The 72,089-nt window shown below is 36.0% G+C and overlaps 1 long non-coding RNA gene and 1 pseudogene across 1 annotated transcript; one reads left to right on the forward strand and one right to left on the reverse strand.

The window, feature by feature from the left end:
- Positions 1–19,242: 19,242 nt before the first annotated feature.
- Positions 19,243–46,568, reverse strand: LOC115837053. The gene is made up of 3 exons (XR_004032113.1): positions 46,536–46,568; positions 35,294–35,564; positions 19,243–19,439 (listed from the first exon to the last, which is right to left on the reverse strand). It is a non-coding gene; the product is annotated as an uncharacterized LOC115837053 (long non-coding RNA).
- Positions 30,534–31,987, forward strand: LOC100585887 (annotated as a pseudogene).
- Positions 46,569–72,089: the final 25,521 nt, after the last annotated feature.

Below are 72,089 nucleotides of genomic sequence, written 5' to 3' on the forward strand. Positions count from 1 at the left end.
CTGATAGGTGTTGATTAGATGAGGGGGCATTAAATACTCTATGTTTTATATAAAATGATGGCTTATGAAAAGAAAAAGTAACAGGTATGTGGAGTAAAGTATCTGACTTCATGTCCTTGAGAGTAACTCAGTAAAAAGTGGTATTTACACAAATGTTGAAATACTTTCAAACCCTTTAAAGGTGTCAATTAAGAACTTAACTTTCTGCTAACTTGAGGGATTTTAACTGCTTATTGTTGGCATTTTTTTTTTTTTTTTTTTGAGACATGGTCTCCTTGTGTTTCCTAAGCTGAAGTGCAGTGGCTATTTGCAGGCATGGTCATAGTGCACTACATCGTTGAAACCTTGGATTTAGTAATCCTTCTCTTGCCTCAGCTTTCTGAGTAGCTGGGACCACAGGCATGCGCCGCCATGCCCAGCTGTGTTGATGACATTGAAATTCACATTGATTATCATGGAAAAGAAGTTTAATGAGCTACTGTTGTTGAAATACACAGATTTGAAAATGCCTAGATAAGTGAAATCTGTCCTGTTCTCGTACCATATAGGACTTGAACTTTTACCATTTTTTTGTTGTTGTTTGTTTTGAGACGGAGTCTCACTCTGTCACCAGGCTGGAGTGCAGCGGCACAGTCTTGGCTCACTGCAACCTCCGCCTCCCAGGTTCAAGCTATTCTCCTGCCTCAGCCTCCCGAGTAGCTGGGACTACAGGCATGTGCCACCACACCCAGCTAATATTTGTATATTTAGTAGAGACAGGGTTTTGCCATGTTGGACAGGATGGTCTTGATCTCTTGACCTCGTGATCCACCTGACTTGGCCTTCCAAAGTGCTGGGATTACAGGCATGAGCCACCGCGCCTGGCCAAACTTTTATCATTTTTGATATAAATTGTTTTCATTATTCTAAATGAAATAATAACCTGCTTAATGGTAATAGTCTCCTTATCCTAAGGCCACTTAACAGATGTCTTGTTAATCTCTCTGAATTCCTGGCTCACACTGCTCTAGCTTGAACACTGTCCACATTACATTTTCTTTGACTCACCTATATATCTTGAATCGTCGGGCCCACAGGGAGCTCCTAGTTTCCACTTAGTGTTCCAGACAACCACCCAAGGCTCCCATATTCTCTGCTGAACTCTGATCCCATCTCTATTTTCCCTTCACCTTAAAGTACTGCCAACTCAAAGGTAACCCCCATTTGTAGCACTCTGGATTCTCTGTCTTTGGATCTCAATTGTTCCTCTGTAAAGTCCAACCTGACTCATTCAGTTAGGACCTAGAATATCTAGTTATTGTGTGGGGCAAATGCCAGAAGTAAACTCAGCCACAAGAAAAATAATCATTGCCTCTCAACTGCCCACAGGCCAGCCTAGCACCCATTCCTATGAGAAAAAATAACCTAGAAATTTAAATCTAAATTTTTATCTTATCCCCATGGCTTCCTAAAACTATTTCACCCTGGTGCCTACTAGCCTTTTGCAATTTTTAACTTTTTGCCAGCGTAAATGTTTCCCAATTGACACAGTGCAGCGTCTGTCTTCTTCCTGCACCCTTTGGCTCTGACTTTGTTGTATCTGTTCCTAGGTCTATGTTTGCTTTGACCTTGGTATTTATGAAATATTTGACTCTTGGCTGTGATCTGATTATCTTATTTCTCTTCTGTGGTTCTTCCTTTGACTTTCCTAGGAGTTTTTCAGATCTGATGACCTGTTTGTCTCTGTTCTCTGCTGATTTTTACAGTGCTGGCACTAAAAGATAATTACCATTGTTAAATAAGGGTTTGTCTTGGGACTTGTAGTACCCAGAAATTATGATCGGATATATTAAATTCTTACCATACTTTCCAAGAAACCCTGTGTGTTCTTTAAACCATTTGAGTTTAAAGATATAAAACTCCTCCTGGTTTATGGCCAAGCTCTATTCGTGATGGTTAATCATAATGAGAGGCTGAATAAAAACTAGAACATTGCTTAGACTTTAAGTTAAAAAGGGAAAACAAATCTCTCCAGGTTACCAAGGGGGATTTACTTTCCTAAATGTTCTGCAGGTAGTTTAAACTCAACATGTACAGTGGGGGTAATGTTTTTAAAAAATTATTGATGTGCTTTTTATTTTGCCTTTCACAGTACAAGACCATTGTCTTAGTTTGCCTGAGGCAACAATATGCCTGAGGAAGATTAGGATTTGTTACAGTAGAAATGCAAACAGAAAGCACCCAAACAATAAAAATGAGAAAGGATAAATAAGCAAGACGAAAGAAAGGCTTTGTGGGGTTGAGGTTGGTTCTGGCGGTTTGCCTCCATAATGATAAATCAGATTGTTAGCTGTTCTGTAGAGAGGAGTTCCATTATTTTTATATTCCTCATATTTGTAAATAAATAATCCATCTTGGAGCAGTCAATTCAGAGCTCCTCTATAATTTAAAGAGCATAACCCTGCTCTCTGTGAAGTCTTGTCCCATGGATTCTGGAAAGAAGAAAGAGACAGAGAGAGTAGAATGAAACAACGAATTATAGGTGCACATTTTCTTTTCTCTGGGCTCTGGACAAGAGATATGTGGGAAAAAAGAGAGAGAGTACTAGCAAAGTCAGAGAGAGACCCCTATTTTCCATTTGGGACTTCAGGAGAAGGAAGATACTTGCAGGGGTTCTGCAAAACACTGATGCAGAATCACTTCAAGATGTGTCAGTGTAGCCCATTAAGGTAAAAAAGTGGTCCCAAGTGTGGCTTTTCTAAGGCACCCTTGGTTCCCTAAGGATCTTGCCAGAAGAAGGTCACTATTGATGAAATAAAGTGATTCCCAAATAAGGACTGAAGGGAGGACCACCCCAACCAGGGCCAAATAAGAGCTACAGGTAGACCTCTGAGGTTTCTACAGCAAGATTTGTGGTGAAGGTAGTGAGATATGAATTTCACAAGCAGCAGTGTTTGTGCCAGGCCATGGCCTTTGAGATGTGTTAGTCATAGGCTTTCAGCATCAAAGGAGAGCAAAGCAATCAGAATCCGGGAGGACAAAGGGCACTGTTGAACCACCGAGATGTAAGAGCAAGACACCATAAGCATCAGAGAAGTCCGTGTTTCCTCTTTCTTGCCATAAAGGCAGTAAGCCATACTCCTCTCCCAGAAGCAGGGATTAATCATGTGAACATATTTTATCCAAGAGATACTGGATTCAAACTAATTTTTAAACTGTTTTGCACATGTAATTATTCCCAAGAATGGATGGGGCTCTGGAGAAAGGCCAGTTTACAGAAAAAATACAAAAGTCACTTTTTCTCCACAATCTCAAATTCCAGCATGAGTGCCCATGATTTCATCATATATTGCCTTTTCCCCCCATCCTCCTTCATCACTCTCTCTAGCACTGACGTACTCTCTGTTATTAAGGATCGACATCCAGCATCTTTGATTCCATTTCTCCTTTTCTTTCAACATCGAAGTTGTCAACTTTTGAAGGTCTTACATTTTTTATGTTCCTTTGGTTTTTTCCTTTTAAAAATTTCAACAGCTTCTAATTGGTCTGCTTTCTTCTTGAACCTTTCTCTTCCAATCATTTCTGTACCTGACATCTAGATTAATCTTCTCAAATGAGGATCCTGATTCTATTACCCACTTTTCAAAACATTCATGGTTTATCATCATGTACCAAATTATAAGAAAATGTCTCAATCCTGTATAATGATTCTTCCAAAATATGACTACATCTTGCTTTTCCTTTTTTATCCTCCCTTTATCACTATAAATATTCAGTGGGAAAGTCTAAGTGGAGTACTTCTTAAGCAGGGTGCTGCAGGCTTTTAAGTCCTGGTCTGTTAGCTGGTGCTGTTCCTTTGTCTGGGATGTGATTTCTGCCTTACCTTCTCTTGCCTTAAAATTTCCTTGTGGATAAATCTACTCTAAACCTCATAGCGCTCGATCCTCATTAATGTTTATGAGGATAGGGGTTTGGAAATCTTCGTTAAGAGCAATTCACAATGTGATTATGGTATAGAGTTCACTTTGATGACGAGTAAGCAAAAAGATCCAAGAGAAACTGGTGGTTATCCTTTGCAGACAAATGAGAAAGTTTCACAGGAAACAGGAAAAAGATGTTAACAGAATGAGAATAAAATAAAAATAAGTTCTGAAGATCTCTCCTGTGATTCTAGAGAAGGCCCCTGGGTGCGGGGCTAGAAATTTAGACTCTACATGACAGTTAGGAGGCAGCCAAAATTTGCCATAAGCCTGTAATGTCTGGAGTGGGGATGGAAGAACGAGATGTGCTGGCACCAGGAAGTGGGCCATAGAGAAGATTGCAGTTCAGATGAAAAGAAGGAGGTTGACTTAATTGGTACAACTTTTCTCATCTTCAGATATTTCAAGCAAATGACTTGTTCACAAGACCAGCCATCTGCTATTGTAGAAATGAAGAAAAGGAGGTTTTTTACTTTTCCTGTAAGCCACTGATCACAAGATAAATAATGTTTATTTTTTTTTGGTGTTATTGTTTTGTTTTTTGGTGCAGCTTATCACTGTATTTCTGTGCTATCAAAATAATGTAATTTAAGTGACTCAAAGATAGGATACAGTTGATGCATATTCAGAGCGTCTAAAAATCAGGTAGCTTCTTGAGTTGAAACCAGATTGGAGTTTTATAGGGAAAGGAGAAGAGACGGGCATGTGTCCTTATGGTTTGGCTCAGGTTAACAGTTTTTGTCTTTAATTCCTGCAAAACTTTCAGCTGAAGTTTAATCTCATTTTTATGCCTCTTGCTTGGAATTGTTAGTGCAATCCCATCTTAGTAACTGTAAGGAGAGTACTGTCTGAGAACTGTTTTTATAAGGCTAATGGTTGTTCACTTGGTCAGGGTTCACAATGTGGGGTAGTAGACAAGGATCAAAGACCAGAAGGAAACAGAGGACCCTTTATTACGTTTGTTTTAATCCATTTATAGTACTAGCAGGACTTTTAACTTGTGTATGTGAAAGAATGTCTACTACTTTTTGATTATAATACATAGGCCCTGTTAAACAATAATAAACAACATGAGATGATTCATAATGCAGTAAGATGAAAAATTTCATCTTGGTCAATGGAATTCTCTTAAGAGAAATTATCAGCATTTCTTGAGAAAATGTACTTTGTTTAGTCTATGAAGGTGGAATTTAAGACCCCAAATACACGCTCGAGAAAAAAATACTATTGCTAAACTGTTGTGCAGTAGACATAGAAGCAAATTTTCAGGCTCTTGAGAAGGGGCAAGAGGAAATAAGGATAACATAATGAAAAGAAGATCAGAGAGAGGGAAACATCTACTCTGGGCTCTGAGTGAGAGAAAGGCCAATATAATTCATGATGGCAGAATATTCAGGAAGAGAATTTTATATACATAAAGACTGATATTAATTTTTAGGTTGATTACTGTAGAAGAGAGGATGTAAATGCCCTCCTCTGAGTCTTTTCTGGAATCATCAGTAAACTAATCATTAATTTTACTTATGCATGAGTATATCCTTTCAGGAACACTCAAAGAAGTATTGAATTGTAAGCCAAAGTCAACACAAATGTAGCGTAAGCTGCTATAGGAATTAGAGAATAAGAAGTTATCTGGCGTCTGGGGCACAATAAATTTTTAATCTGGGTATTTTTGGTTAGTAAGATAGCACATAGGGCTGACAAAAACAAATTCATTCTGAAAGTTTAAATGTAGATGCCCTGTTCTAGTTATTGGCTCCTTTTTTGTTGTATGCTTTATCACTTTAAATACACATCTTGAATTTCTCTCTCTCTCTCTCTCTCTCACACACACACACATTGGTGCCAACCAGAGAATAATGAAGGACTATAAATATGAATTATTCATTCATTCATTCATTCAGTCAAAAATAAGTACAATACTCAGTAAACAATTTGTTCACCCACCCCTGATTCTCTTAAAGCAGAAGCCATCTGACCCCTCTGCTCCCATGATACTGCATGTCTTTGATTAAAGTACTTATCTTAGTATTTTATAATAGTTTGTTTCCAATTCTACCTCTTCCGTTAGATTATGAGCTTCTCAAATATTATTTATAGTTTTATTTACAATATATTATTCCTAATGCTTGACACTGAGTTCTATTGTATTTCTATATTTCCCCTAATTTGTCAGAATATTGCTATGCTACTTTCCTTCCTCAACTTTGTCCTTTTCTTTGACTTTTCTCATTATTTTGTCTCTTCTCGATGGGCAGATGGGCAATGCTCTCTCTCTTACCCCTACCTCTTCTTCTCTTAACTGTAAGCTCCTTGAGAGGAGGGTTGTGCATTCCCACTGACCTGGGCATCCCCAGCTCCTGGCCAGAATAGCTGCATTGCAGAACTAAGCTGTTGTTCAGTGGACACTCTTGTGGCCATCGGCAGGAGCTTAGTACCTAGAACATAATACATGATACATAATAAATGCCTTTTAAAAACATAAGTTGAATGGATGGGTAAGTAAATGTTCTCTATTCCTAACCATTTCACAATGGTTAGGAATCTTGGTGCCTATAATTTACCAGACTATCTGTGGAATTGATACGTTTTATTTGTTCTTTTTTTTGACATCTGCCTTATATTATTTGTGTGTGTAATTGCGTGTATCTGTATGTGTCTGTGTAAGAGACAATATTTGTATCTTTTCTTTCTCTTTCCCACCCCCATCTCACATTGTAAGTTCTTTTATGAGAGGAGCCATGCCTTAGTTATTTAGTTTTTAACACACTGGTATATTACATGTAAACACTAAAAATTTTCAGTTAAATTATAGCTAGAAGCATTAATTTTAAATAGCAACTTAAAAAATAGTTTAAAGTGGATTATTGTACTTTCAGTAAGGTTAGAACATCTTTGATTGTGGGTACAATGTCCTGAAGACTTTGTCCCTACTTGTCCATGTCCTGAAGACTTTGTACCATATTGGGCATATAACAGCACATTCAGAAGTGCCTTCTGAATTATTGATTTTCATTTCCCAAGTGTATAAATTATTTTTGAGTAGTGGTTTTAACACTGAAGGTTTTGACTTATTTGGCATCTGGATGTGTCTGACAGATGATTTAAAGAGTCTTATAATTATAAAATATGATCGTTTATAGAGACAGATGTACATATGGTGCACCTTTTGAAATTAAATAAAGTGCCTGAGTCTAACATCTGTGTGGAAAACATCCATCACAGCAGGTCTTCCAGAAACTATCTGATACTTTCCTTGCTTCCACCAAAAATAGTCTTTCATCATGCCTGTTATATAAAAGTTTACTATTTTCTTTCAGATACATGCCTTTATAAATTTGGTTTTATTTCTCAATCCTAACTGTTCTTTGTAGTCATGAGTTTATTAGGTTAAATTTGTATATTGTGTGAGGATGTAGACGAAGATCCTACTATAAAGGAGTCCAAGATAAAACTTGAAGCCCAAGTTTATTCCTCTCGAATGTAGCAATCCAGAAGTGAACAATCTAGGCTGGCTGGGGTGGCTGTGCCTTCCTAGGTCATTCAGGGACCTAGTTTCACTCATTCTATTGCTCCATTATCCTCTAGGATGTTCTCGTCTACTTTGTCAAAGCTAGATCACCATGTCCACCATCTAACTGCAATAACTAGGAAGAGGAAATCCAAGGCAAACATCTTTGTTTTTAAGCGGAAAATCCAGAAGGTACTCACATAACTTCTCACATCCTATTGGCCAAACTTAGACACAATGTCCTGCTTAGCTGCAAGAAAAACTGGGAAACATAGTCTGTAAGGTGGGTGAAGAGATGGCCAGTGAAAATCCCAAAGAGTCTGTCTTTTAAAAGAAAAATTAGGCAACAAATACTCGTGAACTGTCTGACTCAGTCAGCTCCTCTGACCACTCCGTGAGTACCTTCTCCCCACATGTCAGCATACTCTTTCTTTTTCAGAATCAGCTAGTCAATGTTCCTTTATCTTATTCACATAAAAATTGAGGCTGTTTGAGTGTTGCACTTTCCTCTCTGAAAGTTTGAACTTTGACCTTTGCAATCTGATAACTCATACACTAATATACAAATTCTGCATGTCCCTGACACCTAATATGCAATGGGAAGCTGGAACATAAGAACCACCATGATAAACTCCTGTTACTAAAAATAGGAAGAATAGGAGCAGACAACCGCTTTATAGAAATGACAAAAATCTGGTATGCAGTGGTTTTAAGGCCCTTGTTCTTGCACTGGACTAAATTCTCCAGCTGGGCTCTTGCCTTGATCTCTGAGAGAAACTCTCTGATCCATTGTCCTTTAAGTCACATGGCTCTTCCCTCTTGGGTTGGGGTAAGCGTTTATTCTTTCTGTTACCTTTCTCTGCCACAACTAAAGTATGCATTGAGAATATGCCCTCCATAAGCACTGCTTCAGGGACAATCGTAGGTTCTTGTTGGTCAGATTTGGGGCTTCTTTGCAATGAGGTCTCCTTTTTCAAATCTCATTAAGATTCCAGCCTACTTGTGTCTAATAAAATTTACGTAAAAGTCACCACACTAAAAGATTCCTTTATTCATAGTTTTTAAGCCTGTGAGATTTTCTATTACATGCTGTTTCTGTGCTTGAGCCCTCCCTCTCATCTTCAATATAATACTGGCTAGCCTAAGGTTGTGATGGTTAATATTGAGTGTCAACTTGATTGGATTGACGATACAGAGCAGTGATCCTGGGTGTGTTTGTGAAGGTGTTGCCAAAATAGATTAACATTTGAGTCAGTGGGCGGGGCAAGGCAGATCCACCCTTAATCTGCTGGGCACGATCTAATCAGCCAACAACGAATATAAAGCAGGCAGAAAAACGTGAAAAGGAGTGACTGGCCTAGCCTCCCAAGCTACATCTTTCTACTGCGCTGTGCTGGATGCTTCCTGTCCTCGAACATCAGACTCTAAGTTCTTCAGTTCTGGGACTCGGACTGGCTCTCCTCACTCCTCAGCTTGCAGACAGTCTATTGTGGGACCTTGTGATCTTGTAAGTTAATACTTAATAAGCTCCCATATAAATATATATCTATTTCTGTCCTTCTAGCGAACCCTGACTAATACAGAGGTTATCTAAAAATACAGACTTTAACTAGGAAGTTAATCTGAACTTCGAACCTAGTTTGCTCTCATTATTTGACTAAAAATTCTTACTGGGAGGATTTTAAGAAAGGCTCTGAAGGATAGACTTAGCTTCTGCTATTTCAAGCACAAAAGCAGTTGATTTTTCTAGTCCTGCAAAGCCACACATCTCTCAGTCAAAGTAGATGAAATGCTGCAGACAGAAAAGGTGTCCATAAAGAAAGCCCTGTTTCCTTCAATCTCTTCTTGCAAGCTGGCCTGTTATACATGAGCTCTTTTTTATCCTGAAGGCCTTTTCTAAAAAAAGCAGGGAGCCATAAACACTCACCAATATCCTGAGTTTTCCAATCAGTTTTCTAGAACAGTAAGATCGGCATAGATGTTGCTGGAGTTCCAATTTCTCACAGGTCGCATTTCTTTTCCTATTGATTTTGTGGAATAAATAGGTTATTACCATCTCACAATTTAATATCTGTTTCTTCCTCTTCATCCACCTAATTGTTAAGCCAATGACAAATATTTTGAGTATTTATTATTGTGGTATCTCACATCTCTGATCAAATTTTTATATTAGGTAGGCTATAAGATAAATCTTTATAACAAATGAACCAAAAATAATTATTTTACATGAAATTGAAGGCTGTTTCCTCATATTTTCACAAAAGGAGAAAGATCAAGACCAGTAGAATAGGTCTACTTCAGAGAGTCATTCATGGATCCATGTTTAGAATAGGATAATATTCTGCTTGATGTTCCATCATTATGTAGGGTATGATCCTCTTCCACATGGATTGGAGACAGAAGAAAGGAAGTTCAGAATAACTTCATCTTCAAGGCAGTGACACTATACTTGCACATGTCTTTTGCGATCACATCCTCTTTGACCTAAACTTAATCCCTTGGCCACACATGTCTGCTAGGAAGGATTAAAAGTCAAATCTGTAGTTTAGTTGTGTATCCTAATTCCATGTAAGCTAAAATAAAGTGTTTTTGTTGTTGTTGTTGTTGTTTTGTTGTTTGTTTTTTTTTTTTGAGAAAACCACAACAAAACAAAGAAGAAAGAAGAGAAGGAAAGATTGAATTTGTGAGGACAGCTAGTGACATAAAAGATTAATTTACAAAGAACGTTTAATTGTATTCAGTTTCAAAACAGTTTGTTGCCTACAACTAAGGATAGATTTTATCCTGTGTTTCAAAATTGAAGCATTAATAACAATTATGTCTTGGTGTTTACTAAGTGTAGGCCATAGAAAATTTTCCCATTCTCTTGGAATGTCATCAACAACATAATCAAGTAGAGGAGTCTTAAAAGTTGGAGGACATAGCTCCATCATGGCAATAAGCAAACACTTGTATTTTCCTGGTAATTTTTAAAATTATTCAAGTTGAAAGTAATGCAATATCCGTTAACTGATTTTGATTTTTTTCCTTAAGCAATTTATTTGGGTCACTGTATTTTTTATACTACTCTTTAATATATTCTCTGCAGAATTCTTAATTGACTGCAAAAATGATTAACAGTAGGCTCCCCTGCTGTTCAACTCAGTCATTCATGACTTCACCAGATGGTTTGTTTTTTTGGGCCAATGGTTTTTCTTTTTCTTTTTTTTTTTCATATTGTTTCCCCTCCCCTGGATACAGTCAAGATCTGAAATAAGATGCTCAGTTTTAATTTTATGACTAAAATATAAAATACTATGCAGATAAATATTTTATTTTCTTTATACTTAAAGCTAATGGCTAGAGTGTTTGTTATTGTGGACAAGGCAATTTGAAAGTACACTTGTTTTCTTCGATTACTTTCTTCACATAGTCCCTTGTCATTGTTCTCTAGTAATTCAAGTGCCATTAGTTTTTGCCACCTTTTGCAATCTTCCCTTTGGTTACCCTATTACTTTTATTGATTCGTTTTATTTAACACTTTTCTTTAATATGTTATTCAAAGTCCTGCTGAGGAAAACTCATTAGCTGTTACTCACCTAATTATTTTTAGCCTGTATAAATAGTACATAGATTGAGATGCAATTAAACAAAGAAAAACAGAGATATATAAATGCCTGAAAGATTTTCTGGTTTAATCGAGTTATGTCAATCTATCTGACAAAGTATTTATGAAATTTTAACTCTTTCATTGGTCATGTAACATTTTTAGAGGCAATGTTTCTTAGTAAAAATAATATTTTTAATAATTTGATGTATAAATGATTGGCTTCTAAAACTGGTAAAACTTTCGAAGATCTTCCACAATGTTAGCTTATAAAAGTAATTAACCTCAAGTCATTTGCTCTACATTTCTTGATATTACTGACTTCTAAAAGGTGAGGTTTGGCTATGTATTTAAATTTTTTTTGATATTAAAAACAAGTTTGAAACATGGTAAAATAATATTTTTAATGATGTGTTTTTTCTTAAAAGTGTAGCAATTTAGCTTCAGAAGTAATGAAATCACTGAGTTAACTGTCATTTTACAGATAGAGGATCTGAGATTTACATAACTTAGATAACTTGTCCAGGCTTACACTTTCAGCTGGGGGAAGTCCAGAAAATTTCATAGTACCTGCTCATCCAGTACCCATCCAGTGTTATTTATTTGTAAGGCTACCATAATGCAGTACCACAGACTGGGTAGCTTAATCAATAGTAATTTATTTTCTCACAGTTCTGGAAGCTAAAACTCTGAGATCAAGGGCACAGCAATATTATTTCTTTATAGCCCTCTTTCTTTTGCTTGTAAATGGCCACCTTCTCATTGTGTCCTCACATGGTCTTCCCTCTGTGCCTGCTTCTGTGCTTTAATCTCCTCTTCTTATAAGGACAGCAGTAATATTAGATTGGAATCTATGCCCAATGAGCTCATTTAAGCTTAATTACCTCTTTAAAGACCTCATCTTCAAATGCAGTCACATTTTGAGGTACACATTCTGGCATTAGGACTTTCACATATAAATTTGGGAATAGGGTAGATACAATTCAGCCTGTAATAGGGACATTGGCCTGTCTTTGGGCCAGGAGCTCTCCAGAGGAAGAAAATATCTGGTGGTCAGCATAAATGCTTTCCAGCCTTTCTGGTGTGTTGGAAACCAGAAAAGTGAAAAGTAAGCCTTCTCTAAATCAGTTTTTAATTTTTACACGATGACCCTGAATTTGCCCCAAATATGTGCAGAAAATAGTTACAGGAATGCAAAAGAAACAAAAACAATAACTTTGAATGAAAGAACTAACATTTTCCTAAAGCAAACCAGTATTAGAAAAGGGAATTCTATGCACAGATCATGTTAACCATGTTGGCCAAAGCACGAACAGTATCCAGAAGAGACTAAGCCCTCAATAAATATTTGCTCACTGACTGTGTCGTTGGATCAATGAAGATATGAAGATCTTCATAACTGTTTATTCCCCTAAAACTCTGCTACATAGTGAGTTTGTGGTAGAATGCTTCTAACCTGCCTCTTACCCAATAAATTAATAGCCCCAGTGGGCGTTTACATGAGATCTAAGTGTACTGAATCTCAGTACCGTCTCAGAATGCTCAGTTATAAGTAGTATAGCACCCTTCATTTTTTTCCCATTTAATCTACAATGGTTACAAAATGCATCTCACAATATAATGTCAATAGATAGCCATCTCAGCATAGAGCTCCAATTACTCTGGACTACTTCAAAGCTTACTCATTAATTTCAAAATCAAAAGGTTTTATAACTTTTGAGTTCCTCAAAATCGGCACTATGGACATTGCAACTGGATAATTCTTTGTTGTGAGGCACTGCCTGGGTATTGTAGATGTTTGGCAGCTTTCCTGGACTTTACCCTCTAAAAGTTAGTGGCACTCCTCCAGTCATAACAAGCAAAAATGTTTCCAGAAATGGCCAAATCTCTTATGGGCAAAATCACTCTTGGTTGAGAACCATTGCTTTATTTTGAATATCTAGACCATGCTCTTTATGTATATTTATAATTATTAAATTATCAATAAGTTAGATTATTGGAAGGTCACCTAAGTGTGCATCTGTATAAAAGACTCACTTTTCCTGTCCTTATGTAAACCAGTTTTGCTGACACAAAGATTTCACTTTCTTTTTTTCTGACACTTTATTATTCACTGAAAAATAGTCTAATTACAATTTTCTTCTCTCAGTCATAGTTCTAATTATTAGTCACATTGACCTTTCTGTTAAATAAAAAGAAACAAACTACATCATAAGCCATAAAAGCAATGACATTAAATGCTAGCTGCAAAGAAGTACATTAATTATGTTCTCCTAAATTAGAATGAAATATCTTCCCAATTCCTGTATTTGAATATGTTTGAGAGAGTCTCTTTAGAAGATTTATTTTTAATGGAGCAGACAGCAGGCGTTCATGACCACAAAGTTCTCTTTGTGAAAAAATTAAATAAAACTTTATTTATTGATTAATGAAAAGAGTTCTGTGGAGTTGGTAGGCAATCTCAAATGCTTTCCGAATTTTTAAGTCTGTAAAAGTCAAATTAGCCATCATTTTGTGGAGTGTGGTTGACAATGAAGACAATTTTCTGCAAACACTCATCAAGACTGAGTTCTGTTAGAGAGCATGTGAACTGAAGAGGCTGCAACTTAGCCAGAGTCTCTGTAGTTTCATATTTAAATATTTTTGAAGTGTCGTATCCAATTTCAGTATTTCCTTCATATAAAAGCTCTGATGTAGGCTCTGTTCCTTTTCTTTGCTGGCTTTACAGCCAAATAATGTCTGTAATAAAATAAACTATTAACCTTATTTTAAAATCAATTTTCAGAAACTTCTCTAGACTCCTTCTAGGAATTGTCTCTGACTAAATGAGTAATGTGCACACTGGCCCTTCTATAGTTATAATGCATTCCTTATTTAATAGCTTTCATTGTAAAAATATATACATTTTCAGTTAGTTGTTTTCAGTATGAGCTTTTAAGATTTGAGTTTAAAATATTATTGATTGAAAAAATAAATTTTTATTTAAGAAACATAGGCTAATTAAGAGATCCAGAGGGAAATTTGACTATGAAAATACAGCAAGATAAAGACTTTGAGTTTAAAGTCTGGAAGGCTTGTGAAGGACATGCTAATGAACCAATTCTCACAGCATTCCAGTGTTGATGTAGTTTGAAAGAACATAGAACACATGGTGGTTCCAAACAAAGTCATTCTTTACTGTAGATGAAATTAATTCAGGTCATTGGTTCCCAGTGTTTCCAAGAAGAAGGCATCACTTTTGGTTTTTTGGAGTTTTTTTTGAGACAGAGTCTCACTCTGTCACTCAGGCTGGAGTGCAGTGGCATGATCTTGGTTCACCTCAACCTCCTGCTCCTGGGTCCAAGTGATTCTCCTAGCTTAGCCTAGCTGGGATTACACCATGCCTGGCTAATGTTTTATAGTTTTAGTAGAGACGGGGTTTCACCATGTTGGCTAGCCTGGTCTTGAACTCCTGACCTCAAGTGATCCACCCACTTTGGCCTCCAAAATTGCTGGGATTACGGGCATGAGCCACTGTGCCTGGCCAAGGCATCTTGAAGTAATGATAAAATATATTCATTGTCTCATTTCATTTATTCATACATTCAGCAATGTGTATTTATTGAGTAACTATAATAAGTAAGTCCTTTCGTAGGCTTGGGAATATAGTAAACAAAAAAGTCCCTGACCACATGGCATTTACAAAAGAAAAAGTGAATAAACAAAAATAAATTTTAAAAACATATTATGCAATATGGCAATCAGTGCTATGTAAAAAGTAAAGTAAGATAAGAGAGACAGGGAGTTCTTGGGTGTGTGGTGGTTAAGGAAGGCAACTCTTAGGTCTGTTTCCTAGAAGTACAGCATATTCAAAAGGTTTATTTGAGGAAAAGGATTATGGGCACAGGGGAAGTGAGGCAAACAGGAGAGAGCTGAGTGAAAGATCAGCAAGAACGTGGGATTGGCCGGAGACTTTCAGGTAAACCACAGGAAATTCTGGAGCAGCAATAGTACTACAGAATCCATCCCTTCTTGAGGTAGCCTCTGGGCTTTTGGTAGCCTGTGTCAGTTGGTTGCTTGCTGAGGTGGTGTGGCATGACCTAGAGGGAAGGCACCTTCTTTTGGCTGAGACCAATGGTCTGGATAAATGAGGATCAGATATAAGTTTTTTTCAGTCAACACCAACAGCAGCTGAGGATGGTGCTGCAGTCTGTCAAAGGGGTCTAGATGGGATTCCAACAGTATTTTCTTGTACATTTGAGAAGGTAATGAGAATGTGAGGAAGAAAGATAGCTAAATATCTTTGAGAAGAACATTGTAGAGAGAACAGTGATTGCAAGAGACTGAAACTTGCTTAGCTTGAGGAACTGCATTATGTCCAATATGACTAGAATCATGTGAACAAGAGAGAGAACAGAAGGAGATGAGGAATGCAGGAACAAGAAGAAATCATGTGGGAACTTGTGGGTTATAAAATGAAATGGGAAGTCAGTTGAGTTTTCTGAGTGGAATGCATGATTTGGATTTATTTTTAATATATTTACTTTGGCTGCCATGGGAAGAATAGACTATAAGAAACACAAATATAAACAGGAAAATTAATACTTGCCATTTTTGCACTCTTTTTTTCAACAACTACATGCTATCAAAAAGCTATAGTGAATTTATTAATGCTTTAACATGGTCTTCCATGTGACAATTACAATTGCATTCATATAGATTTTGTAAGTAGTGTGTATAGGCAGGGGTTATATTCAAAATATTCAGTGGACTGAATAAAGAAAATGTGATACATATACACCATGAAATACTGTGCAGCCACAAAACAGAATGAAATCATTTCCTTGACAGCAACATGGATGGAGCTAGATGCCATTATCCTTAGCAAACTAACACAGAAACAGAGAAGCAAATACAGGATGCTCTCACTTATAAGTGGAAGCTAAACATTGGGTAGTCATGGACATAAACATGGTAACAACAGACACTGGGGCCTACTTGAGGGTACAGGGTAAGAGGAGGGTGAGGACTGAAAAACTACCAATCAGGTACTATGTTGATTACTGGGGTAACATAATTCTCCATACATCAAACCCCTGTGACATGCAATTTACTTACATAACAAATCTGCACATGTACCCTCTGAACCTAAAATAAAAGTTGGAAAGAGAAAAAAAAAACAAAAGTGTTTAGCAAACAATATTCCAATAAGTCATTATGGAAGCTGATATTCAGCCCCAAATGTAGACAAGATACAATATTTATTCAGTCTACAGACATTGCTTGCTACACAGATTGTAAGCCTCTTGTGATATAACCCTTTTCCTTCTTAAGTGTTCAAGCTTAATACAAGATGATAATTTTTCATCTATTCTGAGAAAAAGAAAGAAACTCACTTGGACCAAATGGAGTGGTATTCTATGATGAAATGTAGAACTTAAGAAAAATACCAGATATAGGATAGATAGGAAGGTCTTAATTTGGAAAACAAAGAAAACAAAAGATTTTGTAAGCCAGCAGGTAGGAGTCTATAAGCTGAAACCTGAAAGTTGAGCTTAAGGGCATTTGTCTCCTAGGTATCTTTATTAAACATTGCATTTATCCTGTAGACTGAATCACTTTTTGATGTTATTCTGTCTCCCTTGTAGATTTCATTCTCTCTAAAGCAAGCACCAAATCTCTTTTATTTATTGTATATTCAGAGTCTACCACAGAGCCTGGCACTGTATAGGTGTATAAGTTTGAACACACAAGTGCTGTAACAACAGTATACCTAATTTGATGATGGGACTCACTATGTGAAAAGTGGCTATGGTTCAAAGACAAAGAGATGCACTCTGGGTCAAATCAGGAAAGGAACTTCTTTCTCTCTAAAATAGCAATGGCTTTGCCTAGGGTTGGTGAGTCAAATCAAGTAAGCCTCACTAGAAATATGCTAATTTCAAGAGTTACATGGGTAGCCCCTTGCCACTGGACGTTTATATGAAAGTGAAATTAACTTCTGTCATTATATTTTTAGATCTTTTTGTAATAGTAGCTTAGATTATACCCTAACAAAGGTATCAACCATAAACTGATGCCCCGTAAAACTGTCTTGAATCCTAACATTTGCTCTGGATCCCAGACATGTATCCAATTGCCTATTCAACATTGTTACTTGAATGTCTGCTAATAAGAACAATTGATTAACTCTGTTCTTTGAATGCATTCTTCTTTGTTTTTTCCATTTCAGTGTATAGCACCTTCCTTCACTCAATCAGTCATGGAAGAAAAGGTGTAATTTCTTATTTATTTCATTTACCCACTTCCCATTCATCAATAAATGATTTTGAATCAGTATACAAAATAGACACCCAGCCTGATTGTTCTTGCCAATCCTACCTCTGAATCCTAATTCAAGCTATCCTTCTCGTGTGCCCAGATCTTCCTCTAACTGATCTACCTTTTTCCACTCTTGTCTTAGAGTCTATTCTCCACAAAATTGCCAGGGTAATCTTTTAAAAGTGAAGCTCAGTTTGTATCAGTTGTCCTCTAAAAGCTGTTAAAATTATTCTGTCATTATACTTAGCACAAAATCTTAATCATGCTTTATTTTTTTTTTTTGATATTTCACTAATTTCACCTTCAACTACTTTCTCCGTTGTTGATTTCATTCTGGTGACAATGCCCTTCCTTTCTACATAAGAAATCAAATCTTGTTTCTGCCATGAAGGCTTTGGACTTAGAAATGCAATGAGTATTTAACCAGGGCTTTACTTGGTAGAATTTAGCCAAGCAGTTTGAAATCTTTATCATCATCCTCTCATCTTCTCCACACTCCATTGCCAAAGTCTTTGTCAAAATGCCAAATGTGTTGATAAAAGACTGTGCTTGTAATTCTTGTTATGGTACAATGTCTCCTTAATCCTGAATTTCTTAGAGTAAGCACATGAGTAAATGAGAGAATGAGTGAACAAAGTGAAGTACCTAATATGTGTCAAGCATTATGTTTGGCACTTTCAAGAATTTGAAACATTTCAAGCATTTGAACACTTTATGTGATTCCAGTGGCATTTTCTGTGAAAGTCGTCGTGCCATTTAAAATGTTTTCAAATATGAATCATGTTACAAAATTCATAATTTTATGTCATATATAAAGAGAAAGAAGGTTTATAATGTATTTTAAGCAATGTATTACTATATAATACTAACAACTATAATGGTAGTTAATAAGTCTTTTGCAAAAGGCCAAAGAAATATTTGATTTCTGATGCAACTTTGACTAAAATATTTGTTAGAAATAAAAACATTCTCATTTTGCTTGTCACATTAATTATAAAATTAAAAATCAATGTTTTATAGAAAAAAAAGACTATACTTGTACTCCTTACTGCCTTCAATCTTTTTCCTCCATAGTGTTGCATTTCTCACTCTCTCATTTTCATCAGATTTTTACTTTGATAACCCCTTTTCCTGGTAGTCTTTCTTGTGCACCCTATATACATTAGTGTGCGTGCATATGTGTGCACACACACATTTCATTGTTCTCCATTCTCTTTCCTTGCTTTATTTCTTCATACTATTAAGAGATTTTGTATGGTGTATTGTGTATTTATTTGTGTAATGTCATTTTCTTCTGATGAATATAAAAGTTCTCTGAGCAAATGATTTTGATTCTCCTTTTTAGAGTCTTATCCTTAGAGCACAGACAAGTGCTTGATAGTTTTTAGGCTCTAAGCTGTTTGCAGGTGCCATTAGCTATTTCAGGCTGAAAACTTCATAGATTCTTTCAGTGCTCCAGCCTGGGGAACAACAGCCTGGTTTGTTCTCAGGGGTGGTCCCATCCTTTGAGATTCTTACTTCTTTTCAAATGGTCTATGTGTGTGTGTGTATGAGCATACTGTCTGTGAGTGTGTGTGTGTGTGTAGGTGTGCATATTAGGTTTAGTTTGCTATTTCCTACAGATATATCTACAATCTATTCAGAAACATGTATCCTTACTTAATATTCTCTAAAATATGCAAATTGCTTCCATGCTTCTAATCCTTAAATAATGCAAACCATTGGTAAAAGAAGAATCATACTTCACTGTGCATTTTAATACACAGTGGCTGTGTCTACTGTTCCATTTCAATCACTTAAAAGAAAGACTAAGGGAAGCTGAGTTAACAAATGTTTAAAGGATAGAGCTTATGGGGAACCATATTAAGCACACTGTGTTACAGAAATTGCTAGGGCTAGTTTTCCTAACACTGTATCATTTACTTACAGTAATTGAGGATGGACAGGAATGAGGATAGACTGGAATGGGATAATGACAACATATATTGGTTCCAAATGACTTGAGTGTTTCAAACAGAATTTTAGATTAGTTCAGTCTCTTTATTACTTCCAGAGGCATTTGGCATTCTTTTCAGTGAAGAGCCTAGAGAAGCAAATAAAATAGTTGCAATGGAATATACAAAAATGTACACGATACCATCATCAAACATTTTTCTTTTTTTACATTGTTTTTTACTGCTAGAGGGACAGTGTAATTAATAATGTATTCTATTATACATTCTTGGGAAGTAGAGTATATATGGTTTTATTTAGGAGATATTTATAAATATCTTATTTGAAATGTGTAGATTTTTTCTTTTCAATTCACTTATGGAGATTAAGGTGGTGTTTTTAAAAATCACATTAATTGTGCATGGCATGCTAGAAATATTTTACAACAAGAATAATTATTATTTTCTTTAACAGAAATATACAATTATAGAAGAAATGCTCTGCCTTTAGAAACTCTATTAGACAAAGGGCAGAGAGCTTAATGGTGTCCTTTGTTGTTGTTTGTAATGTAATCTATTTTTATTTATTTATTTTGCAACAGCTTTGTTGGGATAAATTCACCTAGTATACAGTTCACCCACTTAAAAAGTGTACAATTCAGTGATGCTTAGTATAGTCACAGAGATGCACAACTATGACCTCAATCAATTTTTTTTTTTTTTTGGTAGAGATGGGGTCTCACTCTGCTGTTGCTTAGGCCAGTCTCTGGTCTAAGCCTTCTGAGTAGATGCAATTACAGGCACGAGTCACCATGTCCAGCACTCAATCAATTTTAAAACAACCTTATCCACCCCCAAAAGAAAATCTTTAGTACTAACCTTTTAACAGTCAGTTGGGTTACTCCCAATTACCCTAGTCCTTCCTTAGCAACCACTAATCCACTTTCTGTCTCTGTAGCTTTGCCTATTGTAGACATTTATATACATGGAATCAAGCAATATGTGGGCTTTTATGACATCATTCTTTCATATAGCATAATGTTCTCAAGGTTTTTCCACATTGTCCTATGAATCAGTACTTTGTTTCTTTTTATTGCCAAATAATATTCCATTGTGTTGATGTACCCATGTTATTTACCTGTTCAACATTTGATGGGGCATTTGAGGTCTTCCCATTTTTCAATTATTATGAAGAATTCTGCCATGAACACTCATGTATAATGTTTTGTGTGGATTATTTTCATTTATCTTTAGTATATGCAAGGATTGTGATTGTTGGGTCATGTGGTAATTCTCTGTGATGCTAATTATGCTGAGAAAATTTTCACGTGCTTGTTGGCCTATTTTATTTCATTTTCACTTGTCTGCATTGCAATATGATTTTCCCTATTACTATTTTGATCTTTTAATCTTTTTGCAATCCTGAAAACCACATATTTAAATTTCTTAGAAGTGTGTATAAACCAAAATGAGTGTGTGCTCATACGTATGGCTATGTATGGTTTATTGCACAGATTAGGTCAGATATATATGACCTGCCTGTATAGCATTTTCATTTGTTTTCTAGTTCTTAACTGTTTCCTGGTATTATTTGAATGGTATGACTTAATTATAGATTTGATAAATTTATCAATAATATATTTATGAAAACATAAAACAACTTATCTTTGGATTTTATCTACCTATATATGTTTCCGATAGCAAAACAGTAACTCTAAGAGGGAAGTAATTTTAAAATGATAAAGATAATCCTAAATATTAGAGAAATAGAATTATATTTATATTAAAAGAGTTGGCTGAATCAACTTAATACTCCCTTTGAGTTATTTTAACTTGATTTTGGCAATTAAATTTTATACTGAATAAAAAAATGATTCAAACTAATAGATTCATAAGGGCAGTAACTACTGTTTTTCTATGTGATATTTAATTATAGCCAATATCAGGATCTTGGAGGAGGTACATTAATTTTTAACTAGGGATACTTTTAATGACTATGTTGTCATTTTCTAAAGAGAATACATGAGGTAGTTCAGGCTGTTAGCAATAAATGTATTTCTCGAATATGTACATATTGAGGTTTGATTTTTGCCATTTAAATGGATATGTTAACAAAGTTATAATGAGAGAATTTCATTCATCAGTTTTGATTCATTTAATTCAAGTCTTTAAAAAAATTTTTTGGGGGTTCAATACAAGGACTATATTCATATGTTAGTTTTTGTGTTAATTTTATTTGTTTATTCTTTTAGCGATGAGGGTCAACTCCTGTGTCTTCTGCTGTACTATGGGACATATGGCCCAGGCTTCAGAATTCTCTCAGACATCTCACTCATTAACCAAAAAAGGAAAATACCACAAATAAAATTTTATGGCAGAAACTGAAATTGTAATAAATTTCTCCCCTGACTCCCAGTGTAACTGACAAGTTTTTTGCAAGGGGTCCTTTAGTAACAAGAGATTTTACTTGATTTCTTTCACTGCTGGCCTGCAGAGGCTGCTAAAACTGTGTACAGTTCTCAGTCGCTTGATGACTAGCACAGCTGCAATCCTGTGTCATAGGCCCCCAAATCAAGAAATTAAACACTGTAGCCTTATGAAGGCTATCTCTAATGTTTCATTTATTCATGTAGTATGGTGGCTGTTCTTGGTAAGAGGTTAAAAAAATACACATAGTTTAGAGTGTGCACTATCTATATCCAACCTGAATTTTTCTGCTATGGATTTACCAAGATTAATGTTTCTCAGTTATTTCAAGTAAGAGACAATTTCTGCACAGCGACTGTTTGCCATGACTGATATTCACTCATAGTTACTCCTCTTTATGTAGCTTTTTTTATCAGAGAATGGGGGAAGCATACCCATGGGACTGAAACATCTTTGATCTTGTGAGGCTGATCATTGTTGGGCAACAATTCTCCATGGGTTGCTTGAGTTTCTGCATGTCTTGTGAAGATGCCATGAAGACTTTTGCTCTGAACTATTTTTTTTTTTTTTTGCAAGGAGATTGATATAGCAAATAGTTTCAGAAGACAGAGTTACTGTCTCTCTCTGGAGTAGAAGGCTGAATTTTTCCCTAGCCAAGATAGTAAAGACAATATTTTTCTCTGGGTAAAAGATTGGGCAGATATGCTAGCAGAAAAAATTAGGGTTCTTTAGCAGTTACACGAACCTAGAGAACATGTACACCCATTTGAACTGCTCCTCATTATCCCCATGAAACTTAGAGGGCGAAGGATCACAATGTAAACATGAAACCAATGCTGCCTGCTGTGCTGTGCTGTGAGTAGTAAAGTCCTGTGCTTCTGATCCAGGAGTCTCATGTCTTATACCAGCATCTAAATGACTGTGGCAAATGAACTTGTTAGCCTACAAGTAGGATAAAATCTCCTGTCCTTCACAGTTCTTCAAAATCATGTGAACCTTGAGGCTTTATGCAGCCTTTCTCCAAAGGGATTCTGTGGGAGAATTAAACCCTATTGCCCCAATGCAGTTATTATATGTCATGAACTCTCTTTTCTTCTATGCATGTGGTGTGGTGGTATGTGATACTGGAAAACTGAGAAAATAGCCAATCAAATAATCTCCTACTGAGCTAATTTTCTCGTGGAATCCAGTTTAAGAAGGTCATGTATTACCAAAGGTAAATGTTTAGCTTCACAACTTCTCTGACTAATTGGCACTATAAACATCCTTTGCAAGTATAAGATTAGGAATGGATCTTCAGATGGTAATAAGAAATATAAAAAATTCCCCCTTTTCAAAAGAGTGAATATGTTATTTACTGTCAATATCAGTGATCTGAGGAAGCAATTCTCATGAGATCTCGACTCCTGACCGTTTGACTTTGGTAAAGGCAATATGGAGAGACAATGCTTGGAGTTAGTTTAACTCCTAGCTGACCTGGTGAGAGGGTACCCAGGTGAGGAAACTGAGCAAACTGGTCTTTGTTTGCAGACACAATTACAAGGACTCTTGGGGACCACTGTGTGTCCTTGCCCTTTTCCCTCCCTGTTAAGGAAGAATAAACAACACCAGTATCACTGCAGAAGCTAAGGGAATTCAAAGCAGTCTCAAGAAGCTGAGAAACTGACATTTCTAAGCAGAAAAAAATCCTATATTCCCTATAGTAGACAGTAATGTCTAAAAAATGGATCTCTCCCACCATACCGTAAACCAAATATTAGCTGCTAGATCACAGTTGGTTGTGGATTTGAAAAAAGTTTCCTCACCCCAGTATGGGAAAAAAAGAAAAGCCACTAGGTATACACTTTTTTCACTTGCCTTCACATTACTTTGATAGCCTAGAGTGAAGTTCTACTCACACAAAATAATTTCATCCTTAATGAGTTGGTTTGGACACCTTTGCAGAATTTGTAGTGTGAGTCTTTAGACATACAAAAGTGACAAAAATGTTAGGCCTTTGAAGAAAAGGATGAGAGTATAGCTTATAAAGCAGAGAATTAATAACCTTTGGCTTCTCAAGCTTTGCCTGAAAGCCATTTGCTCTTTTCTTCTGAAGATCCTAATAAGCAGAGAAAAGATGTTTCATGCAAAACCTGCTCTATCAGCTTCTGTCCATTTTTATTCTTCTGGCTCTTTGCTTTGTTTCTCTCTCTTTTTGCTGGAGCCTTTTCTTGTTTTCAAGATCCCCTTCAGGCTGACCTGCTTCCTCTTGTCCAAGTCTTAGGCTTCCAGATTTCTAGGAAATCTACTTGTTCTCTGTATTTCTTTGCCAGCCTAACTCTTTGATTCTTCCTTAGTACAGACTATAGATACTGATTCATAAAATGTTTTGACTTTACTGTTTGCTTTATGAATTTATCAGCATACCTCTTTCTTTGCCTTTGGTTACTGCCAATGACTGGCCTAATACTATTTAATCATTTTAGGAATTCTATGGCTTTAAAAAACTTACATGTTTTCCTACTTACACATTTCAAAAATAGCTTAAAATTGAAAATTAAAAATTAAGCTTAAGCTTTGGCAACTCTTCTATATGATTTCTAGAAGCTTCCTTGCTAGATGAATTTTGATATACTATTGCAGTCATAAATCACGAGGTTTTAGTAAAATATACATACTTTTAAGAGAGGAAACATTATGTAATAGATATCACATATTCTGTGTTGTGATTCATTTTATTATTTAAATATAGAGAAGAAAAAATTATCTCAAGGACTTCTTGAAAATATTTTAAGACTTCTTTTACATACTTGGTCTCCTATTTTAGAGACCCACCTAACCTTACTGGGTCTCAAAGTCTTCGTCTGCCAAGTAATTTACTCATGGTATTATTCTTATTGCTAACTAAGAGGGTACATATAAATAAATAGCTTTCAACAGAAGTGTGACATTCAGAGTAAAGGAGATATTATTTTGAATTAACAAAAACGTATCTCATTTTCTTCTTCATCAAAAAAGCTCTCACAAATAATGTATTAAGTTGGCAAGAATCTTTAATTTAATTTGGGCAAATAAATTTTTTAGGAAAATATGAGCACTAGGAATGCTGATGCTTACAGAGAAAAGTTTACATAACATACTTCTTAAAATATTTTGTTTTTCTTCATATTTAATTCAATCACTTATTAGACTGTAACGTCCCTGAGAGTAGAAGATATTTCTTCAGTGATGTGTCTTCATATAGCACTTTGGGAAATTTGCATGGAGTTGTCTAACTACAGCATAAACTCAAGGCATTATAGCGCTGTTAAGAAATCAATAATATCAATGAACTTTATTATGAAAAATTATGTAGACTAAATGGGCATATATTTATGCCTCTTCAGATTGGCAATAGCAGACATCTACTTAAATTGCATTACATAAAATACATAAATATCTTAAAGAGCTCTGTCACAACCTGAAAGGCAAGATGATTTGTTGACCTGATGAGGGACTGGGACAAGTTACTGGAAGTCCTAGAGTAACTAAGGCAAGTATTTTCTTCTGGGGCTTTCTTTCAGAGGCTGTATGATCTCCCATGTTTGATTCTCTGTGTGTCTATAGGCCAATTTCCTCTGCTTTTCTGTATAAAGGAAAAATGTGACCTCTTCACAGGTGTCAAGTTTACATGTTTTCAGTTAGAATTGGCAGTAGGAGATAAGCAGTGTTTAGGACTAGAATTCACATTTGGAGATAAGAACCTCATTTGCCTCATTTGTGTCAAATGTCCTCCGTAAGTACACACAGCTGATGCTAAGATAATTGGAGCTAAATCAGCATCACTTGGCTCTATGGTCCCAGATCCATAGATGTGAGAGCAGTTCTATGTGTCTGTGGCTCATGGGCTGGGCCTTCACCTTAAACTGTGTTTAATATTATCAGTCAGAATGATTTTAGAGAAAACGCTGGTTTGTTTGAGAGCTTTAAAAAAAAAAAAAAATCACCTTATAGGTGACGTCAGCAAGATGGTGGCTAGGACTTCCAGCACTCGCCCCCTCATAGAAACATCAATTTAAATAACTATCTGTGCACAAAAATACCTTCACATGAACTAAGAAATCCAGGTGAGCTATTACAGCACCTGAATGGAGCACAGAAATAAGACGCATTGAAGAGATTAGGAAAGATAGTATCACATTATGTATGTCACCTCTCCCTTAAGCCCAGGCAGTATAGCATGGAGACAGAGAGAGAGAGATACCCTTTGTGTGGGAAAAGAAGATTAAAGTGAACACCTAACTTTGCTGTGGACTCCAGCACCAGACCTGCCCCAGTGAACCCTGGTACCAGGCCAGCCCCCAAGGCCTCAGATTCTAGTGAATTTTGGATCCAGGCTTGCCCCAGTAGATCCGGGCTGCATACTTTCTTCTAGTAGTTTTTGAATCTTACATTTCACATCTTATGTTTAAGTTTTTCATCCATTTTGTGTTGATTTTTGTGTGTAGTTTGAGATAAAGTTCCAATTTTATTCTTCTGCATGTAGATATCCAGTTTTCCCAACACAGTTTATTGATGAAACTGTCCTTTCTCCGTTGTGTGTTTTTGACATTTTTAATGAAAATCAATTGACCATAAATAGATGGATTTATTTCTGGGATCTCTAATCTGTTTAGTTGGTCTATATGTGTGTGTTTTTAAATGTCAGCACCATACTATTTGATTAAAGACTTAAATATAAGAAAAAGCCTCTTGACATTGGTCTGTGCCGTAATTTTTTAATATAATCCCCAAAGCACAGACAACAAAAGCAAAAATAAACAAATGAGATTGCCTCAAACTAAAAAGCTTCTGGACAACAAAGGAAGCAATTGAGAGAATAAAGAGACAACCTACAGAATTTAAGAAGAACCATGTTGTAAACTGTAATCTGATGACAGGTTAATAAGTAAGTATATAAGAAAATCAACTCAATAAGAAGAAAAAAATAATCTAATTAGAAACTGGAGAAAGAATCTGATTGGACATTTCTCAAAAGAAGACATACAAATGACCAACAGGTATATGAAAAAATGTTCAATATCACTAATCATAAGGGAAATTAAAATAAAAAACCATAATGAGATTTTACCTCATACCTGCTAGAATTACTATTATCAAAAAGACAGACAAAAGCAAGTGTGGTCAGAATATAAAAAAATAGAAATCCTTGTACATTGTTGTTAGGAATGTTAATTTTTATAGCTAGCATAGAAAACAGTATGGAGATTTCTAAAAAAATGTTAAGAATAGAACTACCATATCTATAATCCAGCAATTTCACTATTGTATATATACCAGAAGGGAATAAAATCTGTACATCAAAGAGATATCTGTACTCCCATGTTTATGGCAGCACTATTAAGAATAGCCAAGATATGGAAACAACCTAAGTGTTCACTAACAAGTAGATAAAGAAAAGGTGATACATATGAATAATGGAATAATATTCAACCTTAAAAGAGAAAAAAATCCTGACATTTGTGACGAGGTGGGTGATTCTAGAGGACATTATGCTAAGTAAAACAAGCCAGGCAAGAAAGGCAAATACCGCATGATCTTACTTACATGTGGGGAAGCATAGAAGCAGAGTGGAATGTTGGTTGTCAGGGGCAAGGGAGTTGAAGAAATGGGGACATTTTGTTTCAAAATTAATTAAGATTAGTTAGGATGAATAAATTCTAGAGATATTAGACACTTGAAATTTACTAAGAGTGGATCTTAAATGTTTTCACCACACACACACACACACACACACACGCATACAAACAAAGATAACTATGTGAGGTGATGGATATGTTAGTTTAGCAAGATTATGGTAATCATTTCAAAGTATATACACATATCAAAACATTATGTTGTATATCATAGATATTTATAATAGTATTTGTCAATTATACTTTAATAAAGCTGCAAAATAAATAAGTTATTTTACAGGGACTCCTGGATTTATTCATACATACATCAATTTTTTCTTAGGCCAAATTAAGTCAGAGCTTTAATGGTAAACCTTATCACATAATATAAATAAGTCAAAAATGTTTAAATTGAAGATAAGAATTATTCAACAAAACAACATTAAAGAAACGAATGGTGTATGCTAACTTTGCCATTCAGGACCATAAAGTGTAACTGCTGTGTGCCTATGCCCCTGCCTCCATGTATCTTGATAAACTATGTCAGACATAGTATATCCTATACCTAGCTGCTTGTCTGGCAAACATAATACTCCATAATTATTTATTAAGTAAATTGGGATATTTTGACTCAGGTTGGATCTTATTATTAAATACAAGTTTAAAAGTTTGAATCTTGTAGTCTGTTTCCCTCCATCAAAATTCCCTTTATAGTTGATTTTTATAGTTGATGGTAGACAAGTGGGGGAAAGGAAAGGTAGCCTTCTAGAATTTTAAAAGCTACGAGAGCAAAGTGACAGATTACCTATATGGTAGTAAAAAATTTATCAAATTTCTCAGCAGGGACAGTATAAGACTGAAAAAAGAGTGAAGATATATAGTCAATATGTTTAGGAAAAATGGTGGTCACCCCCTAATAATATGCCCAGCTAAATTATTATTTGAGAGAGACGGTGAAATAAAGTTACTTTTCAGACTTGTAAATATTAAAAGAGTATACCATCTCTAGACCTTCACAGAATGTTTAAGGATTATTTTAGCATCAGCACGGGAAAAGAAAACTCAGAGGCAAGGTATGTAATAAAGTAATAACACAATCACCCAAAACGATGAAGTATGTTACTTAAATTTAAATGAACAACAATACACCATTTTATGCTTAAAAACAGTAAAAATAAAACTTAAATAAAATAATGGTTGTATTTGATTGGGTAAAGTTTACTAAAACCTTTATAATATTTAGGAGAAAGAGATATTTAATATTATTAGATACCTTGTTATAAAAATTTATACGATTCTGAGTAGCCACTCAGAAAAGATGTAAAATTAAAAGAAGAAAAAGGAGAGGTTTTAGCACAAATTTATCAGAAACCATTTGATGAAACAAGAAAGAAAAGCTGTTGCAAGACTAGAATACTTTAGTTGCCAAATTAGCAAAATACAACTATGAGTTAGTGTTTTAGTCTGTTTTCATATGCTATAAAGAATTGCTTGAGACTGGGTAATTTATAAAGGAAAGAGGTTTAATTAACTCACAGTTCAGCATGGCTGGGGAGGCCTCAGGAAACTTACAATCACCATGGAAGGCAAAAACGAAGCAAGGCACCTTCTTCACAAAGAAGCAGGAAGGAGAAGTGCCGTGCGAAAGGGTAACAGCCCCTTATAAAACCATCAGATCTGTGAGAACTCACTCACTATCATAAGAACAGCATGGGGGAAACTGCCTCCCACGATTCAGTTACCTCCACCTGGTCTCTCCCTTGACACGCATGGGTATTATGGGGATTATGGGATTACAATTCAAGATGAGATTTGGGTAGGGGCACAAAGCCTAACCATATCAGTTAGTTATTAGAATATATACCTAACACATGTAAAAAACATTTTTCCCAAGTACTATGCAGCATTTACAAAAATTGACTACATATTAGTTTGTAAAACGTGTTTAAATAACTGTCCACATACTCTCATCAGAAAAAAAGTGAAATCAGGATTTATTGATGAAATATGATTTTACAACAAACAAAACTATATGTTTGGGGACAAACTGCACTTCTTAGTAGCTTTTTGTTTACAACTCAATGAAAATTTAAAAGTATTTAGAACTGAACTTAAAGGTAATTGCTATATGCCAAAATGTATGAGTTCCAGCAAAGAAATGACACGAAAGAGTGAAGATATATGTTACACATGCAATTTAAGAAGCTGGGGAAAAGCAATAGAATAAGCCTAAGGAAAGTAGCTTAAAGGAAACAATAAAAGTGACAGTAGAGACTAGCAAAACAAAAAACAGAAATATAGGGTTAAACAGGAACAAAAACTGTTCTATAAAAGCAGTCTATAAAAAGGAAAACAAAAAAAAATTTTAATAAGCCATTAAAAAGATTGAGGTATAAAAATATGAAGCACAAAGAAGAGGGATATAATTACAGATATAGTACAGCTTAAAAAAGAATGAGAATAGTACGAACATTTGAAAACCTAGGTAAAATTGATATTTTGTAGAAAAATATTACAAAAATTGATTCAAGAATACATGAAATGTCAATAAATCATCAAACATTGAAGAAATGAATTATTAATCAAAATCCCTCTGCTCAAGCCTATCACCCATCTATCTATCCTTCCTAGCTTTCTTAATACGAAACTGTTACAAAATATTTTCTACCAGTCATTCTAAGAACAGATAATCTTGATCTTATATAAAAATATTTTAAAAATAGAGAATGTGGACAAGTGTAATCTTCATATAAAATAAAGACAGACCAGAAAAAAATACTATATACTAAATTCTCCTATGATTTCTGTAGAAAATATTGGCAAATGAATTCCGCAGTTTTCAAAGGAAATATACTACATAGATCATACTATGTAGGTGTTTATCTTAGGAATTTATGGATGGGTTATAGTTAAAGATGTTACATTAACAGGTTGAAGAAGATTAGGAAATAAACATCTTGATGGATGCAGAAAACACATTTGATGAAGTTTACCATACAGGATAAAAACCTTTAGCAAACTTGCATTTAGCAAAAGGGAACTAGACGTGGAGCAGGCGGGGACCGAGCAGGTGCCTCAGTGTCCTACCCCTCCCCTCGCCGGGCCTCTCAGTCCTCTCCCAACAGCTGGACCGGAACTATGTGATCCCGGAAGTTCTGGGGCCTTTGCTGTGTGGGATAAACAGTAATGGCGGAGGCTGCAGCTCTCAGACCAACAGCCACAACATCAGGAGCGGGAGTGGCGGCGGCGGCGGCGGCGGCGGCAGCGGCGCAGCGGCCTCCCCTACCAGGATCCCCTCAGTCACCATTCTGTCCCCAGGGGGCAGGCGAGGGGGCGGCGGCAGCGATGGCAGCGGCGGCGGCTGGACTAAACAGGTCACCTGCAGGTATTTTATGCATGGGGTTTGTAAGGAAGGAGATAACTGTTGCTAGTTGCATGACCTCTCTGACAGTCCGTATAATGTAGTGTACAAGAGTTTGCAGCGAGGGTACTGTATTTATGGCGACTGCTGCAGATATGAACATAGCAAGCCATTGAAACAGGAAGAAGCAACTGCTACAGAGCTAACTACAAAGTCATCCCTTGCCGCTTCCTCAAGTCTCTCATGGATAGTTGGACCACTTGTTGAAATGAATACGGGTGAAGCTGAGTCAAGAAATTCAAACTTTGTAACTGTAGGAGCAGGTTCAGAGGGCTGGGTGAATGCTATTGAGTTTGTTCCTGGGCAACCCTACTGTGGCCGCACTGCGCCTTCCTGCACTAAAGCACCCCTGTAGGGCTCAGTGACCAAGGAAGAATCAGAGAAAGAGCAAACTGCCGTGGAAACAAAGAAGCAGCTGTGCCCTTATGCTGCAGTGGGAGAGTGCCGATATCGGGAGAACTTGTGTGTATATGGAGATTCATGTGACGTGTGGCTGCAGGTCCTGCATCTGATGGATGCTGCCCAGAGATCACAGCATATAAAATCGTGCTTTGAGGCCCATGAGAAGGACATGGAGCTCTCATTTGCTGTGCAGAGCAGCGAGGAAATGGTGTGTGAGATCTGCATGGAGATGATCTATGAGAAAGCCAACCCCAGAGAGCACCGCTTCGGGATCCTCTCCAACTGCAACCACATCTACTGTCTTAAGTGCATTCGCAAATGGAGGAGTGCTAAGCAATTTGGGAGCAAGATCATAAAGTCCTGCCCGGAATGTCGGATCACATCTAACTTTGTAATTCCAAGTGAGTACTGTATGGAGGAGAAAGAAGAGAAGCAGAAACTCATTCTGAAATACAAGGAGGCAATGAGCAACAAGGCGTGCAGGTATTTTGATGGACATGGAAGCTGCCCGTTTGGAGGGAACAGTTTTTATAAGCATGTGTACCCTGATGGCCGTAGAGAGGAGCTACAGAGACAGAAAGTGGGAACATCAAGCAGATACCCGGCCCAATGAAGGAACCACTACTGGGAACTCATTGAGGAAAGAGAGAACAGCAGCCCCTTTGACAATGATGAAGAAGAGGTTGTCACCTTTGAGCTGGGCGAGTTGTTGCTTATGCTTTTGGCTGCAGTTGGGGACGAGGAACTAACAGACTCTGAAGATGAGTGCAACTTGTTTCATGAGGAGCTGGAAGATTTTTATGACTTGGATCTATAGCAACCTTGTGTGGCGTGTGAACTGGTCTGCTGACCCCAGACAGCAGCTGTTCCCTGTGGTGGTGTGGCAGTGCCTGTGTTCTCTCCCAGGCAGGCCTGTTAACTCCAGGTGCTGGCATAAGAATTTTTACCCAGGGCCTGTCTTTTCAACCCCTCACCTTTCCCCGAGGAGTGTGTTGTTTTCCCTCTTGAAAAAAAGTTAGAAAAATAAATCTTAAAGTTAGTTTTCTGGAAAAAAAAAAAAAAAAGAAAAGGAAAAAAAAGAAAAAGGGAACTAGAAAAATAAAAAAAGAACAAAAAATAAATAAAAAAGAAAAGGGGAACTTGGCAAACAATGCCAATCAAAAAAAGCAAACATCACAATCAATTATTAAATTTTAGAGGTTTCCTTAGAGTCAGGAAGATGATGAGATTGTGCTTACAGTTAAAAACTATGAAGTCCTTACCAGAGTCAAGAAAAGATATGAGAGGTAAGAATTGGAAAGAAAACAATAACAATATGCCTATCTGAAGACATGCTTATCTATGTAGAACTTAAAATAGCATCTATGGACAAATTATTAAAAGGGTTTTTTAGGCACCAATAATAATAAGAAAAAGTAAACAGAAAATAAAAATTCCAGTCTCAGTGGAACAAAAACAATGTTACCTCTTATTTTTAATTAAAGAGGGGCAGCCTGTAATCCCAGCACTTTGGGAGGCTGAGGTGGGTGGATCATGAGGTCAGGAGATTGAGACTATCCTGGCTAACACGGTGAAACCCCATCTCTACTGAAAATACAAAAAATTAGCGGGGCATGGTGGTGGGCACCTGTAGTCCCAGCTACTCGGGAGGCTGAGGCAGGAGAATTGCGTCAACCCAGGAGGTGAAGCCTGCAGTGAGCAGAGATCACACCACTGCACTCCAACCTGGGTGACAGAGCGGTTTGAGATTCTGTCTCAAAAAAAAAAAATGGCAAAACCATTCTGGAGAAAATTATAAAACATTGAAAATATAAGAAGAAAAAAACAACCAGAGTGTGTATGTATATGTAGAGAGAGTGTTCATGAATTAAGTTACAATGACAGTGATTTTGATACTTCCTCAAAATTATCTATAAATTCAATGCAATCCCAATTAAAATTCCAACAGAGGCTGGGCGCTGTGGCTCACACCTGTAATACCTGCACTTTGGGAGGCCAAGGCCGGTGGATCACAAGGTCAGGAGATCGAGACCATCTTGGCCAACATGGTGAAACTCTGTCTCTACTAAAATACAAAAAATTAGCTGGGCGTGGTGGTGTGTGCCTGTAATCCCAGCTACTTGGGAGGCTGAGGTAGGGGAATTGCTTGAACCTGGGAGGCAGAGGTTGCAGTGAGCTGAGATCACGCCACCGCACTTCAGCCTGGCGACAGAGCAAGACTCTGTCTCAAAAAAAAAAAAAAAGAAAATCCAACAGGAATTTTTAAGGAACCAGGAAGCTGACATCTAACTTTATATGAAAGAGTGAAGAAAGAACCAAGAAGAATCAACACAATTTGAATAACGAGGTGGAAGGAGTTGTTCTAGTGGAGGTCAAGAATTAGTTTAAAGCTACAATGACTAAGATAGTGTATTCTCAATGCAGGAAAAGACAAATAGAACATTGGGAACAGTATGGAATTTTATGAATATATGTAAATCAAGCAGCATTGTTATCTGTGTAAGACTGGATTATTCCATAAATAATGCTGGAACAATTTATTCAAATGGAAAAAAATTACTCTTATTCATATTATACAGAAAAATTAATTTAGGAACAGTAAAAACTTAAATGTTGATATGGTTTGGCTGTGTCCCCACCTAAATCTCATCTTGAATTGTAACTCTTGTAATTCTCAGGTGTCATGGGAGGGACCTGGTGGGAGGTAATTGAATCATGAGGGTGGGTCTTTCCCATGTTGTTCTCGTGATACTAAATAAGTCTTACAAGATGTGATGGTTTTATAAAGGAGAGTTCTCCTGCACATGCTCTCTTGCCTGTCACCATGTAAGGCTTTGCTCCTCCTTCACCTTCTGCCATGATTGTGAGGCCTCCCCAGCCAAGTGGAACTGAGGCCATTAAACCTCCTTTTCTTCATAAATTACCCAGTCTTGGGTATGCCTTTATTAGCAGCATGAGAACAGATGAATACAAATATGAAAATAGAACATTAAAACCTTTAAAGGGGTGTGACTAATTTTTAAAAATAAGAAAGGAACATACTCTTAAGGAGAAGGTGACTATAAAATTAATAACTGGGGGTAGTGAATAAAATTAAAAACTGTGGGGGAGGGCAAAGCAAGATGGCAGAATAGAAGCCTACACCATTTATCTACCCAACTGGAACATCAAATTTTAACAACCATCTGCACAAAGAGAGACACTATCACTAGAGCCAAAAATCAAGTGAGCAACCACAGCATCTTGCTTTAACTTGTTTTAACTTGATATCCTTAAAAGAGGCATTGATGAGGGCAGGAGAGACAGTTTGAATTACTGGTGCCACCCCTCCCCCATATCCCGGCAGCAGCTGTGCAGCACAGAAAGAGAATCTGTGCATTTTGGGGAGGCAGGGCCCAGCTTCTCGGGGTCTTTATATTGAACTCAGTGCTTCCCTGGTCACAGAGGAGAATAATGCCATCCTGGACTCAGTCAGCATCCACACATGGAGGGAGCATTAAGATGAGCTCTAGTCAGAGAGGAATTGCCAGTCCCAGCAGTCGGAACTTGATTTCTTGGCAAGCCTTGCCACTATGGGCTGAAGAGCTCTGGGGTCCAAAGTAAACTTGAAAGGCAGTGTAGGACCCAAAACCTGCAATTCCTAGGCCACTCCTGGTGTTGGGCTGGGCTCAGAGCCAGTTGACTAGGGTGGCATATGACCTAGGGAGTTACCAGCTGGGGACAGCTAAGGGAGTGCTTGTACCATCCCTCCCACAATCCAAGACAGTGAAGCTCACAGAAATGAAAGTGACTCCTTCCCACTGCTTAAAAAGAGGAGAGCAAAGAGTAAAGAGGACTTTGTCTTACATCTTGGATATCAGCTCAGCCACAGTAGGATAGGGCACCAGGCAGATTCCTTGAGGGAAGGAGCCAATTCTAACAGGAATCATCACCTGCTGACTGAAGAGCTCTTTGGCCCTGAAAAACCAGCAGCAATTCCCAGGGAGTACATTGTGAGCCTTGGGCTCTTATATCTGCTGGGTTTAGGGTGACCCAGCACAATCCCAGTTGTGCTGGGTATGGTCAAAGCCTCTTTCTGTTGGAGAAAAGTGGAAGGAAAAGTAAAGAGGACTTTTTCTTGCACCTTTGGTACCAGCTTGACCACAGTAGGGCAGAGAAATTAGCAGGCTTTTGGGGTCCCTGAGTCCAGGCCCAGTCTCTTAGATAAGATTTCCAGACCTTCCCTGGGCCTAAGAACAGCCCAGCGCCCTGAAGGGTCAGTCCCAGGTTTGGCAGCATTCACCATAATCTGATGGAAGAGTCTGCGGACTTTAAGTGAACGTTGGTGGTGGTCTGGTAGAATTCACTGTGGACTGGAGGTGGTGGGCCCAGGCCACAGGAAGAGGCTTTTCTGCCTATGGGAAGTGGAGGGAAGAGCAGAAAGGACTTTGTATTGTGGTTTGAGTGCTAGGTTAGCCACACTAGAATAGAACATCAGGTAAATTGTTCATGTTTTTTACTCCAGTCTCTGGGTCCCAGCCAGCATCTCTGGACACTCCCAGGGTCTAGGGGAGCTTGCTGCCCTGAAGGGAAGGGCCTTGGACAAGGCTTACTGTTGTGCTAGCTTCAGGTCTGACCTAGCACAGTGCCAGTCATGGCAGCCTCAGGGGTGCTTGCATCACCACATCCCCAGTTCCAGGTGGCTTAGCACACACAGAGAGAGACTCTGTTTGTTTGGGAGAAAGTAAGATAAAATAACAAGTGTCACTGTCTGGTAATCCAAAGAATTCTTCTGGATCTTATCCAGGACCATTAAAGTGGTATCTCTATGAGTATAGAAAACAATTGAATTCATGAAGAGTGAGAATAGAAGGATGATTACCAGAGGCAGGGAAGGGGAGTACAGGGGAGGTGGGGAAGGTGTGGATGGTTAATAAATACAAAAATAAAATAGTTAGAAAGAATAAATAAGACCTAGTATTTCATAGCACAAAGATGTGACTATATTTAATAATAATTTAATTCTACATTTTAAAATAACTAAACAAGTACAATGAGATTGTTTTTAACACAAGGAAAAATGTTTGAGGGGTGAATGCCCAATTTTCCAGGTTGTGATTATTATGCATTGCATGTTTATACCAAAATATCTCATCTACCCCATAAACATACTCACCTACTATGTACCCACAAAGAATAAAAATTAAAAACAGTAAAAAATTTAAAATTGCACAAAACCAAAAGTAAAAACACATACCACAGACTAGAAGACATTTTTAGTGTCTATAATTGACACTATTCATAAAATTTTCCCTCAAAAACAAAATCTGTCACAAATCACCTAGGCAAAAGACAACTTAGGAGAAGAATAGGTATCTTGATATAAATATGAAGTCTTTTAGAGGAAGTTCCAAATTGTCAATCTCTGTTTCTGGTAGGCTAAATAAAGGCCCCCTCCAAAGCTGTTTGCATCCAATTCCTGGAACCTGTAACTGCTATCTTACATGGTAGAAGGGACTCTATAAAAGTGAATAATGAAATGGGAAGATGATCTTGGATCATCTGAGTGGGTACAATGTAATCACTAGGCCCCCATATAAGAGGGATGCAGAGGATAAGAAAGTAGTTGGGTATGTGATGATGAAAGCCAGAGATTGGAGGAATGTGAAGAAGGAGTTGTGAGCCAAGGGATGCAGGCAAACTCTAGAAGCTGAAAAGGCAAAGTTGTCCTGGTTTCCAGAAGGAATGCAGCCTAGCTAACCCATTTTAGACTTTTGACCTCTATAAGTGTGAGGGAAAAAAGTTGCATTGTTGTTTTAAGACACTAAGTTCATGGTAAGTTATTATAATAGAGAAACGAATGCAGTAATTCCCCCTGTATTGTAATCAGGGAAATCAAAAGTAAAATAAACAAACTATTATATATATATATATGTTAGTTGCACAAATAATTACAAACCTGGGAATAGCATGTGTAGTTGAAGATGCAGACAAATGAGAATTTCTGTACATTCTGATGGACTCTAAGTATACATAGAGTCTAAAATTGGTATAGCCATTTTGAAGAGAAAACACACCAAATAACCTAAATACTATTTTGCTAAGTACATACCACAGAGAAATCCACACATATGCAGAAAGAGGTGTGATACAAACATTCATTGTAGAGTCATTTGTAAGAAAAATTGAGGACAATCAGAATGTTTATCAATAGTAGAAGAAATAAACAGCAACATGTTTGTAAAATGGGAAATGACAGTCATTTATACAAATGAACTAGAGCTACACTTACCAACAAGATAAAACAAGTTGCAAGGAAGTTTCAACATGCTCCTGTTTAGATTATTATATTTTTTACCATATAAGCACTATATATTTCCTGTAGATACATGAACATTCAGTAAACCAATAAAATATTCATGAAAATGATAAATGAGAGAACTATGATAGTAGCTACTTCAGAGGAAGAGAGAAATGGATCAGAGTAATACACAGAGGGTTCACCTCTGTGTTTTATCTTAAAAATAACCTGAAGTACAGATACTGAAGTCTTAAAACTTAATACAACTGGATATTTAGTAAACACATATGTATTATGTTCTCTACTATTGTATACATCTTTGAATTGTTTTATAATTTGAAAACAAAGCAAAACAAAATTATTTTTTCAATAAACCCAAAATTCAAAAGTTTTCTGTAAAAAATATGTTCCTAGATTTGTTTTAGGACACCAATCTTAAAAATGACAAAGGAGAGGATTTTTTCATTATCTTAAAAATAGCATAATGTCCTTGCCAAAATCGTAATGAAACTTCCACATCCTAAGGTTTTTGAGTCAAGAACTTTGTATAAGTAGTATAAGATATTGGAGCTGATTTGCAAATAATGCAAGGTATGGTTGAAAAATGCCTCAGATTGTTAACTAAACGCCAGCATTGTGGTTCTGACTTTACCAGACCAAATTGTTTGACACTAGGTAAATCTCAAACAATTCTCTCTAGTGCTAAGATTCAATGACCCGAGGCTCCTTTCTAAGATGCAAGAGAGATCATAGGAAAGGTATGATGTATCTGTCAAAAGAAATAGAAACAACTATTTTTAGAAACATGTGGTTTGTAGCTATTCCACTAGATTTGTTCAGAAATGTATTTCTGCTTCCTTCTAGTCATGTAGCACTTAGAATTTATTTTTTGAAGTATCTGGAAATAATTTTAGAGCCTCTGTAGTATTAAGATTCAGGCAAAAATAACAAAATAGAGAAAATCCTTTTATTTTGTAGTGAATATTTTGTTAACAGATTAAAAATTTACACTAAAATGTCCTATCTTACTGGAAGAGAGACTGTTTGACTTGAGGTTCAATTTAAGAATTTTCCCTTATAATGGGGCTATGTCAATTTAGAAAATGACGTTGCTATTTAAAATGCCATTCCATAACCCTCTTTAATTAAAGTGGCAATATACCATCAATCTGCTCCCATTAATAAAATTTTAACCATTAGAATCTAAGCTGTATGATATACAGTTTAATTTTTTTTTCAGAAAGTGTGCACAGACTCCTTAGAGATTTGAGGTGGGAGCTTAAAATTCAGTGCTTTAGAAGTGGTAGCTTTGACGGAAGCTAAGGAAAAACAAAAACAAAGGAGATAAGACGGAGAGGCAGAGAACAGACAGGAGCCGACAAAAAGAGAGAAATAAACAGAAAGCTGAGGATCAGCTGTTGGATATGAATGTCAAGAATTTGTGTTAATGAAATGATAACCCTAAGTAATTAAATGCTTCTGGTTTAGGTCCTGGTGGGGGTTGGGGCATATCTTACTGAGCCCATAAAAATCCATTCTGTGTCTGGGAGGTGATTGTATTTCCTATGTTCACTTCAATCTAATTTCCTGTGGATTTCAGATCATTTTTTATTTCCAATTATAACACTGTTCACATTATTGATTTGGCAGATTCAAATGACGAATGCCAAGAGAAGCAGAACAAGATGGAAAAGACTGGAGTAGCAAAAAAAAATTCAATGATACACATTTCATAAAGGTACATTTTGCAGATGCAAGAATGAGAAAGCCAGCTAAATGGCTGTGGGGAGAAGGGCATTGTGTACAGTAAGGACACAACTCACAACTGGCAATTTCATAATCATCTAATAACAAGAAACAAATTAAGTTTTACCTCAGAAGCACTAGAACTAACCAAAAACTGAAAATCTGGAATGAAGGATACTTTCTTCATGCTTCAGGAGCTTCATGGTTTCTTTCAGTTTTGCTTGTCTCCATTTGTGTGATTTATTTTCCTCTCCTTGACCACCTTTGTCTGCTTTCTCATTCTACTCATGAAACAGTAAGCTTGACATGATCTAGTTCAGATCAGAAACTGGTGGATCTTTTCTATGTCTCTTTTGTAAATGATAAAAGACATATTCTTTACAGCTCAGTTCATCTTTTTGAGCCAAGATGAACCAGATACCATTATTATCAATGTCATAATCGTCATCACCATAATCACTACTAACACTGAGTGCTTACTACCTGCCATGCACTATTCTAAATGTTTTATGTGTATTGACTCATTTAAGGTTTACAGTTCTTTGTGCTAGGCATTCTGTTATTACTTCTGTTTTGTAGACATGAAAACTAGGGCATGGTTTAGTGACTTGTAGAAATTCACAACTGGTGCTGGCAGCAGTGGCTGATACCTGTAATCCCACACTTTGGAAGGCTGAAGTGGGCAGATCACTTGAGGTCAGGAGTGAGCTAAGATCACACCACTGCACTTCAGCCTGGGTAACAGAGCGAGACTGTCTCAAAATAAATAAATAAATAAAATAAAAAATCCACAACTGGATATGAAATTTTTGGCTGAAATTTCTTTTCTTTAAGAATGCTGAATATAGACCCCCCTTTTAGGGTTTCTGGTGAAAGGTCCACTGTTAGCCCAATGGGGTTACCTTTGTAGATGATCTGCCTCTTTTTTCTAGCTCCCTTTAACATTTTTAAATTTCATTTCAACTTTGGAGAATCTGATGACTTATAACTTCAGCAAAGTTTCAGGATACAAAGCCAATGTACAAAAATCAGTAGCATTCCTATACACCAATGAGTTCCAAGCTGAGAGCCAAATCAATAATGCAATCCCATTTAAAATAAGTCAAAGATGAAATACCTAGGCATACAGCTAACCAGGGAGGTGAAAGATCTCTATAACAAATTACAAAACACTGCTCACAGAAATCAGGGATGACACAAATGAAAAAACATTTCATGCTCATGGATTGGAAGAAACAATATTGTTAAAATGGCCATACTGTCCAAAGCAATTTATAGATTCAATGCTATTCCTATCACACTGCCAATGACATTCTTCACAGAATTAGATAAAACTATTTAAAAGTCATATGGAGCCAAAAACAACCCAAATATACAAAGCAATCCTAAGCAAAAAGAACAAAGCTGGAGGTATCACGTTCCTGACTTCAAATTGTATTACAAGGCTACAGTAACCAAAACAGCATGGTACTGGTACACAGACAGACATATAGAAAAATAGAAAAGAATAAAGAGTCCAGAAATAAAGCCACACACCTACCACCATCTGATCTTTGACAAAGTCAACAAAAACAAGCAATGGGGAATAATTCCCTATTCAATATATGGTGCTAAGATAACTGGCTAGCAATATGCGGAAGATTGAAACTGGACCTCTTCCTTACACCATATACAAAAATCAATTCAAGATGGATGTAAGACTTAAATATAAAACCTTAACTATAAAAATCGGTAAGTTAACCTAGGAAATACCATTCTGGGCATAGGCCCTGGCAAAGATTTCATGATGAAGATTCCAAAAACAATTGCAACAAAACAAAAAATTGATAAATGGGACTAACAAATTCTGCACAGTGAAAGAAACCATCAACAGAGTAAACAGGCACCCTACAGTATGGGAGAAAATATTTGCAAATGATTGCATCCAACAAAGGTCTAATATACAGGATCTATAAAGAACTTAAACAAATTAATAAGTGAAAAAAAACCAACTCCATGAAAAAGTGGGCAAAGGACAAGAGCAGACAGTTTTCAAAAGAAGACATATACATGGCCAACATGTATGAAAAAATGCTCTACATCACTAATTATTAAAGAAATGGAAATCAAAATCCCAATGAGATACCATCTCACACCAGTCAGAATGGCTATTATTAAAAAAGTCAAAAACAACAGATGAGTTGCAGCAAAAAAGCGAGTGCTTATACACTGCTGGTGAGAATGTAATTTAGTTCAGTCGTTGTGGGAATGTAAATTAGCTCAATCATTAGTTCAGTCACTGATCACACAAGATTACTATGGTGATTTCTCAAAGAACTTAAAACAATTAATACTCTACCCAGCAATCCCATTATTGGGTATATATCTAAAGGAATATAAATCATTCTACCATAAAGACACACAACTATGCATGTTCATTCAGCACCCTTCACAATAGCAAAGACCATAAATGCCGATTAATGGTAGGCTGGAAAAAATAATTGTGGTACATATACACCATGGTATATTATGCAGCCCTAAAAAATAATGAAATCATGTCCCTTTTTGCAACATGGATGGAGCTGGAGGCAATTATCCTAAGCAAACTAACACAGGATCAGAAAACCAAATACTGCATGTCCTCATTTATAAGTAGGAGCTAAACAATGAGAATGTACAGACACAAAGAAAGGAATAACAGACAACAGGGTCTACTTAAAGTTGGAGGGTGGGAGGGGGTTGATGACTGAAAAAGTACTTATCTGATACTATGCTTATTATCTGAATGATGAAATGATCTGTACACATCATGCGACAGGCAATTTATATAACAAACCTGCACATGTATGCCTGAACCTCAAATAAAAGTTAAAAAAAGAGAAAACAGTACATGATAAATGATTCATAAATGAAAAAAGACCACTGATCGCAGATCACCATAACAAATATAATAGTGATAAAAACATTTTAAATATTATGAGGATTACCAATATGTAACTCAGAGACATGAAGTGAGCACATACTTCTAGGAAGATCATGCCAATGGACTTGCTTGATGCAGGTTCACCACAAACCTTCAATTTGTAAAACCAGAACAAAACAGCACAGTATCTGCAAATGGCAATAAAGTGAAAAAAAAAAAAAAGAAATTCACAATTACTTTGTGCAGAGCTCGTATTTGAATCCCAGAGGTAGCTAGCTGTTGGAGCCCAGACACTTCCTCTCTATATTATACTTTATTAATGTAGGTGATTTGTGCAACCTCATTTCATTCAGCAAGGAATAAGGCTAGGGGTATGTAGTTCTCTGCTCATTCAATAGGGGCAGTGGCTAGAGATTTCCTCAAATGTGGATATAGATGAGACAAGCACTGACTAGACTAATACCTTTTAATTTAAAGACAAATTTGACATTTAAAGAGGTCAAATTTCTATGGCAAGACTGGCTGAATACCCAGAGACCACAGCACAATATCACCTTGATGGAGTCAGCCAAGGTTATCTTAGTGTTTTAGATTTAATTAGACTGAAGTACAGAAACTGGGACACCAAATTACAGATCTGCCATGGGTCATGAAAAGTCAAATTATAATCAGAACGGTGTCTGAAGAACAAAGAAAATTAGCTGAATGGATCAAATCAATATTTGAATCATTCTGTTTCACCTTATGAATCAATCTCCCCATGGAAAAATACCTACAACATCAATTGAACATACAGCTGTCAGGATACCTTCCCCTGGAATAGTTTCTAAATTAGCTCTTCCACTGCTTTTCTTTGACACCTCTTTTTCAGTTTCTAAATTTGCCTGTTCTTTAAATCGCTTCCACTCTGTCCTTAGGTGTATTTAATGACATTAATTATCAACCATATTTTGCTCAAGCCTGAAACTCATCTTGTCTCCTTAATGTATCTTTGCTTACTTTTTATATCATATGTTATGTATTGATTTCATATTTTAACTCACAGAGGACAATTCATTTTACTTATGTATATGTTTTGAGGTTACTTCACTGTGTATCCTCAAAGTACTACCTGAGGTGGATCTGTGGAGAATATAGTGGATAAAGATACAAATTTCAGTGCCAGATGTACCTAGGTTTGAATTTGTGGTTGCCAGTCCTAGCTATATAATCTTGTGCAAACTCACAAACTAACTCTGTGCCCCAGTTTTCGGAACTAAAATCTAGGCAAAATAATAGTACATGTATAGGAAGCTGTTAAAGGAATTTAAATAAATCTGCATAGTGCCTGGTACCTAATAAGAATAGGCATTCAATAAGTGATAGATACTATTATTATCATCAACATTCTCTTTAACAAGATAATTTTATTAAGTGAACCACTTACATATGCAACTGATTCAATAACACACTCTGGGTACACCATCTAAGGGAGTCAAAAGATCTGAAAATCTCATGACGGAAGTTGGGATGGATGCCTTGATGAACGCAAAGCTAATTTTATTGTCATAATGTATATGTTTTTGTTCTTTTGTGTACGTGTGTTTTAGTTACTTGCAGATATCTCTCCTTTAATAGATGTGAGAGCCTTTAAAGGCAGTGTACCAATTATCTATTGCTATGTAACAAACCATCTCCAAACTTAGTAGTGACAAATAAAAACAAATTATTTCTCATGATACAGCTGTGATCACTTATAAGGCTGCAATCAGCTGGGAGTTTGGCTAAGGATACAGTGTCCAAGACTACCTCTTATCCTCCAGGGTGTCTTGCTACATGACCTCTCTTCGTTCAGTGATGAGCTCAGGTTCTTTACACCATGGCCCCTGGCTTCCAAGAGAATAAGTTTCAATTTGCTAACCCTCCAGTTGCATCATGCTTACCACTAATCCTTTGGCTAAATCAAGTAACATGACCAAGCTGAGATTTTGTGTGAGAGGAGACTATACAAGAACGTGAATACTGGGAGCTGTGGTTCATTAGAAGCTACCAGTGTAACAATCTAGCACAGGCAGAGCTTGTTTAAATTAATTTACTGTCTGGCTGGGCATGGTAGTTCTCGCCTGTAATCCCAGCACTTGGGGAGGCCGAGGCAGGCAGATCACTTGAGGTCAGGAGATCGAGATGAGCCTGGCCAACATGGCGAAACCCTATTTCTATTAAAAATACAAAAATTAGCCAGTCGTGGTGGTGTGCACCTGTAATTCCAGCTACATGGGAGGCTGAGGCAGGAGAATCACTTGAACCCAGGAGGTGGAGGTTGCAGTGAGCCGAGATCATGCCACTGCACTCTAGCCTGGGTGACAGAGTGAGACTTCTTCTCAAAAATAAATAAATAGGCCGGGCGCGGTGGCTCACGCTTGTAATCCCAGCACTTTGGGAGGCCGAGGTGGGCGGATCACGAGGTCAGGAGATTGAGACCACGGTGAAACCCCGACTCTACTAAAAATACAAAAAATTAGCCGGGCGTGGTGGCGGGCACCTGTGGTCCCAGCTACTAGGAGAGGCTGAGGCAGGAGAATGGCGTGAACCCGGGAGGCGGAGCTTGCAGTGAGCCGAGATTGCGCCACTGCACTCCAACCTGGGCGACAGAGCGAGACTCCGTCTCAAAAAAAAATAAAATAAAATAAAAATAAAATAAAAAAATAAAAAAATGAATATAAATAAATTAGTTTACTCTCAGTGACTGCATTGAACTTAACATGCAAATGTCATTAGACATTGTCTGGGGAGACTTAATTCTGTCTAGCTTGAAGAACTTTCTGTTGGTTAGAATTGCCCACCAGTAGTACAGATAACCTTGAATAAATAAGATTCTGACAATGAAATCCTCTACTGTGCCTGGATCACCAGTTGTCAAAATGTTATATAGATGTTTTGTAGCTTGTTTGGACATTGAAGTAAATGAAGACTTTAGTCGCTTTTAACTTTTAAAGTCTATGACTATTTACTGAATATTTCTAATGTTAGAAGCACTCTTTTGTAGGTGATGCAAAAGTGTATTTTTGAAGCCAGACAAATTTGTACTAAAATACCAACTCTACCATACCTCTTCATATGGAAAATTGAAATAATAATACACATATTTCAGTCTTGCTGCATCAAATAGCATAATGTATATAAAATAATGAGCAAAAAAGTAAATGCTCAATAATTGTGAAAAATAAGCTTAAGGGCATATAGTCTAGGACAAATTTTTAAAAGCTTCTAACAATTAGCATTTGGACTTAAAATATTCTCTGAGTTAATTGGCAGTATTGCCAGGTTGAGATAAAGGAAATAAAGAAGATATTCATTGAGCAATACCTGAAGTGACGATATTAAAATGACCTCATTTTGTTAGAATATAACGACTTTGGTGCTGATAGTAAAGTCCAAATACCCATGTAGGACATTTTTCTCTTACATTTCTTAATGCAGCTTCCTGAGAAGTAAAATAAAAATCTTTCCTGTTTCAAAATATTTACTGAGAGGTCCAATTTTTATATCTTGTTACCTGTCCAATGCATATTATTAGATAGAAAAGGATGCATATATATTCTTGACAAGGAAAGAATACAGATAAATAACCATAACCAAAAACCAACCATAGGCTTACAGTGACCCTTTTTCCCTCCATATTTCTATCTGTTTAGTAGGCCATAAAAGGTGGACTTTAAAAGTGGTTTTCTGTTCTCTCCTCAGTAGCCTAAATATATTTTTAGAGATGCTGATGGAGAAAGGACACTACACCTTGTCAGCTGGGCCTGTGTAGCAGTCATCTGGGTAATGCATGATAAGATTGATGAAGGAGCTATTGCTTTAGAAGATTGGTACTACAGAGGAAAATATTGTAGAAGCACTAAGTACAGCTTAGTTCAAACAGCTTAAAGGCTTTCATGTTTGATGCCTATTCCCTTCTCTAATGTATCCAGGGATCATTGCAAAGGTGATTGAAATGAGTTTTGGAATAAAACTCTCTTTTGCATGACTTTTCCTTCTTCAGAAAACTTTGATTTATTTAACCTTTGTTTTCAGAAAAGTGAATCTTTGTTCCACATTTCCTAGGTGATGTATTTTTCTCTTACATGAATCTGTACCATCGGGCTGCATTAGTCACACTGTATTATGTTGCACTAAATCAAGTAATACAATGTGACTATTAATGTTGTGATGTGTAAGAACATGTCTCACTTGGGAATGGCGAAAATGTCGTTTTCCGAAAACAGCTGTCTCTGCGTTTATTCGATAAAACTTTTCACCTTGGAAACTGTTGTTTGCCATCTAAGCATTTTCATTGGCAATTCTGAGATATATTTTAAAGCCTATTTTTTTCTCTAGTGTCATTAAATATTCATGATACTGCTAAAGCTTTCAATAATGAAATCAATTTTGAAGATGATTACAGTGAATACCTACCACCTCGGTATTTAGATGAATCAGAACAAATACAGCCAGAGAGTTCCAGAACAGACTTTTCCAGTGGATTGATGATGATGATGAATCACTAGGCCTTAGTGTTGATCTTCTAGTTGACTGTTGTCACCACAACGTTTCCTTCTCTAGTGTGATGTATGGGAGTCAGAGAAGCAGTCTTCACAGGCTTGTTATCTCCCTTCCTCTTCAAAGCTGCTTTTAGTAAACTTTTTCTGCCTCTCTGTTTAGTAAATTTATAGCCATTGATCATGAGACTTGAGGAAAATAAAGGATAGTTTACCCATCAAGAAAATGTTATATGCAAGAATTAATTCTTACTTTCTGTTGGAAATAAATCTGTTTATTCCAGGGCAAGAGATTGATCTTGGTTTCTGTTGGGAAAGAATCAATATTACTGTTCTGTTGTTGGCCTACTAATGTACAAAGTATAATGGTGTTCTTTGTGCTTTTTAACTGTTCAATCGTTCCATGAATTTTCTCTCCTTCTTATAAGAGCAAACGATGCTTACTTCTATACTTGCTTGGATGATGTTTTCCCGTGATCATTAGGCTGCTTAACCCTGCATATCACAAATAAAAATGTTCAGGTTTTTAAATGAATATCAACCATGAAAATCAGAACAAAAAGGAATACAAAACCAGATACTCCAGACACTTTCTTCTTTTTATTTTTTTCATTTCATTTTTCTTCCACAATCTCTCCTGCTCCATCCTTGTATCTAACAACATTGCTTTATTTTTATCAAAATAAAATATGCACATATTAAAAATGAATCAAGTATTTCGAAGGGCTTACAATGAAAAGCGTTAGTCCATAGTTTCACTACTTCCAATTACTAGTTGCATTCACCTGAAGCACTGTGAGCTATAGTCTAAGCAATAGTTTCTTTGAACTGTTTCTTCAGGTGGCTGTCTCCATTTCTATTAATAATATACTTTCTTGATTTTTATACATTAACTTCCTATTATAATAGAAGACAACTTAGCTGACTTGGGAAATATCTGCTATCCTCCTAATGCCACCACTATACCATGATATAAAATTTTTCCTCTGTTGATTAATTGTCAACATGAAGGACTATACTTGTGCTTTTCCTTCTCCTTTCTTTAACTGTAGCCAGCAGCTTTGATCCTTGATTTATATGATGAGGATACTAATGCATCTGCTATTTTCTTTATTGTTTGACTCTCCTTTCTTCCCAATCTCTGGATTTATACTTTTATAATGCCAATGTGGATGACATTTACATTATTCTTTATAACCATAATTTGTTTATGGTGATTTAATTTATATATTTCTTCATTTGGCATAGCTTTTGAGAACCTACTGTGTTTAAGTACTTTTTCTTACAAGGTGAGTAAATATCGGTAAACAATGTTCTCAACTTCAGGACTTTTGTCTTTTAAGTGGGGAAAGATCAACCTTAAGCAACATATATGCCAATTAATATGCAACATATCAGATGGTATTAAGTTTTATACAATGAGTGAACAAAAGAAAGAATAATGAGATTTGTAGAAAGTGTCAGAAGTTGGGGCTTATAAATTAAAAGTTAGAAATCAATTATAATTTTTTCTTAAGATAGCAGAGTGAAAAGAAACTTAATCCTCCCTCTCTCTCTTGTGAATGCATAAAAAGATGTTTATACTCATACATACATACACAAGCACATATCAGTTCAAAATGCACAGGTGTGCATAAAACCAAGAGAATCATCCCAACAATCCAGAAAAAGAGAAAAAAATACCGTTTTAAATAAGAAGTGACCATATGGCCCATCAGAAGAAGAGACTAAGCTCAAGAATAAGGAGAAAAAAACCTCAAAGCTTGGTCAAAAAAGAAATAGAGCTGGAGGTTCTCATAACCTCCCAAGAGTTGAGGAAGAAAGAGAGGCAGCCATTTAGAACTGGAAACTTGGCCAATGCTGGCACAGGATTACCAACCAATGTATGATTACCAGTTCCACCTGGAGAGATGGACCCAGGCAAATGGAAATTGCATACCAGGAAACACTTTCATGATAAAGCCTCAAATATGATGAGCTTGCTGACAAAATGAAAGGTATACATATATATATACACACACACACACACACACACACATACACACATATATGTATGTGTGTGTGTATATATATATATATATATATATATAATGCAAAAGTCTACATAGAAACTAGACATGATAATTAAAGGTTGCAGGGTGAAACTATATTTAAAAGACATTAGAATTAATATGTATGTAGTTCTTAAAGAGACAAAATGTCCCCACAACAATAACAGAAAGTTACCAAACAAGGGTCTGCAGATGGGTGAAGGAAATTAAATAAGTCTGGGAAATAGAAAGTATATTCTTTGCTTACAGGACAAGAGGGTGACCAATATAAGAGATGAATGGTAAACTACACTCATTTAAAGATAAATGGTATATTTAAATGTATAACAATGTTACCACACAGAAACAGTAAAAAGAAATGTGACATGCAAAAGAGAAGGTAAGAAACAGAAAAGAGACTGATAAACTTAAATGTATGCTTACTAGGCATTTTTCAAAAGTACTTTTTAGGATGAGGGAAAATAAATAATTCAAGAAATAATTTCTTGTTTCCAGAAACAAATATTTAACTCTAGATTGAAAATGTTTACTGAGAGCTGAATAGGATAAATAATAAATTTACACACAGTGAAAGAAATTATTTGTGTAACATTGATAAGAAAATCTTAAAAGAAATAAGTAAATATGAAGATAACTTATAAAGGAAGGAAGATTAAGTTGACAGAAGTCTTCTCATCCACAGAAATACATACATGAAAACAAAGAGCTGAAGGAAAATGACTCTCAACCTAGAATTATGTTCCCAATTAAATCATCATTCAGAAGTGACAGTAAAATAAAGATATACAAAGGCTGTAGGAGTTTACTTCCATAGACCATCCCTGAAAAAAAGCTACGTGATTTTGGTAAAAAGCATAAAACAACAGCCTGCAAATAAAATAATAGAATAAATGTCAAACCTAAATATTTACTTACTGTGAGAGTAAATGCAGTAGTAATATGAACAAATTTAGATTAGAATAGAAAATTCTAGATAAGAATAAAATGAAATAATGTGTAGAGGAGATCAAGGAAAAGTTCAATTATGTTAAGGTTCCTTATCTTTTGCTGGTAGGGGATGAGCAATGATTAATTTTAGACATTATTTATAAACCATGAAGAGAGTGGAACAAATATGAAAGAATAGAAACTACATACACATGACAAAACCATTAGAGCAAAATCATGTACATCCAGGAAAACAAAAAAAAGGGATCAGAAAGAGTGCAATAAAGGCCAAATTATTATAAATAATTTGAAATATATTTATAATTATAAATACAGAAGCTTAAATTCACACATTAAAATAGAGACTGTCAGAATAATTCAGATGAATGGATAATACTCAGTAGTTGAAAGGAATGAATTAGCTATATATCTATGACTGTGAATAAATCTCAAGAACATATCGTTGAGCAAAAAAGGTAAGTGAAGTGAGTGGTTGTTATTTTGCAGTGTGATGTTTTTATGCAAATGACATACAGACATAATACTGTATGTAGTATGTTCAGCTGCAATTCATGTTTCTTGTCATGCCAATGAGCACATATATGACTGGTGACTAAGAAAACAATATGTTGCAGCAATTCATTAGTGCTGCTTCCCCCAACATGTTAACATTTTGTGCCACCATTTGACAGTGGCTGATTCAAAGTCTACTAATACAGCCAGAGCCAACTACGTAGAAACCAATACAGTGTAGTATTTTTTCCTGATATTCCTCCTCTCCATGGTCTTCTCTTGGCCTAATTTGGCCACCTGTTCTGTCTCTGAGAAGCTGATGGTGCAGTACTTTCTAATCTTTGTTCGTTTTTTTCATTTTGCCCTTGTCTCTCTAACCCAGCAGCCTCAAACTTCTCTTGCATCCTCTTTTATCAAGCTACTTTTTATTTTAAAGTAAAGTAATAACTGGGAATATTTTTAATTGAGCTAATTTTTAAATTAAAATGGTTGCTTTTGTTGGTGCTCTGATTATAAAGTTGTATGGATTTTCAGTTGTTTCTCCCAGCTCTGTTTTCCCCATAAGCCCTATCTTTTTAGAGTGGCATTTGCACAGACCGCCATCTTGTAGAATGCAAGACTTTTCACTCAAATGCATACACAAGCACACACAGAGCATTAAAGGTGAAAAGTTTGCATTTGTAAAGAATAAGTACGTTTATGTAACAATTTTAAAAATCTATAAACAAATATTTATATAAACTATAAACTTTCAAAAGATACTTAGATTTGTGGTAGTGGCAGTTTCTAAAAATGAGGAAAGGCAATATAAGGATCAATGAGTATTTCAATTTCTTCCATAAAATTTTTTTTCGTACAATAGAACACTTGGAGATAGATACGGCAAAATTTGGGGTGCAGCAATGTGTGTTTGTTATATTTGTACTTCTATATATGTTTTAAATTCTCAAAATTATAAAAAGAAAATAAGTAAGCTATGTTAACGTTCTGTTGCTATGTAAATATTATTTGCTTGCAGAACCAGATAATGTATCATGAATTTAATTCCTTATTTGTATTTTTCTTAATTTTAATTGACTTTATTTTTCCTTACCCTATTTGTGTTTATTCTATCCTGTGATTTTTCTTACATCTCTCTACTAAGTTAGAAATCCTAACCAGAACCCTTTCCTCCCAGGCTCTCAGTCCTTTCTGCTACAACCAACACTATAGTACTGTCACATAGCTGCTATTCATTTCCCTCACTGCTTTACTGGATAGTTTTTAATTTTTGTTTTCTTCTGGCCTCCACATCTTCCTCATTTTCAGTCCAGTTCTTCTTTTTTTTTTTTTTAACTGTTATTTTAGGTTCAAAGGCACATGTGCAAGTTTGTTACATAGATGAACTTGTGTCATGGGAGTTTGTTGTATAGATTATTTCATCACCTAGGTATTAAGTCTAGTACCCATTAGTTATTTTTCCTGATCCACTCTCTCCTCCCACCTTCCACCCTCTAATAGGGTGTATCTGTTGTTGTCCTCTATGTGTCCATGAGTTCTCATTATTTTGCTCCCACTTATAAGTGAGAGCATGCAGTAATTTTAGTTGTTGTTGTTCCTGCATTAGTTTGCTAAGGATAATGGCCTCCAGCTCCACCCATGTTCCTGCAAAGGACATGATTTCTTTTTTATTATAGCTGCATAGTTTTCCATGGTGTATATGTACCACATTTTCTTTATCCAGTCTATCATTGATGGGTATTTAAGTTGATTCCATGTCTTTGCTTTTGTGAATAATGGCGCAATAGACACTTTGCTAAAGAGGAAATACATGCAGGCAACAATCATATGAAAAAAAGCTCAACACCACTGATGATTAGAGAAATGCAAATCAAAACCATAATGAGATACCATCTCACACCAGTCAGAATGGCTATTTTTAAAAAGTCAAAAAATAATAGGCGCTGACGAGGCTGTGGAGAAAAAGGAATGCTTATACATTGTTGGTGGAAGTGTAAATTAGTTCAACCATCGTGTAAGACAGTGTGGTGATTCCTCAAAGACCTAACACAGAAATATCATTCAACCCAGCAATCCCATTACTGGGTGTATACCCAAAAGAATATAAATCTTTCTATTATAAAGATGCATGCATGCATATGTTCATTGCAAACTTATTCCTTTTCTTTAAAGCACCTTCTTCAGATAGGCTCCTAAGCAAAGGTATAGGTAATACATATTTTATTAATTTTCAAATATCAAAAAAGTCTCCATTCTATCTTGGATAAATGTTTATTGCTACTACACAGAAGTATGAAGCAGAAAGAAGTGGAAACTCTCCTTGAAAGGATACAATCCTTGAGTACACATGGCAGATTGATTCCAGGACCACCCCCTAATCACCAAATTCCCTGCATACTGAAATCCCACAGAATTCTGTTCCTGTGGAACCACCTATAGAAAAAGTCAGCCTTCTAAATATGCTAGCTTCATAACCCATGAATATTTCATTTTCCATCCATGTTAGGTTGAAAAAAATCCACATATAAATAGACCTGCACAGTTCAAACCTTTGGTTTTCAAGAGTCAAGTGTATATTCAAGGATTTTTACATTTATTCATTCTCTATGGACACCTTCCATTTCATTTACTGCAATGTAGCTTCTGCCATTTGTCAGTTTAAAAATGCCAGAGTATCTCTAATTGTATTTTGGGGAATGTTAGGATATATGTATATATGTAAATGTTCAGTGGATTGCAGGTGCAGCCTCTTGAAATGAAATTACTTAAGCATAATTTCACCATTAATGGATATCCACCTGGGCTTTGTGTTCTGCTTTTATCCAAGTTGCAGAATCTTCTTTAAGACAGTTCAGCATTTCCCAGAAGACCTGCTGTAGGTTTTTGCTGTCCTTTAGCCACTTTGCTGCTGCTCATTAAACTCCAGTGCTATCACGGAAAATAAAACCCTTTCTTTTTGGATCCTAAGCTTACTCTTTGGATTCAAGGCAAAAAAATTTTTTTTATTGCAGTTACTTGAGTTAAACCTTAGCTACTATATTTTGTATCTGTCTCATGATAATTTACAATTTAGCTCCTTTTATCACCACTTATGTACTCGAAGCTCCCATCAAATTCACCTCATTTACACCTCAATAAGTTATTTAGGCAGTTACCTATTCTTAGACTAATATTAGGTTAGCTGTTGAATTAATGAGACTAAATGATGCTCAAAAATAAATATCCCACAAATGGCGACGGCTTATGACCACAAATGGTTCTTTCTTTCTTATGCTACATGTGCATTTTGGGCCAGCAGCAGCTCTGCTGCAAGACTGTGCTCCATACATTGTCTTCAGTCAGAGCCCTCATCTGAAACATTGGCTAAAGGAATAGCCCCTATCTGAGACATTGTTGATCTTACTATATTTGAGGTAAAATAGAACCCAGAAGAACCTTGCAGTTGTTCTTAAAATTTCTTCTTAGAAATGGCCATCTCACTTCTGTTCCCATTTCATTGGCTAAAACAAGTCACAGGGCAAAAGCGAGTGTCCACAGTTTGTAATGGATAATTCACCCAGAGGGAGTAAGGCACAGCTATTTTAAACTCTTTTAAACAGACTAGATTGTTTAAAATAGTCAGCTATTGACATTTCTATAACTGAGTTTCTATTCAATTTTTCTCATTATCTATTCCCTTTCCCATCTTCTCACCTCCTTTTTTTTTCACTCCAATAAACCAAAACATCCAGATAATTGTCCTGCATATGTGTTCTCTTTGTCTTTACCACTCCAACGTGGTCAGACCCTCATTGTCTCTCTTTTAAACAAATTACTCAAGTCCTCCAACTGGTCTCTCTGCTTTTGGTCTTGTGCCCCTTCATGTCTGCCCTCCATTCATTCACACATTCATCATGCCAATCACCTGCTGAATACCTGATCCCTTGTGGGATTATGAGGACCTTCCTGATATGAGCTCTGTGTCCTCTCTAGCCTCATTTTCCCCCAATGATAATTCACTGCAGTATTCTATGAAATGGACTTCCATGCTACTTCCTCACCCATTAACTTGTATAACTGTTAGTGAGACATCACAAGCACCACGTTCCTTGGAAAGACCTTCCTAAAGCTTCCAGGCTCTCCAAGGTCCTGAAATATATTGTGCATGTTATGATTGCTCCACTTACAATATTTGTGATAATTATTTTTATATGCCTGTCTTTCCTACTGGACTGTAAACTCTTTAGAGTAGGGACTCTAAAGCTGATTTTTACTCAGCTTTGTGTCCTGTAAGAGGCACAACGTGTGTCTGAATAATCTTTGTGCTATTGCACACAACACAGTATCAGTTATAATAAATTCCAAGTAATTTTGCTTAATAAATAAATGGACTTAAGCCAAAAAAAAGGCATTTCCTTCTTCAAACCTAAAAATCTACGCTAATTTTGGAGGAAAGACTTATTTTACACCTGGATTGAACCAGGTATAATAAACATAGTGACTTTTATAAGTTTTGTTTGGAAAAGTAGGGGAAGTGAAATGTATGTCAGTATCATTAATTCCTTTTACTTTCTCCCTAATAAACAAAGCTGCAGCTAACAGTCTTAAAAATATTTGAATGTGGATTTGCTTATACATAAAAATTCCCCATAGGTTCTGTTTGCTAATGTCCTAACATTTCCCTTGGTGCTCAAGATTCGTCAGTATTGAAATGAATAAGTAAGTGCAGTCATGGTTAAAACCCCATTAACACAGACAAAAATCACAGAAACCAGTAGTGGGAAAACAGTTATACATTTTCAGATAAAGCAGAATCCATCTGTGGTGTATGAACTGCATTTTACATTGATTTTGACTGAAACTAGGAGTTAGATGTAAAGACACATCTGTATTAAACAATTTCCTAATATAAAAGAGTATTTTTACAAGAGAGATCCTTACATATATAGTACACATTACTATGACACATTAAGGTATTATTGTTAATAATAGAATGGTAGTCTCACCACATAATATCTCCTAGCCTATCTCCCAGCCTCCATTTTAGTTTAAATACCCAATTGAATTTCTCCTCTTGAGGCTTACAAAGTACAAATAAAGGTGTGTATTTGTTCTGGGTGAATAACAGGCAATTTGATTTTGGTATGCAACGTATTATGTTTCTGATAATGTCAGTCATTATTCTATTTGATGTGTATAGCATTCTTAGATTGATATGTTTAAAATTAATGAGGCATTTGTCCTCCCTGTGAAGAAATTAATAAGGAAATTTTATCCCATGAATTCTGTAGACATAATTAAAACAAATCAATTTTATTTTGGAGTAGATATTTTCTGAATTCAAAGGCATCCTAGCCATTTATATGAATTGATACAATAATCAATTTGAAAATAATGATGAGTAATTTTAAATCATAACCAACTAAATATGCTAAGAATGCTGATAGTGGAGTTTCATTTCTGGATCTCAAATTTGATACAAGCTTCTCCCCAGTTTTGTCCTCTGGAGGAATAATGCATTGAATACCTACCACTTACTGAGAATCTTCTATGTGCTAGATTCTAGGGTAGTTACTGGGTAAATATTTATTTAAAGTTCAATAAGTATCTACTTTTTCCTCATGTCACAATTTGCCCAAGAAAAATGTTGTATATAGAGGTAACTATGAGATACTATAGTTAGTGAGGGTTGCAGTTAGTCTATCTAAGAACTGAGTGTGAATTATAAGGAACTACTCTCTGAGTGCATAAATTAGAACAAGCTCTTCCTCCAAACGGAAATAGTCCTATCACTAAATGGTTTAGAAAACTGATGGTATTTTGAAATATAAAAGAGGTGCCCTCCTCCTCCCCCCTTTTTCCCCTGGAGGATGCAGGCCCATGCCAGGATGCAGGCTTGGCGAATGGAATACAGATTGGATTTATGTTATCTTTCTTGCCCTTCACTACTTTTGTGCAGTGTACAAACCGCACAACTGAACATGATGACTCCATAGTTAATGATTCTCAGCATGGGAACTCTAAGCAAGCAATATGTCAGATAATATTCAGGGAAGTCACCCCAGAGATTGGGATATTTGAATATTAAAAATGAGACTTAGAAATTATTTTTGACAACTGAAGAGAGGCACTTTCAGAAAGAAGGAAAAAGGTGGAAATATCGAATTTTTATATTTTGCATCGTGCCAGAAAATTTGTTGCAATAAAAGATTTATTGTTGTGCCTGGAAAGAAAGGCTTCTGCCTGCTTATGAAGAGTTTAGAATACCTTGATAAGAAGCTCAGACTAAACCAAGGAAGTTGAAATACTTTTAGAAGAAAAGTTAGGAAATACTGTAAGGGATACTTGAGTCAGTAACACATTACCTTTAGCATCACATAGAGATAGAATAAAGACAAAGCTGATAACTGTCTTGATTTGTCATATAGCAGATAGGGCTGCTGTCTTTTTAATTAAAAAGATTGAAACACATTATGTAAGTTTAAATGACACCACTGTAAATAAGAATCCAATGACCCATTTCAAATTTTAATAAAAGACATTTCTCTAAATGGGCCTATTTTGTTTTTATTGTCAAAGTAATAGGTAACATATAATAATTAAATAATCAAGTTATATTAATAATAAAAAATATGTGAGTACAAAATAATGAATCATTCATAAAGCCCTACAGAACTTTAAGAGAATGTCAACTTACAAGTGCTAGTATTTGTTTAACTAAAGTTTCTGCATACAGACACACACACACACACACACATATGTATATGCAGTAACATAATAGTTTTCATGCCAGTTTAATCAATCACAGATACTTCTAAAAGGAATGCTGTTTACATATACTGAAAAAGGGATGAAGTTTTGGTCAGGCCTAGTAGATTTACAATCAAAGAACAATATTTTCTTTTTTCTGTCAGTACCATATCTTACTTTTGATTGTTCTGTACAAATTTATCTTCTACAATGCATTTTAAATTTAAATTCTTAATGTTTGTTTATGTTAAAAATAAATTTATTGTGAGCTCAAATTGAAGTGTAACCAGTTCATGACCCTTTACAATAATGTATTACTTGAGTACATGATCTTACCTAATGGGGAAAATTAAAAAACAATCCACTTTGTACTAAAGTCTATAATAGATTCTTCAGCCTGATAGAATTGCATGTTGATTTTCAAGTTTATAAACTAGAGATATTTTATAAATAACATCATATAAACTAGAGATATTTTATAAATAACTATAAATAAATAAATAATCTGCATATTGTTCAGGAAATTCTTTAAGGGTCACAATAATCTGAGGTTCCTTTTCTTTAAAATACAGAAAGAGTGTGTATTTTGTCCTGTGAGTGATAAAACATTTAATTTAAGAAAAAATAATCTAGCAGAAGATTAGAAGATAGATTGGAGAAGTATGAGTTTGGTTAAGACATGTACCTAAGGACAGGAAAAATTCTCAATAACAGCACAGCCAACCCACATGGAGACCTGAAGTGTCATTCACCGCTGTTAAGATTGTAACAGTAGTTACATTTTTCTTGAGAGAAGGTCTGAAGACCTAATAACAATTTTATTAATCTGCATGGGTATGATCCAGCCCCTCTTTCCATCTCAAATTCAAACTCTCACAAGACAATTAATTTGGTTGTATTCATCAGTCATTATCCAGTACAGAGTGCTTCTGTTAAACAGACTGTCAGCCTCTTGGATCATTTCACACTATCTTTAGGATGGATGGCCATTACTGACTTTATCAGCTATGCCCATGGTGGCAACCCAATGTGGCACCAGGCATGGTGACTACTGCATAACAAATCCCTCAAAATGTATCTGTGACTATTGGAGGCAATTTAGGGATTTTCAGATAAGCACAGTGTAATTAAAAGGCTCTGTCTGTGGTCTTTAGATGACACTGACAAAATAGCCCAGATAACAGGGCCTTTTGGTAGATTCAGTTACTGGCACAATTTCTCACTTCCTCCAATACCTATGCCCTTTGCTATTTATTTTAGGTTGAAAAAAATGTTTTAGCAGATAATATTGGTATATTCCTCATTACACCAATGCAGCTGTAAAGTAAAATTTTTATATGGAGGAAGGGGCCCACTAAGGGAAAATGTCTAGGGCCCACAGAAGTCACCATTAGGACTGCTTAGGCAGCCATGGTTGGCTTGGGCAAGGGTGGATGGGGTACAGGCTGGTGCTCAAACTTCCTTTGGCCCTTTAACCTTCTAGAGGTCCCCCATTTCAGCTACTTTAATGTATCTGCTCTTAACTTCCACTTGTGCAGTCACCCAGAACTTGTTGCAAAATGCTGTATGCTTTTCTCAGGGAGCAAGCACAGAGATTTTCACAGGATTCTCAGAGGGTTCCAGAAAGATGTGGCAATCCTGTTTAGGCAATCCTTACGGCTACAAAAAGCTGAAAGAGGAGCTGTGATGCCTTGGAGGCATTGTGATGACATTAGAGTAGCCAAGATGATGCAGAGATGTACAGTGATGACGTAAGAGGAGTGTGGTGACATGACAGATGAGGGGCAGCATGATTCTTTTTTTTTTTTGAGACAGAGTCTCACTCTGTCGCCCAGGTTGGAGTGCAGTGGCATGATCTTGGCTCACTGCAAGCTCCGCCTCCCGGGTTCACGCCATTCTCCTGCCTCAGCCTCCCGAGTAGCTGGGACTACAGGTGCCCGCCACCACGCCCGGATAATTTTTTTTTTTTTGTATTTTTTTAGTAGAGACAGGGTTTCACCATGTTAGCCAGGATGGTCTCGATCTCCTGACCTCGTGATCCACCCGCCTCGGCCTCCCAAAGTGCTGGGATTACAGGCGTGAGCCAACGTGCCCGGCCAGCATGATTCTTTTCTGGTTTCCCAGCTGGGTCCTCCAGGCAGTGATATTTGGATCCAGTCTCAACCTCTTAGGACTTATAAGGCAAGTGTAGAAGACGTTTTTATAGGGGATTTCCACAAAACTGTTTTCAGAGGCAGTTCATGGGCTTGGCAAAAATCCTAAATTGCAAAACTGTTCTTACTGGTTAGTTGATGAGGGTACCCCCAACTGAGAGATGTTGAAAGATGATGAACACTGACTTCAGTTGTTTATTCAAGTCTATGGAAACATTTTGTGGTTTATCTTTCCTCTCATGATCTCTCCAACTGCTATTTAGTAAAATTTTATTTCATTTTCTTTCACAGGTTCAAGATTCTCCATGATCTAATTTACTGGCTTCTTGCTTTTATATGTAGGTACTTTTCCTCCACCCTTGCAAAGCTTTTTTGTGAAACTAGTTACCTGCTCATACACTGATGTTGGCATCTAAAAAAGGTTTTGTCCTTGGTTTAAATAGCTGCAAAGGATGGAATTTCCCGCTTACTGTCAATGTTGACTTGTTTTTTTGGTATGCAGTAAAATATACATCATGAAATTTAACATTTTGACCATTTTTAGGTGTACAGGTCAGTGGCATTAAGTACATTCACAGTGTTGTACAACTATCACTATTATCCCTCTCCAGATCTGCCTTTTGATAGTTGACCTTGCAGTACCTTCCAGTAAAAATGCACCTCACCTCTTGGCTTTGGGCCTGGTCATGTGATTTGCTTTGGTAAATCATGTATGTGTTTGCCCTCTTGCATCTCTGCTGTTTACATGAGAGAAAACAAACAAACACAACAAGACACAACATTCTCAAAGAGAGTAAGAGATTAATGAAGCAGATCCAGATGGGACCTTCGGATTACTGCTATCCAGCTAAAGCCAGTCTAAATCAGGTGAACCCCACCTAACTCACTGGTGAATGGTCAATGGTCAAAGTAAATACTTAATCGTTGTATAATAAAGAGATTTTTTGGTTTGTTACACAGCAAGAGATGACCTATACAGGCCTAAACTTGGTTTCTGGCAGTGGGGGAGAAGAAAATAATAATAAAGATCATGCTCATGCTCTCCTATGCTGTCCTTCTCCTTCTTCCTTTTTTTTTTTAATGGAATTTTGAATTTTGCTCTTGTCGCCCAGGCTGGAGTGCAATGGCATGATCTCACCTCACCACAACCTCCACCTCCTGGGTTTAAGTGATTCTCCTGCCTCAGCCTCCCACATAGCTGGGAATACAGGTGCCCACCACCATGCCCGGCTAATGTTTTGTATTTTTAGTAGAGATGGGGTTTCACCATGTTAGTCAGGCTGGTCTTGAACAGCTGACCTCAGGTGATCCATCCACCTCGGCTCCCAAAGTGCTGGGATTACAGGCATTAGCCACTGTGCCCAGCCTGCTCTCCTTCTTGAAACACTTTCTTTCCTTGGAATATATGACATTATGGTCTCATGTATATTGTTCTATGTTTCTGAGTAGTATTTTCAGTCTTTTTTCTTTCTACAGCTTAGTGTTGAAATTCCTCAAAAATCATCTTAGGCTGTCTTCCTTTCTCAGTTTATACTCTGTCTAATAATCTCACTTATTCACATGGCTCCCACTCTACCAATATGAAATGACAGTCAAATTCCCAGTGGGGAATATTTGTTATTTCATCAATAAATGTCATGTTAGATGTAGTTTTTTGTGGTGCCCTTTATTAAGGAAGTTCAATTTATTTCTTGTTGGCTTTTTCTGATCATAACAGTGCCATGGCCTTATCGATCTCTTTTATTCTCTTAATGTAGTATAATACAATGATGCATTTTCATAATTAAAACCAACCTTATATTCATGAAATAAGCTCCACTTAGTCATATTCTTTTTTTTATTGGATTCTTTTAAAACTATTATGTTGAATATTTTGGCAAATATGTTTCTGAGGGATATTGGCCTATGTTGTTTCTTGTAGTGTGCTAGCCATTTAGAATCAGTCTTATGCTAATCCTATGAAATGAATTGGAAAATATTCCATTTGTAATGTATTTTCTGAAAATGCTTGTGTAAGAATAGTTTTATTTCTTCCTAAAAGATTTCAAATAATTCACAATCTGGTCCTAGACTTTTATTTTTGGGAAAGTTTCTATTTCTCTATTAATATTTGCACAGACCTAGGATTATTTAGACCTTAATTTATTTTTGTGTCAGATATAACACTTAGCATTTTTCTTGTGTCTGATATAATACCTTGACCTTTTCCATTTCATCAAAAGTATCAAATTTATTGTTACACATTTGTTCTAAGTATTTTATCTTTTTCATCCCTAAGGATTTGTAATAATGTTACATTTTTATTCCTGAGATTGGCAATTTGTATTTTTTCCTTTAGTTTTTCTTGGGTGTATACATTTTCTTATTAACTTCAAATTACTTATTTTCGAATCTGTTGATTTCTTCTATTGTATATCTGCATTGTATTTTATTGATTTATATTCTTAGGTAATTATTTACTTCTTGTTTCTTATCTTTATTTTGCTATTCTTTCCTAACTTCTTTAAATAAAAATTTAGGAAATTTATTTTCAAATTTTCCTCTGATGTTTTGAAAAATACACTTTTGTGTGTAATGTTTTTTTCCTGATCATCAAAGAAAGAGCTTTCCCTTGCTATTTTTTACTACCTTTCTTTCCTGAAAGGGAAGACTTCTTCCTTTTAATAAAATGTTCTTATCTCAGTGTTCTTATCTCAAGGTTCTTATCTCACTTATCTTATTGAATGGGAACACCATTCACCTAGTTGTAAAAATATAGATACCTGTAAGCATGCTTGAAACATTCATTTTTTTTTTCTCTGCTAGTTCCCACAACACAATTATTAAGGCTGGTAGCTTCTACTTCCTAAATGTATCATGAATCTATTTACTTCTCTCTGTTTCTCCTCCTAAATATGTCTTTTTAAAAAAGTCTGTGATTTTGTTTTGAATTACCTTAAGTCTTGTAATCACATATACCTAATGCTAAATGACGAGTTAATGGGTGCAGCACACCAACGTGGCACATGGATACATATGTAACAAACCTGCACATTGTGCACATGTACCCTAAAACCTAAAGTATAAAAAAAAAAATTTGTGTATATCTCCTCTACTTTAATTCTTCTAATGAGTTGGAAAAAGCACCATTACCAATTACACATACACAGTAATACTACAGTTTTAAATATTTTTGAATAGCTGTTTATAGACAATTCTAAATTATAACTTTGTCTCACTTAGATATCAAAGATTTCAAAGGTATAACTTGCTACTATTTCTTTTCCCACTAACTTTTAAAAGCATCTGATCTTATAGATCATTGATAAAATGTGAGAAGTGTTAAATATTCTTTATTTGGTATGACATTAAGTCACACTAAAATGCCTCTCAATAATTGAAAGATAGCATTTTTTTGATACAGGGAATTCTAATTAGATTGGCAGAGTTAGGACCAAAAATATAAAGTAGACATTGTTATCATATCTTCAGCCCTTGCCTTTAACAAGCGAATGAATGTCTTGTTTTGTTCTGAGACAGTGGAGGTGTTTCCCATTTATTTAAATATATTCATATAAGGAGTTATATAAATCTAAATATAAAACCAATTTCCAGTAGGTGTTGGGATGCGTTCACCATCTTTGTGAACAGTTGAACCTTACTAATCAAGTCTAATCATATCTGGAGAGGGGAAAACAGTAGTAGCCTTTTCTGAAGTAGAATTCCTATGAAAATTCAAAAAACCTACCATATTCATTTACCCACAAGCCAGTCGTAGTTAATTCAGGACTTTTCAATGAAAATATTCTTTCAATCATTCATGATCTGAATTCTGGTGTATGAGATCAATTGAATTGAGATACACATAAAAAATAATCATGAGACATTTCTGTTTTATTAAGTGGTCAGTTATCACTCATTAGTAGCTTTTGTGAGATAAGCTATCAAGTCTGTCCTCTCTGTCTTCTTAATGCCAGTAGAGGTCATTTTTGCTCCAGGGATGTACTGCTTGGATTCTCCAAATCCTCCATCAGTGTATCCTCCCCCGAGGTGATGTGTTTGTTCTTATAGGCATCTGTGTAGAAAATTTAACAGCTTGACGTATCTTCTGCCCAAACAGACCATGTAGATTTGGCCCAGTTTTGTGCTTGCTTTCCTTTCCACGGTGTGGCATGAACAAAAATCTTCTTTTCTCAACATCACTCATGTGTAATTGTCTCTTGCATAGCTGGAGCTACGAATGTTTCTTCTGCTCAGAAACTGGGCATCCTGTTCTCTAATCTAAATATGTCTTAAATTTATTTACCTCCCAATATTTTACAAAGACTATGGAAATAAGTTTGAATATCTTTCCTCCACTTTCATTTTTTTCCTTTCTTTTATCTCTTTTAGGTACAGTCTGCCAAAGTGATTATTTTTAATGCATAAAATGACCCTTCAATGAATTCCAAATTCTCCTAGAATACTAAAACAGTAACAGAACCAAAACTCCTTTATATGCTCTAAACTATACAGATTGCTTTCTTCTATACAGACCGCTGGCAAAACACTAGTGTAAGTCCAAGAGTCCGAGAGCTGAAGAACTTGGAGTCCGATGTTTGAGGGCAGGAAGCATCCAGCACAAGAGAAAGATGAAGGCCAGGAGACTCAGCAAGTCAGATTCTTTCACCTTCTTCCACCTGCTTTTTCTAGGTGTGTTGACAGCAGATTGGATGGTGCCTCTCCCAGTCCACTGACTCAAATGTTAATCTATTCTGGCAACACCCAGATATCCCCAGAAACAATACTTTGCATCCTCCAATCCAATCAAGTTGACACTTAATATTAGCCATCACATATGTGTGTGTATATATATGTATATATATAATTTTATTTAATGCTTAAAACAAGATTACTAAATGCATAATGTTATAATTTGATAACAGATGAAGAAACAGACTCAGAAATGTTTAAGTAGACTGTTCAAAGAAGTCACACAGCTAGAAAATGTCGCTGAAGTGCCAATGCTGGATTATCGGATTCTGAGTGGCAGCTGTTGCACAGCATCACTGCCTATGTTAGCCTAGACCCTAGAACATGTGGAAAAGAGTTATTAAAATCTTATTAAAGTGGCTTTACACTATCAAGTAGTTAAGCTGGAACTAGGTTTCCCAGAATTTCTTTTTCTGTGCTGTTCTGTGGTGAAGGCACCAGTTCCTGCACACAATCCACATTAATGAGATTGGAGACTATGAAAGGCAAATGTAATTTCTGTTTGTCCTTGTGAGTTGCACTTTTTTCTTGAGGTTGTGAGATTTTTCTGGCTTTCCCTTGGTTCACACCAGTTTTTCTTCCTTTCTCTTGGCTCTGCTGCCCTACTGTGCCCCTAGAGTCTCTTCCTGACTGGAAATAAACAACCTTCCATGGAGTTCTCCTGTAGCCATGATTGGACAAGGTCTAATCTCTATAATATATCATATATTCTACCTCACACCTAGTGGTTCTGCTTGCATGATGGAACTATGACTGCTGCACTTGAGAAATATATCTTGCAATGGCCCTGATAGATTATTTCTGGAACGTTCTGTGTATCTTTGAAGCAAACTATACCCTATCTTTGTTATGTTACAAGTTAAACAAAATCATTGTTTCCCTTGCTCAAAAGTGAATGATTTCAAAAGCTAAGATAATCTCTCTAAAGCTCATATGATTGAACAAGTACATCAAATATATTAGAACCATGGTATGATTTACATGCTTAAATTTACATTCATGAGGTCAAAATACCAGCTTGGATTATTCCTTGACTCTTGACTATGAATCTTGTGTAAGTCATCCAAATTCATTTGTATAGGATCAATTCTAATCTTTATTATTGAGTGTTCTGTGCTTTGTATTAATTAAGGTGATTGGCTTGTAATTACTCCATTTACTTATGTTCCTACTCAGCTTCTACATAACGAACAATTACCCTGCTTTTAATACTACAAGAAATGTATTAAATCCAAATCTAAGTTGACTTTAAAATATTTCAAATCTATGTGATAGATCAATATGTATTTTTTTTCCCTCTGGATTACACAGAAGTAGTTCAGTTTAGTATCTCATTTGTGATTTTTTGATTATCCATGCACATGGATTTACACAACATCAGGCAGCAGATCTAATTAGAACACCCCACTATGTGACAAGAAATTAATAAATAGCACTGGAATGCATCTAACAGGTGTTTCTCTTTCCCCTATTTTATCCTTTGTTTAAGTTTCACAAGTCCTTCTTTTTGTGAAGAAATTGATACATAACTCTTGACAACAGAGGGCCGTTAACCTGGTAGTAATAACAACTGGTAAAGTAGTCAGAAATATAACAGCTCCATTTGTGTTCTGTTTACTGTTTAAAACTCTCCCTCATGCATTAACTTAATACTCATAAGAAACCTATGTGTAAGCAGATATTATTAGCCTTATTTAAAAGAAGAGGAAACTGACTCAGTGACTTTAAAGATGAAACCACAGAGCAAAGAGACGTTGAGCCAAGATTTGAACTGTGGTCTCCTGATTCCATATTTAGTGCTCTTTTCTCAACACATGAAATTTTGACTATCTTTAGCATTTTAAAAAAATTTCAAAAATTTTAAATGAGAAGCAAATGATATAATGGAAGCAGTACATATTTTACAGTTGTATTGCTGTCTTTTTAAATCAAGCATCTCTGATCTTAACCAAGGCCCTGTGAGCTTGACTGAGTCACTTAATTTTCCTGATTCACTTGTCCTGATTTATAAAGGAATCATAACATTTAACTTCCAATTTTATTGTGAAAAAACTCCCCAGCATATTTTGTAGTATGAAATCATTGTTTATTAATTTTGCAGATGATTAAAATATGGTTATTAGTATCTTAACAAATATTTGTTTTATTGTGAGTATTTAGTTCTAAAAAGTTTGAATCCCTAAGCAATTACATTATTTTTAAGGTTATTTTCATTTTTAAAGGTATGTATCTAATATTATAGGGCAGTGGTTCTCAAATTTTAGCATGTATTAGAATGACCTAGAGGGCTTGTTAAAACACAGATTGTTGCCAGATCAGAATTGGCCATTAAGTATCTATAAGGCAGACTCCAAGAATTTGCACTTCTACCAAGTTCTTCACTGATACAGATGATGTGGATTAAGGACCACACTTTGAGAACTGTTGTTATGGGGTATATCTCAAAGAAAATAGAATATGAAAAAGAGAACTTAAAAAAATCGCACATGCAAATAAAACGCACCTGACTGAATATGCTTTTTTCTTCTCTTTTTTTTTTTTTTTTTTTTTTTTTTTTTAGAGAGAGGGTCTCACTCTGCTGGCCAGATTGGAGTGCAGTGGCATTATCGTTAGCTCACTACAACCTGGAACTCTTGGGCTCAATGGATCCTCGTACGTCAGCCTCCTGAGTAGCTGGGACTACAGTTGTGTGCCACTGTGCCTGGCTAATTTTTTTTATAATTAATTTTTTTAAAAATGAGGTCTCACTGTATTCTCAGGTTGATCTCAAACTCCTGTCCTCAAGTGATCCTCCTGTCTCGGCCTCCCAAAGTGCTGGGAGTACAAGTATGCACCACTGTGCCTGGACTGACTATACATTTTTAATACATTTTCTGTTTTAAAACTGTTTTAGAGTTGCAGAAATATTGAGAATATAGTACAGAATCATCATATACCCTACCAAACTTCTTCTATTGTTAACACTTATACCAGTATGATACATTGTTACAATTAATAAACTGATGTTGATACATTTTTATTAACTAAGGTCCATAGTTTGTTTAGCTTTTGTTAGTTTTTACCAAATGCCCTTTTTAGGATACCATATTTGTTTGTTTTTGTTTTTTAATATCCCCTTTTGTTTTTGTTTGTGTGCTTGTTTTTTAAGCATTTTCTTACTTTCTGGCACTACAAGTTGCTGCAGACTCATCTTGTATTATTCTTCTCTCATCCTAGGATAATCCATTTCTCCAAAGATCCCTGGTTATTTTTACGGGAGAGTGGCATTGGAATCAAGGTCTGAGGTGTACTCATTGTGACTGAGGAGGCATTTCTTTTAGGAGAGCTCATTTGACATAGATAGATAGATAGATAGATAGATAGATAGATAGATAGATAGACAGACAGATAGATATCTCATATATAAATATATATAACAAATATATATGTGATATATGTGTGTGTATGTATCAGCCCAAGCTATGACATACATATACAGAAGCTAGAATGTATATATATCACATTATATATATATCATATATCATATATATATATATCATATATATTCTGTGTATGCATATCATAGCTTGGGCTGATATAATGAAATACCATAGACTGGGTGGCTTAAAAAGAGAAATGTATTTCCTCACAATTTTGGAGGATGGAAGCCTGAGATCAGAATGCCAGCATGTTTGGATTCTGGTGAGGGCTCTCCTTTTGTCTTGCAGATGGCTAACTTCCCCCTGTGTCTTAACATGGTCATTACTCACTGTGTATACTTAGAGATAACCCTCTCTCTTCAACTTTGTATAGGACCACTAATTCCAATCATGAGAACCCCACTTTTGTGATCTAATCTAACCTAATTGTTTTACAAAAGCTCCATCTCCAAAGAGTATCACATTGTGGCTTAGGGTTCTACATAACAAATTGAGGGGGCACAAGCATTCAGACCATAGCATCTACCCCTGATGGAATGAATACTAGAGGTGTGGGATAATAAGGCTGGATCAGAATGCATTTATTGATGTGGGCTTACTAATTACAGATTCTGCATTTAATGTTGGAACTTGGTAATTAAAAATGGCTCTAACAATTAGTTTGGTTGATTGTTTGGTTGAAATAAGGACCAAAAGGTGGTCCACAATGAATGAGTTAGAAATGCAGTACCTGACTTGGTTTAGTGTAGAGAAAGGTATTCAAAGGCTCAGGGAGATCGGAATGTTAGATCTAATTTGTAGTTAAAACTTACTCAAACTGGACGGGTCCAGAAGATATACTTGTCACCACTGCTATGAGAAGTAAATCTGTGAGAAGAGACCTGGCCTCAAAGAGACCTGGCCTCCTTGAAGAGCTCTGGGATCACTCTTCCCCATAGGTAGACCTTAGAGTGGGGTTATAGGCACTGAATTAGGAAACCTAGATACAATGGAGTAATTGGACCCCAGGGTGGAATGGGTCAAATGACACTTGTTCAAGTGACAATATATTTCTGTAATAGACAGCAGAGTCAAAGTGGCAGTCAGAGTAGTTTGATTCAAGCTGACCCATGACCTTGGCTAATTGATCATGGTGTTCTTAGAAGTGAAATATTAAAACTTGTAATATTAACATTGGTTTTTGCTTGTTTATTTGTTTAAGTTCCTTATAGACTCTGGATATTAGACCTTTGTGGGATGCATAGTTTGCAAATATTTTCTTCCATCCTGTAGGTTATCTATTTACTCTGTTGATAATTTCTTTTGCTATGCATAAGCTCCTTAGATCAATTAGGTTCTAATTGCCAATTTTATTGTTGTTGTATTTGTTTATAAAGACTTAGTCATAAATTCTTTGCCTAGGCCAATGTCTGAAAGAGTATTTCCTAGGTTTTTATTTTAGGATTTTCATAGTTTCAGGTCTTACATGTAAGTCTTTAATCCATCTTGAGTTAATTGTTGTGTATGATGAGAGGTAGGAGTCCAGTTTTATTCTACTGCATATGGTTAGCCAGTTTTCCAACATCATTTATTGAATAGAGTATCCTTCACCAATTGTTTATTTTTGTCAAATTGGTTAAAGATCAGTTGGTTGTATACGTGCAGTTTTACATCTGAGTTCTCTGTTCTGTTCCATTGAGCTATGTGTCTGTTTTTGTACCAATATCATCCTGTTTTGGTTATTGTAGGCTTGTAGTATAATTTGAAGTCAGGTAATGTGATACCTCCAGATTTGTTCTTTTTGTTAGGATTGCTTTGGCTGTTTGGGCTCTTTTTCAGTTCCATGTGAATTTTAAACTAGTTTTTCTAATTCTGTGAAAAATGATGTTGATAATTTGATAGGAATAGCACTGAATATATAGATTGCTTTGGGCAGTATAGGCATTTTTATAATATTGACTCATTCAATCCATGAGAATGGAATGATTTTGCATTTGTTTATGTCATCTACTATTTCTTTCAGCAGTGTTTTGAAGTTCTCTTTGTAGAGATCTTTCACCTCCTTGGTTAGATGTATTCCTAGGTTTCTGTAGCTATCGTAAATGGGATTTTATTCTTGATTTTGTTCTCAGCTTGAGTGATGTAGGTAATGGGCATCTTGATTACCATTTTGATTTCTCACAAGACATCCCATTGGTTTGTTACATTGATGATATTCTGCTGATTGGACCTAGTGAGCAAGAGGTAATAACTGCTCTAGGATTACTGGTAATATATTTACATGTCAGGAATAGGAAATAAATATGATAAATTCAGAAGCTTTCTACCTAAGTGAATTCTGTAGTGGTCCAGTGGTGTAGGCCATGCCAAAATATCACTTCTAAGATAAGGGTAATTTGTGCCCGAAGATTCAGTGGCAGATAAGGTTGCTGTTAGGGCCTTTGGCAGGCCCCTATAGATGAATTGCAGTGTAGACCTTTAAAATTTGGGTGTAAGCCCTGCCATTCTTTGCAGATGACGACTCTCTTTTTGAGGATCTAAGCCTTACTAGAAACTGAACACTTAACCATGGGACATCAAGTTCTCATCTGACCAGACCTGCTTATTATGAATTTGGTATTATTTTGACCAACAAGCTGTAAAGTTGGGCATGAACAGCAGCAAATAGAAGTAATATGTGTGTGATCAGGCTGGAGCAGGCCCTAAAGGCACAAGTAAGTTGCATGAAAGAGTGACCCAAATACCTAGGGTTGAACACTCCACCTACACAGCCTTATTTTTCTTCCAACCTTCACCTACAGCCTCATGGCGAAGTCCCAGTGACCAGCTGACTATATATAAACCAGTTACAGAAACAATAACTTTTTCTCTTGTTGTTAATATTGTGTGTGTATGTAGCAAATACCTCTGTTTTTCTCTCTCTTATTCCCTTGTCATGTAATATAAGATGTATTAACTTTATATTGTAGTATTTAAGTACTGTTAATTTTACATCATAGGGTTCAAGTTATCAAGGAGAAGAGCGAACATCACTTGAAGACCTTTCCTCTTCTTCCAGGTAAGGGGTTAGTGTGTTTTGTTTGTACGGGGATACTTGTATAAGGTTAGGTGGAATTATGACCTTATTATTGTCTATATTTGGAGATTAAGTGTAACTTAAAGAAATTCATATTGGTGCAAAGTTGACAAATAGTGGACTTGCGATGGTTAATTTTTTGTGTCAAATTGATTCAGTCATCAGATGTCTGGATATTTGATTAAATATTATTTTGGCTGTGCTTGTGAGAGTACTTCTCAAAGAGATTAACATTTGATGCAGTAGGCTGAGAAAAACATATTGCCTTCCCCAGTGTGAGTGGCTCTCATTCAATCAGCTGTTCTATGTGTGGAACAAAAAGGCTGAAGAAATGAGAATTTGCTCTCTGCCTGACTGTTTTTGATCTGGCACATGAGTCTTCTCTTGTCTTTGGACTCAGACCCAGACTGAAATTTACACCATTGGCTCTCCTGTTTCTTAGGCCTTTGGACTGGGACTGGAACTTATATGATTGTTTTTTTGCTTCTCAGGTCTTCAGACTTATACTTGAACTACACAATTAGCCATCCTGGATCTCCAGCTTGCTGACTATAGAACTTGGGACTTTCAGGCTCTGTAACTATATGAGCCAGTTTCATGTAATAACTCTTTCTCTCTCTCTCTCTCTCTCTCTCTCTCTCTATATATATATATATATATATACACACACACACACACACACACATAAAATCTGTGCACACACATACATGCATAGGCACACATCTTATTGGTTGTGATTCTCTGGGGAACCTTGACTAATACAATGCATATATTTATAAATATTTCTATATGTAACCGTCCATATTTATATTAAGCTAGACATGAATCCATACAGATATCTTAACTATAACCTTTATAACATGGATAATTATAACTTCTTCATTTTGCTTATCAATAAACTTCCACTCTAACATTGAAAAAGCTGACTCTGTCCATCTGCCATCCGTTTACTTAATTGTTCTATTCTAGTATACAGGTATAGCAGTATCAGACTTGTGAACCTGTATATCTTTGGAAAACAACTTTATCAAGAACAAAATGCAGATGCGCAGATTCTTTTGTCTTTTGTTTTACTGAATTCGTCATTCCAAAGTTGCTTACGTAAGTACCTTTCTCTCCCATCTTCCTCATTGAAGTTGTCCCATGCATTTGTAGTACAGTTAGATTCTCTTGTTACATTCTGCATTTCTTCAGATTCTCCCAAATTCTGAATTTTTTTTCAACTTGCATACAGTAAGATTAGTTCTTTGTGCTATATAAAGATCTATGGGTTTTGAAACATGAATAATGTCTTGTATCCACCATCATCGTATCAGAGAGAATAATTTTTCTGTTGTAAAAATCATTTGTGCTCCATTTATTTCTTCCTCCTGCCTCCCCTTTGTCTGGCAAGCACTGGTCATTTTTGTGTCCCATATAGTTTTACTTTGTCTAGAATTTCATATAATTTGAATCATACAATATGTAATTTTTCTCAATTGACTTCTTTTACTCCACAAAATGCATCTCAGTTTCCTGATTTTTTTTTAAAGACTTGGTAGCCTATTTATTTTCATTGCTGAATAATTTCCATTGTATGAATGTACCCTAGTTTGTTTATTCATTCACCTATTGAAGGACATCTTGGTTGCTTTCTGTTTTGATTTATTATTAATAAAACTTCTATAAACATTGGGATGTGAACATAGGTTTTCAAGCCAATTAGATAAATATGTAGAACAATTGCCGGATCTGAATTTTATAAGATATATGTTCAGACTAGCAATTGTCTTCCAAAGTGGCTGTAATGTTTCACATTCCCACCAGCAATCAATTCGCATTCCTGTAGCTCTGCATCTTCTCTAACATTTGGTACTAATGTTAATTTCACCACTCTAATAGGTGTGTAGTGGT

The sequence above is a fragment of the Nomascus leucogenys genome, chromosome 10 (genome assembly GCF_006542625.1).
Source record: "Nomascus leucogenys isolate Asia chromosome 10, Asia_NLE_v1, whole genome shotgun sequence".
Classification (NCBI taxonomy): domain Eukaryota; kingdom Metazoa; phylum Chordata; class Mammalia; order Primates; family Hylobatidae; genus Nomascus; species Nomascus leucogenys.